This window comes from Lactuca virosa, chromosome 2 (genome assembly GCF_052849685.1).
Source record: "Lactuca virosa cultivar CGN04683 chromosome 2, Lactuca_virosa_CGN04683_v6, whole genome shotgun sequence".
Taxonomy (NCBI): domain Eukaryota; kingdom Viridiplantae; phylum Streptophyta; class Magnoliopsida; order Asterales; family Asteraceae; genus Lactuca; species Lactuca virosa.
This window is the reverse complement of record NC_136427.1, coordinates 152,792,712-152,864,800: the sequence shown is the minus strand read 5'-3', so window position 1 is coordinate 152,864,800 and position 72,089 is coordinate 152,792,712. Positions and strand designations below refer to the sequence as shown.

The 72,089-nt window shown below is 37.8% G+C and overlaps 6 non-coding genes across 6 annotated transcripts; all 6 read right to left on the bottom strand.

Annotated features, from left to right (window-relative positions):
* Nucleotides 1-48,409: 48,409 nt before the first annotated feature.
* LOC145161818 (small nucleolar RNA Z221/R21b) lies at nt 48,410-48,501 on the bottom strand. The gene has a single exon (XR_013738692.1). It is a non-coding gene; the product is annotated as a small nucleolar RNA Z221/R21b (small nucleolar RNA).
* A 43-nt stretch (nt 48,502-48,544) lies between these two features.
* Nucleotides 48,545-48,646, bottom strand: LOC145161815 (small nucleolar RNA R64/Z200 family). The gene has a single exon (XR_013738688.1). It is a non-coding gene; the product is annotated as a small nucleolar RNA R64/Z200 family (small nucleolar RNA).
* An 80-nt stretch (nt 48,647-48,726) lies between these two features.
* Nucleotides 48,727-48,804, bottom strand: LOC145161897 (small nucleolar RNA SNORD18). Its single transcript, XR_013738755.1, has one exon. It is a non-coding gene; the product is annotated as a small nucleolar RNA SNORD18 (small nucleolar RNA).
* A 43-nt stretch (nt 48,805-48,847) lies between these two features.
* On the bottom strand, nt 48,848-48,927 carry LOC145161809 (small nucleolar RNA Z199). The gene has a single exon (XR_013738683.1). It is a non-coding gene; the product is annotated as a small nucleolar RNA Z199 (small nucleolar RNA).
* A 75-nt stretch (nt 48,928-49,002) lies between these two features.
* Nucleotides 49,003-49,087, bottom strand: LOC145161896 (small nucleolar RNA SNORD24). Its single transcript, XR_013738754.1, has one exon. It is a non-coding gene; the product is annotated as a small nucleolar RNA SNORD24 (small nucleolar RNA).
* Nucleotides 49,088-49,136: 49 nt separating this feature from the next.
* LOC145161812 (small nucleolar RNA R12) lies at nt 49,137-49,238 on the bottom strand. The gene has a single exon (XR_013738685.1). It is a non-coding gene; the product is annotated as a small nucleolar RNA R12 (small nucleolar RNA).
* Between the last annotated feature and the right edge of the window lie 22,851 nt (nt 49,239-72,089).

The window sequence follows — 72,089 nt, the reverse complement described above, 5'->3', positions numbered from 1 at the left end:
TCCCTCTCCGGCACCTGAACTGCCGAGTGCTGGTCTAGAGCGTAAAGCCACCATTCTGAAACATATAATAACAATCATCATAAATACTGACATAACTAAAGGGATCACTTCTACCACAAGTTTCCTGGTCTTGTCTCAGCCTTCCTTGATTCGAGTACGGATCCTCTGCTTTCAGTAGTACGGGCCCATACTACCTTCCACATCTATCCGTACTTTCCTCAAGAACTGCCTTGACTCCACCAAGTCCCTTCTACCGCTACTGATCTCTGCTACTCTCATCCTAGGCTTGCCCTAGGGTAATCACCGACCCACTCTCCGCCATCAGCTACGCAAGAAGTCCCTGCTTTCTTCCCCTAACTAGCTCGCAAATACTATTACATATCACTCAGACTAGATAATTCTTCGAATGAGAGATCCTACCCTACAACGGTTGGACTCAGACAAGAGTTGCGAAATAGGGTTAGACCTAACCTTCTGGAGTTATTTAGTCCTTGCAATATGTATCTTAACACATTTGTTTACTAGTTATTGAAAGACAGCTAGAACTCCTAAAAGCACAAAGCAAGCAGCATTCGGACATCGAGTGCATATAATCGGACATATACTAATCAGGCTATCATACTGACTAATCTGTACTAGCATGCAGTTCTCATAAAGTTGAACACATATAACAGGCACATAAGGCATCCTTCCTAGATCCTTAGTCCTAATCTAGCATGTTGTTCTAATAAAGCTGATAATCATAACATAACATAATCTTATATGGGTAATTTGGGAGTACTTACTTGAGCTCGACTGATTGCATGCACCACACCCTTTTCTCTTTTCAAAGTTCTTTTCTATTTTCAAAATCCTTTTTGTAAAAATGATATTCTTTTTGAAAATTTTCTATACCATCTCCTGAGTTTGAGTTCAGACACACTCGAAAGTGTGCCCGAATCCCTCAAACCAAGGCTCTGATACCAACTTGAAACATCCCGAAAATACAAGCCAAAAATTTCATTTTGAAAACATTACTAACACCATAAGATTCAAATATCATATAAGAAAACCATAAGTCGTGTGTCTCAAAATGACATAAAATATGTCTCATAACAAAACCAATGTCAAGATCATATCAAAATATCAGAGTCAATCTTCATCCGACTCGCCGAGTTGTATGAACAACTCGCCGAGTCCACCTCCATCATATGAACATGTCCAGTCTACGACTCGCCGAGTTGTATGAACAACTCGTTGAGTCTGTTCTTGCGGGTAAGGAGATTGCCTTGGACTCGTCGAGTGTGTTCTTGCACTCGTCGATTCCCATGATTCCTAGATTATGGCTATATCTTAATACATCGAAGCATTCCTCGAGACTTGTCCGACCTTGTTAACATTCGACTGGGGTTCCTTTGAACCACAACAGAAAAGGGCTCAATACCCTGGACTCGCCGAGTGCCAAGAACGACTCGCCGATTCGATAATGTCCATGCCTTATATTTCGATTTCTGACGTACAACACTTATCCAAAAGGTAGATCTGGGCTTCTAAGATCGATCTAGCACGTAAAGTTACGAACTTTACGTGCATGCATGGGAGTATATGCTTAAAGGACCCAAAAAATGAGGTCTAAAGGGGTGCATGGGCTATCGTGGCCATAAAGCTTGCATTCTCATGCCATGTTCTCGACTCCAGAACCTGGATCTGAAGGTGATTCGACTTGGGACGACCAGGTCTTAAGGATTAAGCTTGTTGGACCCAAAACTCCATAAAAGTGACAAAAAGGAGATCTTATAGAACAATAAGTCAAGTGTTAAGCTTGATTACCGGAAAGTGTAGCAAAAGAGGGCTAGCTTCTGGATCTACTTCTTCTCCCTTGAACCTTGTCTCCTTCCTTCTTCTCTACCACTTCAATAAAGCACAAAAATCACTCAAATAGGATGGAATCACTCAAAATCACCAATGGAGGGTTAGGGTTTCGAGGGGGAACGTTCTAGAGGTGCTGGGGGCTGGGATGGGGGCTATAAGGACGTTTAAATAGGGTACAAACCCTTAGAATTAGGGTTTCATCCAGACTGGCAGACTCGCCGAGTCGGGAATAACAGACTCGTCGAGTCGCCACGCTCAATCCACGTGCAGACCCACTGCTACTCGACGAGTTAAGGCTACTGACTCGTCGAGTAGCTTCTAAAACAAGAAGAATAATAATTAAAAAATGCGTACCAGGAACGGGGCGTTACAAATTGATTATTAGGTTTTAAATGAATTGAAATTCCTAGATCTTTGAGATTCATTGAACTTTTCAATGGCATGTTTAATCTCGATTATGCCCTTCAAGTTTGTGACTGGGATACCGAGGATCACAAACAAGGTGTGAATAACCATGCAAATTAGCTTGGTACTCTCGATGTCATTTATCACCTAATCAATGTGCCGGTTAACCACACACGCACCATTGATCTATGACAAACATCGAACTACCCTTTGCCACCCTTGTTAGTCCAAGTTAGTGTGTCGGTTAACCACACACGCTCCACTAACGACTTGGCAAGGTGCAAAGTGCAATTTCATGGATTAGCATCAAATTCACATTTTCCTAAAGTAACTAAGATTGGGAATTTTATAAGTGGACACCTATTAAACCACCATTTTATAGGCAGTAACGTTATACCCCCCTTATAGACCGGCTTCGTGAATGGGCCTACTAACGGTAAGACTGACTTTTAACTTATACATATAGAATATATTAAACTTTTAATTTTATATAGTATAAGGGTGTATTTTAAACTTTTAAAATACTTGATGGTTTATTTAATAAATTATACTCTTAATTTAATTAAACTTAAACCATGTTATTATTATGGATTTATTAATCTTCTCTTTTAATTAAACACTTTAATTAATTTAATACAATCCATAAGAGTTAACTTGAACTATTCAAAAGACATTAAGGTTCTAAACATAAAATACAAAAATTAAAACTATTTAATTAATTTTAAGTGATGAACCCAAGAGTTGCACCTTTTAATTACAAGAGTTTTAGAAATCAATGTTTCATAATTTGAGACTTTTTCAAATACCAAAACTTGAGGGCAATTTTGTAACTCTTGAAAACCTTTTGAGTTCCAAACTTGATGACAAAATTTGTAACTCCATAAAAAAAAACTTTTGAGTTTCAAAACTTGATGGAAACTTTTGTAACTCCTAAAGACATTTAGATCAAATTTTAAAACCAATAAAATAATCATAATTTTATCTTTTACAAATTTGACTTAATGCGACTCTTATAGTAAGATAACTTCAAATCAAATTTTACAAACAATTAGCTTATCATATAAACTAGTAAAAAAATTTCAAGATTTGACAATTTATCTTTTAATTGGATGGAATAATCATTACCATATCAGAAAAAACATATTTTATGATACAAAACAGTTTAAGGTAATAATCCAAATCCAATTCTGGCCAAAAACCCCAAAAAACTGCAATCAGGCTATCCGACTCGTCGAGCAGATTATGGACTCATCGAGTTCTCTATGAACTCGCCGAGTTCATGAGTGGACTCGTCGAGTCCCCCTTGCAGAGTGCAGTTTTTCGACTTTTCCAGCTTTGAACAATTAAGCATGCATCAAATATAACAGAAAACAACCCATGACTCTGATACCACTGTTGGGTTTTATGTACTACAACTCTCTTATGGTGCACATACAACCCTAAATGCTTTGGATCTAAGTTTTCTATAATTATACATGCAATAAAATATCCAAAGCATGAAGCCTACGACTAGCATACAATTTGATATTTGAATCATAAAATAGATTAGATGATTACCTATTTGTTGTAGCTTGATGTATTTGGCCTTTAAGAACTTAACACCCCAAGTGTGATGCCTCAAACGATTCACAACACACCATGAACAAACGAGAACTTGAAAGAGAGGTTACTAGGCACAAAATCGGCTATCTGAACTCCAAGAACACTAGTGTCCGATTTTAGGCTATGGGATAACATATATATAGTGTAGGATTCCAAGGGTTATGGGTAAACCCTAATCCATACACATAGGCTTATGATCCATATCTCATGTGGGCTAACTCTTCATGGATACTTACATAAACTTAACCCATCATGGATCAATAGCCCAAACAATATATATATATATATATATATATATCACTGATTTACATAATCAGTCCCCGTTAATTTAATTAGTCTCAAATATCCATCCTATCAAATTGTCCTGGTGATATGCAACCCGAAATGGACCATGCTACTCTTGGGTCAAGTACATACCAATTATAGTTATAGGCTTAGACACCTAATCCAACAAATATCCCAGAAATCCACCATATCAACCTCAGTCTCAAAACACACCATTATTCCTCACAAACTCCACTGAAGCATCAAGAGAAGAAAAATCTTCAGATACCGCAGCCGGTACCATAGAGAAGAAAGAAGGAGTGGCTCAAGAAGCTGCAGACAAAGCATTCTATCTTAGAGTGGCTCAAGAAGTGGCTCAAGAATTCTATCTTAGAGTGGCTCAAGAAGGAGTGGCTCAAGAAGCTACAGACAAAGAAAAGACAAAGCATTCTATATATAAGTGTCACAAAGAAAACCATTTCGTGAGAGACTGCAAAGACAACATCGTGAAAGACAAAGCATTCTATCTTAGAGTGGCTCAAGAAGCTGCAGACAAAGAAAAGGTTGAGAAAGCTTTTGTAGCACAAGTAAGTAGAGACCATCAAGTATGGTCTTGGGGAGATGAAAATGAAGACAATTATAATAAAAGGAAATAAGGCAAGCTATGTCTGGTTGCAAAGAAGAAGGAGAACACCGAAGAACTAAAAAAACTAATGCTTCATGGCAAAGAAAGGGAGCATCAACATCGTTGAACAGGTAAAATTTATGATTTAGTCAAACAATTACAACATGCATGACTGTGAACCACATCTAGAACAACTTACTCAAACGTGTGATGACGTCCTTTCGGATTATAACAAAGCCTTAGATGAAAAGAACATAGCGACACATAAGTTGTATCACTTAAGAGGAAGATTAGAAGACAAGAAGTGTAAGGTCACTATGTTAGAACCAAACTTAAAACTAGGAAAAGATGCTAGGTTGCTTAGTGAAACTCAATTAGATGTTTCTTTCAATCAACGGGATTTAGCCCGAGCTGAAATTGTACGTTTAAAAAAATTAATAGAAAAGCTCTTTAATGAAAGTGAAGCAATTGAAAACTTGGTCAATAATGGGTCTGTAGACAGCACCTATAATTAGGGTTGGTCAAATGGTTACAATACCGGAGAGAAATATCCACCTCGGTTTGATGCTGAACACCCCTACGTCCCACCTGACAGGACTTTTCACTTCCCAATCAATGACATGACCTATCCCGAAGACATTCAATGTCAATTTGGAAAACTTCGTGTCCTAAGCGAAAAAATGTGTCATTGAAGAGATTATCCCTAAAACATCTAGACTCTCTGATAATATTCATTCCATACCAGTAATTGGATTGATATATCCTGGATCAGGGTCTGACGTGGACGAAGAAATCATTTTGGAAGGACGAAGCATCTCCCCAAAGTCCTATCTTGACACAGAGATAATTTTGGAAGGTCCAGAATTACCTCTCAAATCAAATTTCCCGGAAAAGGTGAGTATCGCACCCTCTACAGTATCCCACCCAACAAAAGTCTCACTGCAGTTGTCACTCCTCTGAACAAAAACATGAGTTAAATTAGGAATGACAAATCAAAAGTTTCAAAAGGACTCTAAGTCACAAACCTGTCCAAATAAACAACACTACAGTTGTCACTCCTCTGAACAAAAACATGACCAAAAACTCAAGTCAGTCCTAATTGATGAAACTGCAATTGTCAATCAAAAAATTAAAGAAATCTCTGAAATGAAATTGAATCTAACTAAATACATTAATCATGTTCCTAAGTCCAAACCTAGGAAAACCATATAGATAAATGAAAAGAAATTAACTTTTAGTTCTTATCCACCTGTTAAGAAGAATGCCTCCAGACCCAAAAATAAATATTTTATCTTAAAAAGGATTTGGAAGAAAAAGGAGAGAAAGAACAACACATCGTCAAAACTCACAACAAAACCACACACTGCATACTTTAAAACATATTATGTTGTTGAAGGGTTTTGAGCATTCTAACACTCCTAAGGTGTACATGCAACCCTAGAAACCTTGGATCTATGTTTTACTAAGATACATGCAAATTTGTTTTTCCAAGGTTCTTAACCTAACTAGCATGGCATGGGGAACTTTGAAACATAAAAGATAGTAGAAGAACATACCTTTTTGTTGCTTGGATTCCTTGAGAACTTTGTGAGCCTAACACCTCAAATGTGATGCCTCAAATGTTTCACACAACACCACAACTCTTGGAATAACTTTGAGAGAAGTACACTATCACTCAAAATCGGCTAGCCCTCTTGTTCTACACATAGTGCCGATTTTGGTAGCCCATGGGGTCCTTTTATAGTTGTGTTACAAGTAGGGTTACAACATGTAAACCCTAATTGACATGGCTTTTCATATTCCATGATCCATGGGTTTATAACCTCCATGGACTATCCATGGAGCACCTTATGGGTTTTAGCCCAATTTAATAAACCATGGATCATTAGCCCACTATAAAAGAATGGATGATTTACACAATCAACCCCATATATTTAATTAGTCTCCTTTTGATCACCAAATTAATTTTAAATTAATTCTTGATCAAAACTAATTAAATAATATTACTAATATATTAGAATTTATAATATATTAATAAACCATAAATGTCCTTTCTCTCATTTAGTCTATCCAAGTGTTGCAATGCCATGCAACCCTAATGGACCATGCCAACCTGGTCAAGTACATTCCAGAAATAGTTATGAACTTAGATACCTAATCCAACAGTTGTTGCGGGCCCCAAACAAGCTTGGGTGCCCAAATTAACTAACTAATATTGCAGGCAATGTGGGAGGAGGATCACGAAATGGAATTGTTAATCGATAGATCCTACTCCTTGCACATGACAGGAATGTTGGAATACCTTCATGACTTTAAGGCAGTCACACATGGTGGTCATGTAACTTTTGGAAACAAAGAAAATGGAACCATTCAAGGATATGGTGTCCTAACAAATGGAAACTTTTCAATTCAAATAGTTGCCTATGTTGAAGGGTTAAAACACAACGTAATTAGTGTTGGACAACTTTGCAAAGCTGGTCATCATGTTGAATTTGATGATGAATACAGCTACATCATCACTAATGATAGATCAAGTTGTCTAATCAAATCAAAGGATGCTGGAACAATATTCCTATTAGACATATCTTTAGTCATCAGTAAACCATAATTATGTTTTCTATCAAAGCTATCTTTGAGGTAAGATGGCTCTGTCTCAGAAAGCTTGCTCACCTCATGTAGCACCCGAGTCGCCAGGTATGAAGTTAATGATTCATTCTATTTTAATTCAAGTAAAAAGGTGGCGGGGAAATTATGAGTACGTTGGGCGGACATTTGGTACACACGACGTACTCCTTGCATGTGCATCATCGGGTGATCCCAGGTGTACGCTGGGCGTACCCATGCGTACGTTGTGCGTACTCAAGTCAGGGGCAAACCTTAATTTTTAGGGTTTTGCACCCTATTTAAATACCTTAAGTCCCTCAAGTCCGTTACCCTCTCAGCCTCCACCGCCCTTTTAGTGTTAAACTCGAACCTTAGCCTTCTTAAGTGCATTTTGAGCTTACCTTGAGGGTTTTGGTGTTCTTTGGTGGTTTTGAAGAAGAAGGAGGTTTGGGAAGAAGCAAAGGAGAAGAATGAGCTTGTAGATCCAGAGTTTGTGCACCATTTCTAGCCTATTGAAGGTATAAAGTTTGAACGTTGATCATTACAAGCTTCGATCTAAGTTTAGGGTAGATTATGGCATCTTTTGGTCCCATAACTTGGTTTCTTGCAGTATGAGCAACTCCAGGCCATTTGAGTTGTCCTTTTGGACTCTTGGAAGTGTGTGGAGTCATAAAAATCATATCTTGGAAGTTAAGACTCAACCATGCATGTGTTAGTGACCAACTAAGTGATTTTATGGGCTTAACTCATAGTTTGAGCCCCAACAAGTCATGCAAAAGCATAAAGTTTGCAGTTTTATGGCTTAAGACATTACTTTGAGCTTGGATCTAAGTTTTGGACGTTCGGGTTTAAGGGATTAAGTCATGGGAGCATTTTTGGCTGATTGACCAGTACGTTGGGCGTACTCTAGAGTAAACTGCGCGTACACGGTTAGTGTCCCGATTCCGGATGGTCATCAGCGTACGTTGGGCGTACAAGCCATGTACGTCGCGCGTACGTAGTCTGTGGACTTAGATGTATTTTGGGATCAATTAGTGTTGGGCTTTTAGACTTGTTTAGGTTGGGGCTAAGGCCCACCTGTTGTAGCAGGACAATTTGGGCCTAAAGCCATGTGATGTGTTCTTGGGCTATATTGGGCCTTAAAGGACTTATAGTTGGGCTTGGATGCCTTTTTTGAATTTGTATGGATTTGGGCCTTAGAGGGAAGGAGGCCCAATGGGGAAAGGGTAAAGAAGCCCTTTTTGCCTTAAGTAAAGAATTAGGGTTTGGACTTTCAAGTTAGAATATGGCCAAATTTCTAATTAGGATTTTATGTTTGTGCGTTAGGAATAGGATTTCGTGAGTCATCCGCCGAGTGCGATTTGATATCTTCAATTTGAGGTGAGTCTTCCTTTGCAGTATTCGTGGATCGAAGGCATCAATGTCGGCCCACTAGTTTATGATGTAGAGTGATGATTGTCTTTGTGACAATTGTCAGTTATGCCAGTATTTGCTTGATGTCTCTGTGATTCCTGTTATGATATTATATGGTAGTAGTAGGGGTGAAATAGACCCAGTATCCGGTTGAAATAGACGAAAGGGGATTGCAAGCACCCAGATATGTTTGATAGTATTTTATTGAAATAGACCAAAGGGGTAGGCAAGTACCCAAATATGCTTGATAGTATCCGGTTGAAATAGACTGAAGGGGTAGGAAAGCACCCAGATATGTTTGGCAGTATGTTTGTTTAGTATGTGGTATTTTAGGGGAAATCACTAAGCTTTGTGCTTATAGTTTTCATTTTCTCTTTCAGGTACTTTTAGTTCGAAGTGGAAGGGTTCGGCCTGATCGCACCGCATCACCCTATGGTTTCCGTATTTAGAGATTTTGGGAAATTGTACACTGATAACATGTTACTATAATACTCTTTTGACTATTTTGATACTAGTGTTTTATAATTGAATGAAATTAAAAACAAAAATTTTATCCGTATTTCTGGGATGTTACACCTTAGCTTTTTGTACATCAACAACCTGGTTAGCGGAGAGATGGTGAAAGGATTACCTCTCCTCATATTTGACAATGACACTTTATCCCCTACTTGTGAGTGTGGAAAGCAAACAAAACAAAGTCATCCATTGATACTTGACTCATCCATCATTGAACCTTTGGAGTTACTTCATATCGATCTTTGTGGTCCATCAACTGTGGCGAGTCTACATCACAAGAAATACATCATGGTCATAGTCGATGATTACACTCGTTTCATGTGGGTGTTCTTCGTACGACTTAAATTAGAGACATCGCGGACCCTGATCAACTTCATCAAGGAAATTGAGTTACAGATCAAGCTTCCTATTAGAAATATTCAAAGTGAAAATGGAACATAATTAACAAATCGATTGCTAAACGACTTCCTGGTGTCAAAAGGAGTGAATCACAACTTTTCGGTACCCTATACACCACAACAGAATGGAGTGGTAGAAAGAAGAAACATAACTCTTGTAGAAGCAGCCAGATCAATGCTCAACTTTGCAAATCTACCTCCTTACTTTTGGGCAGAAGCAGTTTCAACAGCATGCTTTGTACAAAACCGCAGCATCATCTCCAAACGCCTCAAAAAGACTCCATATGAAGGGTTGAACAATCATAAACTGAATGTTCTTTTCTTTCATATTTTTGGTTCCAGGTGTTTCGTGGTCAACAACAAGGAGCATTTGAGAAAATTTGCACCCAAATCAGATGAAGGAATATTTTTGGGATATTCTACAAACAAGGTAGCATACTGAGTTCTAATCCGACGAACAAGAATTATAGAAGAAAGCTTTGATGTGAAATTTGATGATTTCTATTTCCGGAAGACTACTCCTCTTAATGAAAAAAAAATTATCATGGAGAATGACATTCCAATCTAGTATGGACCCCTCAACATCATAGAAGTTAACTATAATACATTCTTTGATCCTCCATAGACTATAAGATTATCTAAAGTCTTATTCTCCACTTCTACACAGTTTTAACATATCGAAGACTCTGGACCTTCAGTATCCGAAGTCTCTTCCCATATGAATCTCATCTCTCTAGTTGAGGGGGAAAACAATCCCTTCCATCTAGAATAAATCACAACCTTCGAGGTTCCACTCATAGATGACGAAGCAATTCCAGTTGTCAACAACAATCGATCAAGAAACTTTGCAGAATCTAAAGAAGATGTTGAAGATATAGAAACCAGTGAAGCTCCCGAAATTCCCATAATTACCAATGCTTCAGTCTCGGGGGAACCTTCACCTTCAGCAGAGCAACCCAATCAAGATTTATCTACAGTATGTTCTTAGACCGAGGGGGAACAAATTCAAGATATTCTGAGAGAAACGCCTCCCGAAGTTGAAAATATTCCATCCAATGCAGCTATTGAACATCATCAATCACGTCTACAAATCTGGACAAAAGATCATCCACCCGGCTAAATAATAGGAAGTCCTTCTGCAGGTATACATACTCGCTCCTTTGATGTTTATCTAAAAATTGTCATTATGCAGCTTTCATGTCATCTATTGAACCCATAACCATCAAAGACACACTTTTGGATCATGACTGGATCGCTACAATGCAAGAAGAGCTTGCTAAATTTGAAAGAAACAAGGTGTGGAAATTGGTTCCAAACTAAGGCTAGAGGCCATACGCATCTTCCTGGCGTATGCGGCGCATAAGAATGTAAAAGTACATCAAATGTATGAAAAAAGCACTTTCCTCAATGGAAAACTGAAAGAAGAGGTATACTTACAACAACCTCTAGGTTTTGAGAATCTTGATCTTACTCATTACTGTTACAAACTGGAGAAAGCGGTGTATAGCTTGAAACAACACCAAGAGCTTGGTATGAAACTCTCTCTTTGTTTCTTATCGATTCTGGATACAAGCGTTAGGTCATTTATCCTACCCTCTTTCGACATTCAAATGAAAAACATCTAATTCTTGTACAAATCTACGTGGAAGACATCATTTTCGGTTCAACTGATCAAGTTATGGTAGATAAATTTGCCAAGATCATGACAAGTAAGTTTCAAATGCGCATGAACAGAGAGATCAATTTCTTTCTTGGTCTTCAAATAAAATAAGTTCCATAAGGAATATTCATTCATCAAGAATAGTATACCACAGAATTATTAAAGAAATACTCTATGGATAAAAGCTCCTCGGCAAAGGTTCCTATGGCCTTTGGATATAAGATCACCGAGAACTCACCGGAGAGTCAGTTGATCAAAAGGTATACCTAGGAGTGATTGGTTCTCTACTGTACCTGGCCACAAGTAGATCGGATATTGTCATTGCAACAGGTTTGTGTGCCAGATATCAACTTGATCCCAAGTTTTTTCATCTGAATGCAGTCAAACAGATTTTCAGATACCTCAAAGGGACTAAAGTTTTTGGTCTTTGGTACTCAGCAGGAAACGACTTTAGTCTGCAAGCTTTTACAAAATCAGACCATGCAGGTTGTCGATTATACCACAAGAGCACTTCATGAGGATGTCAATTCCTCGGTGGAAAACAGGTGAGTTGGTCTTCAAGAAAACAAAATTGTGTCTAACTTTCAACCGCAGAAGTAGAATACGTTGCCGCAGCCAGCTGCTGCTCTCAAGTCCTCTGGATGAAAACACAACTCTTAGATTATGGTTATAGAATGTTTCAAACACCTATTTATTGTGACTCATAGATTGCAGTTTCTATTTTTCATAATCCAATTCAGCACTCAAAGACGAAGCACATTGAACTAGGTATCACTTTCTCAAGAATCATATCCTGAAAGGTAACATTGAACTCATTTTTGTTCCATCTCATGAAGAAATCGCAGATGTTTTCAAAAAAAGCACTTGATCCCACCAAACTTAATGGATTTTTAGAAATGTTAGGAATGATGAATCCCGATCCTCAGTTTCTCATGAAAGGATAAATGGTGAAGATCTCAAGTCTTCACATCTAACAAATAGATATGCTTCATTCATATTGTCGTTTGATCTTTGAAGCACATATATTTGTCTATGGTGTATAATTTATTTCTTTCAAGAATAACTATCGAGCACAAACTTCATAAATGCCTCTTCGGTATCCTATGGCTACCGAACACTATTTATGATGTATGTACTCTCCGGGTCAAATTATTGTTTTATATCTAAACGTGTGATTAAGTTGCTCTACAGTGATCATGATACGGCAGTCTCTATCATCTGCATACCACAGTTCTTCCTTCAAGAACATGAATTCTTGTTTTCCTGTTTGGCAATAAATAAAGTTTTTTAAGGTGTGCTATTTAATGAATCGGAAAACCTTTCGAATGTTTTTTTATTCATTTTCATTAAATTTGTCTCAACCTTAAACGATATCTTTTCAAAAACCGTACCAATTTTTCTTTTTTAAATAAAATGAAAATTTGTATTTTCAATAGAAATTTTTTTTTAACAAACACTTTGTGAAATGACTGATTTAAACTCAATCGTTAAAAGAAAACCCATGATTTCTGACAGTTATTTTAAGGAAAATTGTTAGAAAAGTCCCAATATTTTCGGAAAAGTTACACTTTAGTCCCAATTTTTTTTTAACATAAAACTCCCGATTATTTGTAAAAACACGATAATATGTCATTTCCTGTTAAAAGAAAAAAAAGGATTTTTTTGTTAATTTGTACCAAATGAAATAATCGGGACTTTTATGTTTAAAAAAAACTTGGGACTAAAGTGTAATTTTTCCGAAAATATTGGAACTTTTTTGATAATTTCCCTTATTTTAACCATCACCCCACGTGTACCCACCTAATCATCATTTTCATTAATGGCGCCCCTTAACTACATTTAATGGGAGCTTTTTCCTGATAATAAATTTTCCTTTAAAACAAATTCAAACGGTAAAAACCCTTGGATTTTTACAACTGTTAAAAATTTTCTCGTTTGAATTTCTTTTTCAAATTAGGAGGTATAATAACCTCAATTTCTTCCCAAGAAAGTTTTGCGCTTTCTAAACCCTAAATCGACGATCTTCTTCTTCCTCATCTTGCTAAAACAATTTTCTGCAAGTTCTTCAAATTCTCTTGGAAATCAAACATGGTGAAATCCGGAGTTTCTAAGAAACAACCCAAACCAACTGGTTCAACCTCAACCACTAAGGATACAAGCTCCACGATTTCAACAGGCAACTATCAAGCAATCTTCAACGACCATGAAGTTTATGACGCTGCAATCAAACTGATGATTCGATTCATGCCCAACCACCCATTGTTTGGACCATTTGATGCATTCACTGAAGTTCTTCCCCAATCTGTTCTCTTTAACTGTGCTTTTTCAGCATTTAGAACTATGGATAAACTCGATGAAGTTCATCTCAAGCTTGCAGATGAATCAATGGTGGTCCTCACAAAACCAAAATTTCTTGAAGCTATCAATCTCAGAATCTCGTCTTCAACCAATTTCAAAAACCCTAGCAACTCTAACATCTTCAAAGCTCTCTACAAGATGGGTTATCAAGCAAAGCTTAAGGGCATTGCTGAATTCAAGAAGGGGAAACTCCCAGTTGTGTGGTAGTATGTCTGTCACTATGTGATTCGATGCCTATCAGGAAGAACTGATGGAATAGACAATATGGGGAAACCACTGTTGGATATCGTGTGGAGCATCTTCAACGGAGAGCTTGTCGATTATGGAACTATCCTTTGGGATGATTTCCTTCAATACATCGGTAAGAAATAGCCTAGAGAAGGAATCACTAAACTCAAGTCTGCAAGGTTTTGGTCACTCTGCCTAGTTAATCTTCACAAAGACGTTGGAATCGGTCTTGGAGATGAACTTAACTGCTTCTCGTGCGGAGATCTCAAAAGGTATTCTTTTCCCAAAGACCAATTATTTTCAGTCCCATTAGACAATTACCTTTGCACATCTTGAATACCATTGGACAATTTGACTATGCAGTCACTAATCATATAGAGGCTACGAGTGGTACAACATTGTATCGCTCTACCCTACCTAGCCCCATACCGCAGACCACTGGTCCAGTCTCGGAGCCCAAGTCAAAGAGAGTAAAGACCACTTCCAAAAGAAACACTACCTCGAAGACTTCTACCAAAGTATTCGGAGTCTCCGAGAAAAGGAAATTTGTCACTGAAGACCCTAAAGTGACTGAAGACCCCATAGTCATTGAAGACGCTATAGTAGTTGAAGAGCCAATACAAACCGGAGAACCCGTGAACGTAATTAAAGAAGAAACTGAAGCAACATATGGATCTGAGGACTTGTTCAGAAGAAAGAAACTTAAACTCCTTAACCCACCAAGCCAAAAGTTTCCCACATTAGATACCGGAGTCTCTCAAAAGTATCTGGTAGAAATTCGATTCAACGTTAAGTTACCCGATAGAGCCTCATCTGTCCATTCCGCTACATAAAGTGTAACGGTTTCAAAATCATGATCATGGAGACAATACCCAATCAGGATTCCAAGTGGATCCTGGTGTCGAAAAAACTCCTAAGGTCTCCAGAAGAACTTACTTGCATGTTTTTACTCCCGATGAGCTGCACTCCATCTTCTTTCTGTTACACAAACACTACAAACACATGATGCACTGCAGGGTCCTTTTTCAGTAACTCTAGCCAAAACAGGGATGAGGCCAGACTTGTTTATAGACCAAGGAGACTGAGGAAGCCCTAGAAATCTTTCTTCGTCGATATTAAGACCAAACAGCATAAGCATTGTGAGCACAAATGGGCAAGGATCCATGAACCCGGGGGACACCCAGGTGGTCAGTGAAACTAACCTCTTTGTAGATGATAGTTGGACCATCTACCAACCATCCACGGAATCCAAAAAGAAGCAATATAAATCCCTCAAAAACGCATTCTAGGCAAGAAAGGAAAGGCAAACAATGCAACAACAAAAGAAGGAAGAAGAGATCAGACACATGGCAGCATAATGGGTTGATTGGATCATCAACCTGAAGACCATCTATGATCTTTAGACAGCACAAAGATGGATTGAAGATATGGAGCAGACAATGCAAAAATCCCAGCAAGACAAAGGGAATGTAGTCGTAGGATCAAATCTTGTTCCTTCTCTAGTCGAGATTTGTGACTCCAATAATGGTGGTACAAAAGTCCAAATCAGCCAAGAACCTATATTCGATTTTGTGTTTAATGAAGAGGAGGAAGTTCAGAAACAAGGACAGCTTGCAGACTTTGAAATGTTTTTTTGAAGATGTAGAGTCTAGTGGATCTAAGCACTCTATTTCCAAATCGAAAAAAAAAAGAAAAAGAAGGTTGCAGTCTCAAGGAAAGAATTTATCGATCTCAAAAATAAGATTGATCAAATTCTTTATACATTATATACAAAACAGACACCGCAAACTCCTTCCACACAGACTCTTCAGTCTTTCGATGAAAGGATCAAGGCAATTGAAGAAAGATAGAAGATCACCTCTAACAGGATCCTATTACGAATTGAAATGGGGATCTGACAAGTTGATCAACAAAGGCAAACATATCACAAAACTTTCATCAAGAAGGCCGAAGATCTTCTTTCTGATGTCAAGGAATTGAAGGATCATCCGGTTAAAATGACCAATAAACGGTAGAGGAAAACAAAATTCTTGATCGATGAGACTCACCAGGCAAACAAAGTTGGTTACTCTGAACTTCAAGAAACAATCCGCAGTCTCCGACGATCAGCCTCTGCCAACAAAAGCGTCGATGAAATCCTCACAATCTCAAAGGATATCTATCATCATCTCATCCATCCTCAAATGTCGATCAACATTGACCTCAGTGGCCAGATGTTGATTCAATTTGGAAAACCCTTCGAGAAGCTAAATGAGTTGAAGGCTTTGTTTGAGTGTTAAGACTTTATTTATTGTGTCATTTGGTTGATTCCGATTATGAAATGGGCTTGTCCATCTTCGGAATCTTAGCACAGTAGGTTTATAAATAGCGCTTTGTTCCCTTTGTATGGTGTCGTTATTTCTATAATCGTTTTGCACTCATAGAATAGTTTCGTGTTGTGAACTGTTATTTGTGCTTATTAATACAGATTGAGCTTGTTTCATTTGATATCATTCTCCTTATCTGAATCGTTTTAGCTTTTCATATTGAATATAGAATCTTTCGGTCTTATCAATTGGTATCAAAGCGGGAGATAGTGTAATCAATCACTATTCTTCTGTCGAGCGAAAGAGGGTTTTCATTTAGGGTTTTTCAAAGTTTTCTCGGATTTGTTTTTGGGTTATCTCAATTACATATGCAATTTGCATTCATATCTTTGCAAATCGATTGTAGATCACAGATCTGATTTCCCTATCTTTCCTTGAACTCGATTTTTGGTTACATATTTGGTTCTATATTCAACTTTTGGTTGAAATCTCTCAAAAATGTCGAAGGACGACCTTCATTCATTCTCATTCAATCTTCCCAGTAGCATTGGATCTACAACTAGGATTCCAATCCTTTTCCCAGAAGATTATGAAGTCTGGGTTCTTCATTTTGAGGATTACGTGCTTGGGATTGAAACTCGTGGATCTAGCATCTAGCATGCTATGACTGTGGAGACTTACACGTATTCGGGAAATAGAGAAGTTAAAACTCAAGCTCAGTATGATGCTATTGTTGTTGATGACACAGAAATCACAAATGATGAGAAGGATAGGTTAATGTGCAATTTGAAGGCTATGCGAATCATCCGATTTGCTCTTCCCCCCAAATACTTTTCGCCTGATGAATTTGTACGATACAACTAAGGGGATTTGGAACATACTGAAGGAGATATACTCTGGTGATGACGATTTAGAACATTCCATTCAGACTACCCTCCTGTTAGAATTTGGTTCATTCGTACAAAAGCCAGAAGAAACAGTCAACCATTTTAATCATCTGTTAAGCGGGATGTTGAAGTACAACCTTCAGCGAAAATTCATTGAAGAGAAGGTTACTTTCATGAATGGTCCCAGATCTGAGTGGAAGTCAATTGTCTGAACTGTGAAAGCTCACGAACAATTCAAAAATTACTCCCTAGCGAAACTGGTTGGGATTCTGAAATCCCATGAAGAAGAAGTTACGACGGAAGCAAAGCTGGTTTCAAGTGTTGGATCATTGGCATTAGTTACAAACGGAGATAAACAGATGAAGTCGATTGTTGAGGATTCTGAGTCTGATATCTCGGATGATGAACTCACTAAAGAAGATAAGGCATTAATGGTGTCCAATGCGAAGAAGTTCTACAAAAAGAATTTATCTCGATTCAGAAACAAATACAAGCAGGGAAACTCTAGCTATGAGAAGCCGAGAGAATGAAATTACAAGAGCTTTCAGAACAAGGAAGAGAAGAAGGAGAATAAATTGTTGGGTGACTCTCGATATGATTGCAATGTAAGAATCACTTTGCGAAGGAGCGCATGTTGAGGAAGCAAAACGAGAAGAAGTAGAAGGTGAAGGATGAGGCATACTATGTTCAGAAGATTGACGAACTCAGAAAGCAGGCAACAACGAACGCAAAACCGGTGTTGATAGTTCAGGAAGACAGCGATGATGGCAAGGTAGAGGTGTGGTCTACGGATTCTGAAGATGATGAAGTGAGAAGGCCAATTCATGGAGATTATTTGGTACTGAAATCAGAAGAGAGTGGATTTGCTGGAAGGTGTCTGATGGTGAAGGGTGGGAATTCTGAAACGAAGGGTTAGGCAACAGATGGAGGAAAAGCTACTGCCAGCTGCCTTACCACGAAGTCAATCAAGGAGCATGTCAGTGAGTGCGAACGTGTTGTGGATAAGGTACATTCCATTCTTCAATCTCTTAATATTCCTGCATCTCGTTATGATACTGAACTGAACGATTTACGCTATACGATTTCTGACTTTAGCGACAACTTAAAAAGAACTCGTATAAATAATTCTAATCGGAATGATAATCTCAGCAGGGTAACTTTTAGAAATGAGGAGATGAGAATAAAAATAGTGGCGTTGGAAGTAGAGTTGAATAGAGCTAGAGACGATGTAATTTTACTTAAGAGAGATAGTCAAGTGATTTTGAAACAAAGAAACATATTTTGTTTAATTGCTAAACGTCTGTACTTTAACATTTCTCAGTTGCATTTGAATTGTGAAGTTGGTAACAGCTTGCATAAAATGATTTTACCTTTCCTTGAGCTAAAAGAAGATGAAATTGACGCAGAATGTTATAAGTGTGAATCTATTGTTTCTTCAGGAGAAGATGTTTCTGATTCATATAAAGTTGGACTTGAGAAAATTGAAAAAAATCACTAAGTCTAAAAAAACAAAAACATGTTGAAAAATGTTTTAACTGAAGAAGATAAAAATGAAATCTCAATGAACACTTCACAAAAGTATAACTCATTGTGCAAGAAATTAAGTTCGGATAATAATCTCATTTCTAAGACTGTTTTCAAATTTGATGAAAGTGAAATGAGTGAAATTTCTGTTGAAGATGAAATTGACTGTTCTGCTTTTGTGAAAGAAATCGATGAACCAGAGAAAATTTTGATTTTTCACGATTCAATTGAATTTTTTAAAATTGATGAAAATCCAGGTTCAAAAGTTTTGAAACCGAAAGCAACTGTTTTCCCGAGGATTCAGAAAACCCCTAATTAAGTTTTTGTAAAATCAGGACTGGACAAAAATGATACTTCTGAATTAATGTCCATTGTTACTTCTGATAATGCAAAAGGTTGTGAAGAACGCTTTTGGTCAAAGCTAATTGACAACGTAGATGAAGCGAAAGGTCTTTCGGAAATGACCTCATGGAAATCTAAAGGAAAATACGTTTCAGAACCTCCGAATCGTATAAGCAATGGTTATGATATGGCAGGACCAAGTGGTACAAAAGATGTATCCAATGATTCTTCGTGTGAAAAGCATGATTTGCCTCAAAGAAAAGCAAAACCGAAAGCACCTATTCGGAAATCTATTGAGGAATCATTGAAAGAAAAAGGCAAATGAATGCTCGATATAAAAAGAACTTAGCCAAAAGAAAACAATTTTGGAAGAAAAGAATGAATTCTAACCAAAGTTCTGTTTGTTCACCAAAATCTCCAAATCAGAATAATAATTTGTCTCAAGATGAGAAACCAAAATCATGTGGTTCTTCAAAAACTCAATTTTCAAAACAAGGTGTTAAGACAAAAGATGTTTATGTCAAAAAGAAAGTTGTTTCCACACCGGAAGTTACTCTTGAAGAGTATGAATCAAATATGAGAAAGGAAGAAATAGATTTTAAGAAAAATATGTCTTCACATTACAAAAGGTTTATTAATAACAAATCAAACGTTGTTGAAATAAATCTTTGTGATAACAAAATGGAGGTTTATAAAATGGAAAAGGGAGCATACAAGACTTTGATCAGAAAATCCTTTTGGATAGATAAAACAAATGTTTATCCAATCAAAACAAAATTCTCACAAGGACCCAAATCGGTTTGGGTTCCTAAATCTCATTAATTTTGCAGGTGATGTGTTACGAACAGTACGATTAGGAATGGTACATAGACAGCGGTTGTTTGCATCACATGACTGGAAGGAAATCAGAACTAAGAGAATTTCGGACATTAAAAGATGGTGGAAAAGTGAAGTACGAAAATAACGCAACTGGTGAAATAAAGGGTTACGGAATAATAACCAACGGCGAATTAACAATCCGAAAGGTAGCATATGTTGAGGGTTTACAACATAATCGGATCAATGTTTCACAACTGGTTGTATGTACAAGGCTTAAGGTTTTCTTTGACGATGAAGGTTCAGAAATCATCGAGAAGAAAACAAGAGTTGTTCTTCTAAAGTCGAAGCGGAAAGGAGAAATGTACCCTCTTAACCTCATTCTGATTCAAGGCAAACCTTCTATTTGTCTACTCATGAAAGCATCTTAAGACAATAGTTGGTTATGGCATCGAATGCTTTCTCACCTGAACTTCAAGGATATCAACAAGCTTGACCTTGTTTGTGGACTTCCACTCTTGAAATTCGAGCAAGATCATCTATGTGATGCCTGCGAACTGGGAAAGCAAACCCGAAAAATTCATTCATCTATCATGAATACCAAGATCATCGAACCACTCGAGTTAATACACATTGATCTTTGTGGTCCATCGACAATTGAAAGCATTAGTGGTAACAAATATATTTTAGTTATTGTTGATGATTTTTCACGATTTTATTGGGTATTTTTCCTTAAACAGAAATCAGAAGCCACTCAAAAGCTAATCGATTTTATCAAGTAAGTGGAGTTGCTGTTACGAAAGCCTGTTCAGAATATACGAAGCGATAATGGTTCGGAATTCAAAAATCATGCATTGGAAGAGTTTTTGACAAACAAAGTAATTTCCCACAACTTCTCTTCACATTACACTCCTCAGCAGAATGTTGTTATTGAAAGACGAAACCGTTCTCTTTGTGAAGCTGCAAGGACAATGCTATCTTTTGCGAATCTACCTTGGTATTTTTGGGCAGATGAAATAGCTTCAACATGACTCACTTAGAATCGCTCTTACATAAATAAACATTTTCTAATTACTCCATATGAGATCCTGAACGATCGAAAACCTAATGTGAAATTTTTTCATGTGTTCAGATCTAGGTACTTTATCTTCAACTCCAAGGAACATCGAAACAATTGATGAAAAAGCAGATGAAGGTATCTTTCTGGGATATTCTTTGACATCAAAGGCGTACCGTGTTCTGAACAAAATATCCAAGAAAATTGAAGAAAGCTACTATGTTACTTTCGATGCCAACTACATAAAGAAATATCAGAAGAGCGATTATCAATCGAAAGAGATCTTTCCATCAACAAAGACAGAACTAGTTCCACTCATGAATCTATATGAAGATTTTCTTAATTTATTTGATGAACTTGTAAAGGAAATCTCTTCGGAATCCAAAGCCAAAGACAATCAGGAAGATGAATTGCTGAAAATAATTGTTGATGCTGCTGAAGACATTGAAATTCAGACCGACCAACCAATTCCAGATTCAACTGATCCTCCATCTCCTTCCGAACCTAATAATGATGCTACATTCGAGAGGGAGAGTTCTACTCTGACTGCTGAACCAAGTGCAAGTGTCCACGGGGAGGATCATACTCCAACTGCTGAACCAAGTGCAAGTGTTCAGGGGGAGGATTAAGAGCCTAATGATTCTGACGCTCAATCAGAATTTGAGGAAGTTGTTGCCGAAATTGATCCCATTTACGATCAAAACTTCCATCCTTTAAATAAATGGACCAAGGATCATCCGAAATCCCAAGTGATTGGAGACACTTTCTCAGAAGTTCTGACACGTGCATAGCAAAAAGAGAAACAAAAGGCTTTATTTTCCAAATTAGACTTTTGCATGTTTAATTCTTTTTTTCTAAGATTCAACCTAAAACCATTAATGTTTCACTTGATCATGCAGACTGGGTACAGGCGATGCAAGAGGAGCTAAATGATTTTGAAAGGAATAAAGTATGGAGATTGGTTCCCACTCCAAAAAATGCTTCAGTTGCTGGTATGAAGTGGGTGTTCAGAAATAAAATCGATAAAGAAGTCAACGTCATTCGAAACAAATCATGTCTGGTAGTTAAAGGCTATTGTCAAGAGGAAGTCATTGACTACAAAGAGACGTTCGCTCCGGTGGCAAGACTTGAATATGTTCGGATCTTTCTAGCTTATGCCGCTCACAAAAATTTTGAAGTTTATCAAATGGATGTGAAGTGCGCATTTCTGAATGGCGAACTCGAGGAAACAGTATATGTGGAACAACCACCAGGTTTCGTTAATACGAAATATCCCAATCATTATTACATACTAGACAAGGCAGTGTATGGTCTGAAACAAGCACCTCGTGCATGCTATGAAACCCTGACTCGTTTTCTTAAACAATCAAAATTTAAACAAGGTTGGGTTGACCCAGCCTTCTTTCGCAAGAAAGATGGTGACCATTTAATGATCATTCAGATTTATGTTGATGACATTATTTTCGGATCCACTAATCCTAGATTAACAGCTGAATTCTGAAAACAAATGGAAACTAAATTTGAAAGGAGTTCAATGGGTCCAATTAACTTTTTCCTTGGTTTAAACATTATATAGAGTTCAAAATGTATTTTTATCAACCAAGAAGCATACACGAAGACCTTGCTTGCAAAATTTGGAATGGTCGGTGATTCAAAGGTTAAGGTTCCAATGGCATTTGGAACGAAACTTACTCCATCCTTGGACAAGCCAGTAGCAAATATCACATTATTTCGTCAAATGATTGGATCTTTAATGTATATAACATCGAGTCGTCCTGATATAATGTTTGTTGTCTGTTATTGTGCCAAGTTTCAGGTGAATCCCCGTGAACCTCATATGGTAGTCGTGAAGAACATATTCTGATACCTCAAACGAACAACATCTCTCAGAATATGGTATCCTTCAAATTCGGGATTCTTCGTGCAAGAATATTCAGACGCTGACCTTGGTGGATGTCGCCTTGATCGGAAGAGCACATCAGGTGGATGTCAGTTTCTGGATGGCAAGCTTGTCAGTTGGCAATCCAAGAAACAAACATGTGTGTCTTTATCCATAGCAGAAGCTGAGTATATTACTGCAACCTCATGTACATCCCAAGTGGTGTGGATTCAGAATCAATTGAGGGACTACGGAATCAACATGAAGCGAATTCCCTTATATTGTGATTCTAAAAGTGCCATCAAAATATGCCACAATCCAGTGCAACACTCAAAAAGAAAGCATATAGTGTTGCGATACTACTTCATAAAGGATCATGTCGAAGATGGTAATGTTGAAGTTCACTTCGTCCGTTCCTCTGACCAGTTAGCTGACATCTTCACCAAAGCATTACCTGAAGCATCTTTCAATCAGATCTTGCAAGGATTGGGGATGATTGAAGCTGACTCAGTTCCGAAATCGTCTTTGGAATAAAGCAGGTACTGTAGCATTCCGAATGGTTACGAGCTTCGGAATCAGCCGGAATTCACTGTTCACTTCCAAATGGTTCCGAGCTTCGGAACTGGTCGGAATTAACTGTTCACTTCCGAATTATTCCGAGCTTCGGAGTAGTTCTGAAGTACTGTTCATTCGGACTTCTGAATCATTTATCTTTCAAAAACTCAAAAATATTTTTCTTTACTTTTCTTTTTCAGAAAATCAAAATCTCAAACAAATATTTTCTCCATTTCTGCATTTTCTTTTCAGAAATCCAAAAATCTCAAAAATATTTTCTTAATTTTCTATGCTGAAAAACCAAAAACAAAAAAAAATATTTTACTTTTAAGATTCGCAAGAACATTCATTTCTGAATTTCAACTTGATATAAGGAATTGACGGACGACTTCACTATTTCTTTCTACCATATCTTATCACACACTCCATGTAATCCCCTGATTACTCAAACAAAACCTGTTTCGATATAGGATTACAAAACTCTAGTTCGTGATAGTAAAGTCCTTATCACCATGATTTTCGTGAAACGCTACCATTCTACTCCCAATCTATAATTCTCCATCAATTTCGTGCTCACAATTGTAACCCTTCAGACTCTCAGGTATTACAACTGAGATTTAGGTTACAAAACATCTATGTTTATGATCTTGAAATTGTTATCATCATAATTTTGAGTGAAATCTAACTACCATTTCTGAATTGACGGTGAACAAATTCTTGTTCTAGATCTTAATTTCTGAATTGACGGTGAACAACTTTTTGTTCTAGATTTTTTACTTGATGAATTGACAGTGAATAACTTCATGTTCTAGCTATTTACTTAATGAATTGACGAATACAATCTTTTTTTATTTGTACCTTTAATGTTCAAAATCTCATTTTTTTCCTTTGTGTGATCTTAATGAAATGCTCTAATCCCAAGTCATTTCTTCCCAATAGATCCAGGTTTTTCAAAAAAATATATTAAAAATTGAGATTTCCCGTTGAACATTTTCTGAATTTTCCAGTTACTTCAAACATTTCCAAAGCTCACTTGTTATTATGGCTACACTGGTCAAACAAGTACTTCATTCAGATTTCCGGACTTATGTTAAGTTTCGGAATCTCTTTGAAGCTCTAGCCAACCTTAAAGCCTATTAAAAGAAGTCTTTCACAATTTCTTAATAAACTGGTGATCGTAATTCAACGGGACACCAAACAAGCACTTTGAAGTCTCTCTTGACTCAGAAGGAAGAGATCGTTGTCCAGGATCATACTGCTTTTTCATATCAAACTCGTTTGATATCACTTAGTCCCTCACACTTAAATTTGCTTTATTTCTTTTTCTTTGGCACACTCTCGCGTGCACTAAAAACCTTGTGTTTTTACTATTTCCAGTTACTGTTCCGAAATGCCATGATACCGAAAAGACTTGTCTTTAGAATTGCATATCAATGAAGAGGCTCGACTTTTGAATTTCCTGACACACGCGTGGTTGTTGTAACAGTTTCTGACAGTCATTGATGAGCTGACACGATATTATTGGCTGATTTTTTGGCGTGCAGGAACATGAAACGGCGGTTTCTCTCACCCCTCATCATATGTCGTATAAAAGGGATTTTCAAATGATTCACTTTCTCTCACAGCAAATACAACTCTCAAACTCTCCTCCAAAGGCAAAACCTCTCAAGCTTTCTACTATTCAACCTCCACCACCACAAATTAATCCAACACCTTCCGAAACCACAACCTCACCCCTCACAACAACAATTCTGATCAAAACCATTCCACCCTTACCCACAAATTCCCCAACTACAATCCCTTTTAAAACCTCACTACCCCCAATTCCAGTTCCCATTTCATCAACAATATTTAATATTCAAATCCTCCCACAACCTCATCAGCATCTTCTCCACCGGAAGTCATTGTCTTCAAATCCGTTTCGGAGGAGATACATACTTCAGACATCCCTGTCAACACATCTGATGTGGGGGCAAATGTCAACATCGGTGAAACCTCCGAACAAGGCCCATCAACTACTCCTCCTGTCCATGGATGAAGACATCTTGTTCGGAGACGGTCAAGAAAACTTCACTGATTTCTTCTTCAGTCCTTTCACAGTCAATCTCAGTGACGATGACGATGCTACCATGACGAAGAGGAAATTTAAGAAATTAAATGAGAAGCTTGATTCTATACTAGATCATTCCAATGCATTCTCATCAACAAAATGGGAGAATTTTCTAACAAATCACAGAGCCACTGTTGAGATGCTCACCTCTACGAATGCCAAGGTCCTTGAAGAATCCTCCAAGGCGATCCTTGATTCTGAAAAGATAATTTCTGAGGCGACCGAAAAAGTCGAAAAACTACATCAAAAAGTGCAGTCTTTCATGAATGACTTCCGAACCTCCTCAGACGCCAATACGGCTGACATGAACAAGGTGATTGAAGGGTTTCGTTCATCGTTAAAAGCCGAGAAGGAAGCTCTATTGAAGATATGTGCAGACACCAAGGTAAACAAAGTCAAACTGCATACAACCCTCTCAACCAAGATTGAAAAGCTTCAAGCGGACTTAGCCATTAAAAATAAAATAATCGACGAACTGGCTGAGAAAATGCAGAAAACAAAAATTCTTTCAACGAAGCTAAAGAATGCTACTCACATCATTGCCCAACTTGAAGATGAAAGAGCATTGGTTAAAGGGTGCATTTCTGAAATCAACCAGTATTTGTTGCGAATGGTTGAAACTAGAGATTCCTCATTCACTGTCTCCGTTAGACAGAGTCTCTCCGAAAGCTACAACCTGTTTTTGCCATGCTCAATCGAATACATGGTGTTTCAGGAAGCGGTGCTTCCGCGAAACAAGAGGGAGAAGATGAAGAAAAGAAAATGGATGACACTGATCGGAAGGTTAATGAAGCTTTCGGATCAGAAAATGTCACACCCCCAAACCGGAATGGCGGAAACGTCCGGGGTGGATGACTTCATGTTAAATATGACAACACATGTATCATAGTAATCAAAGTACAACAACCATTGCATTAATAAAGTATAAGTTTTACATAAGTATTCAAATCATTGTATATATTACATCAAAAGTTATATAGCAAAAGCTAGAACACGTGACTCTATACTGCTCCGTCTTCTCAAAATCCTGGGATGTACCTGTCTACTGGTTCCCTGAGAATACAAGTGTTTTGAAAAAGAGAGTATCAACATTTAAGTTGGTGATTTCATAATATTTTGTTTTAGAAAGTAATTCTTTGTTCCTTGAAATATGTTCGTGTATACAAGTTATATATAATTCAGATCGGATGGACAGTTGAATGGGTGGATCTGCCCTAAGTCCACAACCAAACAATGAACAGGAAATGAGGCGGAAGTCACACATTCCACTGTCTATCGGATCTTAATTGTATATAACCCAATGTACTCACTAAGTAATCAGATCGATGTGTAAACAATCGTATTTGCTTCCAGAAAATCCAATATTTTCTAATATAACTGAAAAGTAGTTTTAACACCATAAAACTGTTCTGTGCAAGTGTTATTTACTATAAAAATAGTGTAACATAGTTTTAGTTCATAATAAATATAAAAAGATTGTTTTCAATATTGTTATGTTTTCCTTTATTTTAAACCGGTATGTTGTATTTTTACCCCGTGAGTGCTAACCCTGTACGTTGTATATGTACCACGTTAGTGCAAACCTGGTATGATGTATTATTACCCCGTGAGTGCTAACCCGGTACGTTGTATTTGTACCCCGTTAGTGCAAACCCGGTATGATGTATTATTACCCCGTAAGTGCTAACCCGGTACGTTGTATTTGTACCCCGTTAGTGCAAACCCGGTATGATGTATTATTACCCCGTGAGTGCTAACCCGGTACGTTGTATTTGTACCCTGTTAGTGCAAACCCGGTATGATGTATTATTATTATACTTAAAATGTAAAGTATATGTAAAGAATTTTGTACGAGAGTGTATATATAGTTAAACCCTGTATACTTGACTAGTGAAAATTGTGTGAGAGTTTCATAAATTATACATGTTATAATTTATATTTGTGTTCTGCTTAATATGTAATATTCATGAAAGTATCCCCTTTTGCTCGACATGTTACAAAGGGAATATGAATCTGATTGAAATAACTTTTATATTCATATATATACATATATATATATATATATATATATATATATATATATATAATTAAAATTGAAACGACATTCGGACAAATAATTCTACCCTGAGCCCACATCCAAACAAGAAAAAGGGAAATAAAGCGAATTATTAGTCCTAAGCCCTTTAAATCTTATATATATATATATATATATATATATATATATATATATATATATAATTTTGGCAAAATATAAGTTAAAAAGAGTTTATAAAATATTTAAAGTCATTTTAAAAATATTTAGAAATCATTTATTTGTAAACATAATATTCTTGTGTTAGACTTTTATCCCCCCCCCCTAAAACAGTGAAAAATCGTAAAAATGCAAGGGTATGAACTCAGCTTGTATGTGTGTTCTTGGGTGATAACGAGGTGGTAGTGACGATTCTCGGGTTAGAACACGTGTTAACAAACGAATCCTAATAATATTATACACGTAATATTATGTATGGATTAGTTGTATATATATATATATATATATATATATATATATATATATATATATATGTTAAATATCTTTAAGAGACTAAACTAATTCATGGCAACTTAGTAATTTGTTGGAAGTATTTGGATGCAGATACGAATGTGTTCTTGAAGGTGTGTTGAAGTTTGAAGTTTAACTGGATATATGCTTGATACTTGAGAGCATATGAAAGGAATAAGGTTTGCAATTGAGAGAGAATGATAGAGTTTACGTTTGTAGAATGTGCAAATGAATTCATTTGTACTTTAAATATGGAAGTAAACTCATGAGGTGTGATGTGATATGTTCGTTGGTAACTGTATCTTATCACATTGGGATGTTGAATTAGATAAGATTTGAAGAGAGTTTACGGTTAAACACTTTTAATATGAAGTGTTCATGGTCTAAAAATATCAAATGGTGAAGGGTTTTCGGATCTTAAAGTCAAGGAAGAGGGGTTTACGGTTACTTTTTCAATTCCTAATGTGTTCATGGTCAAGGGAATGGAGGGTTCACGGTCAAGGGATATTCTAGAAGGGGTGTATTTCTACCTAGGTTAATTCATGGAGGGGTTTTTGGTTTTATGCAAACCGTGAACACCCTTTTTGGTGTCATTTACAATCCGTAAACCTCATATTGAATTAATTCCAATTCCGTAACCCCCATATTGAATTGATTACATTGGGTGAAAACTCATTTATGAGAGTTATTTATGTTTTAAACCCTTAATCTTTTAACTTATGTTCATTTATACTACTCTAATTTAGCTTAGGTTTCAATCCATCCTTCTTTGTTAACTCTTTAAACTTATTATATTGACTTGTATATTGAGTTATAAATGTATAGTTTCAATATAAGTGTTCATAACTTGTAAATAAATATGATTTACAAGGTATGTATATAAAATAACTTATATAAACATGTCCTTAAGGTATTCAAGTTCCTATGGTATTAATGCTATGATATGGATTTACTTGCATACGATTGTAGCTTAGGCTTTTATTCGAATAAGTTTCAACTTACATTGATTTGAAATTACGGGTTGTTACAGAAAAAGACAAAGGAAAAGGGATCGTTGAAGAGGACAACGATGATGAAAACCCGAAAATGTCCGAGTCTGAAAGAATCGCAATGGAGAAATAAGACAAAGAGCTTGACGAGCTCAATGCTCTTAAAAAGAAGTTTGAGGCGAAAGAAGCGGAGACCAAGAATGCGAAAATTATTCTTGAAACTCAAAAATCTTTGTTTCCAGCATGGTCTCACGAACACATTCAGAAGGAAGCCATAGAGGAACCGAATCTCTACTGGTTGGAGCCCACAACCTCGTTTGATTTGTCTAATGATGTGGAATGTCAGTTTGATTTTCCCATCACTCCGAGGGCTTTTCTCTTTCGTTGTTTTGAGTCGATTGAGAAATCCATGATCTCCGATACTGCAGTAAATCGAAAACTCTTTTCGTTTTACTTGAAATATGCGAAACCGCAGTATGAGACATGGAACTTAATGAAAATTGTGGCATTGAAGGTTGGACTGCCAATTCAGACTGAAGACTTCCTGAACATCTAGTTTAAAGGATTTCAAGGTGCCAATCGCGAGCCTCATGAGTTCACGTTGGCTAACTTGCCATTTATGAACCCCCACGACTGGTTATCTATGTTCCTCATTGTACCAAAGGATATTCAGAAGTATGAGCCTAACGTTGAACACTTGAAGCGTATGATCAAGTGCTATATTCTTGAATTTGCAAAGATGGATGTTGAGATCGCATCCGTTTTGAAGAAGATGCCGATTGTGAAGCCCGAAGAACAACCTAAAGACATCCAGCACTTGAAGACATGGATAATACGAAAGGAGCATTGGAGTATTGTCTACAAGAGAAAAGAAGGTGAAGTGGTTCAAAACCGCATGTTCTTTTTAAGGGACAAACACTTATGCTCATCTTCAGCTCTCAATACTATCTTAACTTCTGTCGAAGCTCACAAAGCAAAATTTGCTGATGACATCAAGTGTGTTGCGAATATGATACGTTGATATCTGTCAGTTCGAGGCTCACTTTTGAAGATTATGCCGAAGATCTTTATTGCACAATGACTACCATGAAGACCTCCTTCCAATTTGACACAAAGGGTGAGATTGTTAAGACTTTATTTGTTGTGTCAATTGGTTGTATTCGGATTTTAGTGAACATATTCCGATTCCGAAATGGGCATGTCCATCTTCGGAATGTTAGCCCAGTTGGTCTATAAATAGCGATATGTTCCTTTTGTATTGTGTCGTTCTTTCTGTAATTGTTTTTTCACTCATAGAATAGTTCCGTGTTGCGAACTATTCTTTGTGCTTATTAATACAGATTGAGCTTGTTTCATTTCATATCATTCTCATTATTTGAATCGTTTTAGCTTTTCATATATAGAATATATCGGTCTTATCATTGAGGATAAGGGTAAGCCTTCTTCCTCAGAAGGGGGAAAAATATATGGGAATCCAAGTAAGTTCAAACTCCTCTTTGGGATCAGACAAACCTAAGCCTCCCCCTCAAAAGACTCCAACCCCTCCTCACTCTCCTTAGAAAACTCAACCGCAATCCCCTCCAAGATCTCCTCCAAAGAACAAAACTCCAACTCCTCCAAGATCTCCCCTAAAAAAGCCTTCACCCATCCAAGAAAAGCAACCAGACCCTTCCATGTCCGATGACATTTCCTTTGATTCCCCCAAAACAAGGCAGAAGAAATCGGACTGGAGAGCAACCAAGCTAGTTGAGTACATTTGCCAAATTCAAGGTTTTGACATGAGAGTGGATGAATCTCTTATCAATTCTTAGGTCAATCTGATGCGCAGACTCATGGACTCTGATTACATCCTTCATCTCACCCAATCTAAACCATCTAGAGCATATTGAAATATCCCTCTCTCACCCAACGCTAAATAATATCCAATATTTAATCCATTTGATCAGAATATCCCCGACGAGAAGAGATTGCCCATGGAGTTTGAAAGACTAAACTTGTTTCATAACAAGTATGGAAAATCAATTGGGGAAATTTGGTCGTGTGACATACCTGATGATGTGACAACTTACAAACCGAGGTCTTTCAAAGGAGAAACACATTACCAATACACTCTTTCATGCTACGGCAAAGAATATCACAGAACTCAAGCAGACTTTGTCGACATGAATCCTGAAGAACTCTTTCTTATTGCAAGGGTCTTCCAACTCAAATCGCTAAAACACCTGAAGATGGAAGGTGCTTATATTAGGGTTGCTGGTTTTCTCAGAGATTACGTATGTGACTTTGAAAAAATTGATGCTGAAATCCATTCCGCCCTTGCAATAAAAATGAACTTCCTCCACTTGAACAACCCAATTACATTATCGAAGGGATTCAAGACTTGAGCCTCGGAGCTACAACTTTTCCAAAACTTGGCATTGTTTTCAAGCTTTCTAGAGACAGCGAAAAGTTCTTTCTGCTAGCCACTACATTTCATCGATGATCTGCCAAACAACTGGAAGGGACTCTCACCATGGCTCAGAAGACTAAAAACACCACTGAAGAGGTGAAGTATGAAATCGCCCGGAGTATGTAACACCGTAAATTTTCAAATAAATTTTTCATTTTTAAATCACATAAAAACTCAATGTCACATGTTCTCAAAAGCACAATGTATCAAATGTCAAACACAAGTCAACAAAACAACTGATAATCCTAGAACCCACAACATAATCTGCAACAAGTGTGTACAATCAAGCCGACGCCTTCCCGCGATCTTGAGAAGTACCTGAAACACATATCACATAACACTGTAAGCACAAAGCTTAGTGAGTTCCCCAAAATACCACAAACACAAATAATAAGCCTCTCATGGCTATGGCTCGGCATGCACCCTCCGGTCATGCGTCTCGGTGAGGACCCTCCGGTCTCACGGCTCAGTGTGGACCCTCCGGTCATGTGTCTCAGTGAAGACCCTCCGGTCTCACAGCTCGTGTCGGACCCTCCAGTCCTATATCTAAGTGAAGACCCTCCGGTCTCACAACTTGGTTTGGATCCTCCGGTCCTATCTCAGTATTGCACAGAAAATATAGCATATATCACAAAGACAAGATGCATAATCTCACATAACTCAATATAAGCACATAGGACCCTCCGGTCGATAACTCAAATAAGTCCCTCCGGTCACACAGCATTACCACTCAGGTAAGTATAGTGAGAAGACTCACCTCGTAAGTAAGCAAGTAGATCTAGTACCCCGCGAACAGTCTAGACTCCGCCTACACAACATAATTATCTCTAATAAGCAAATTTGTAATAACTACTCGAGATGCTAAGCTAACTACTCTACCAGATCTCAAAAAGGGTGAAAAGACCATTTTACCCATCCATGGTCTCCAAAGTCCACAATTGACCAAACCCTAAAAGTCAACGGAAGTCAACACTTGAGTCAACAGCCCATGTTGACCGAACTCGGCGAGTGCACCTATGTGACTCATCGAGCTCCCTTGTCCTTAGAAAATCGGGAAAACTCCAACTCAACTCGTCGAGTTGTCTCACCAACTCACCGAGTTGTAGCGCGTTCAGACTATCGGGGAAACGCTTGCTGACTCGTCGAGTTGGCTCATGCACTCATCGAGTCCCTCTAGTCAAATTCTCATTTCGACGATTCTAAGCAGAAATAATGTCCCAAACTCTACATCTAGCCTCCCAAGGCTGAAATACCACGTAAAGCTGGAAGCTTTACGTTCATGCATGGCATCGAGGGCTCAAAATGCCATAATAAGCTCTATATGGGGTCTAATGCATAAAAGTTTGTCTTTAGCTGGATAAAGCTTGGATCTTTGGACTCAAGGGACCTCCTTCAGTCCAGATCTGATGTCTCAACTTCATGTCATGCTCAAATGACTCAATACCCAAAAGATGGATGAGAGAAAGCCCTAAAACTCCCTAGAAAGAGATCTATCAAAGAAATGATCAAGGTGGTAGTTTTTTACCTCCAAACTGAAGCTAGCACCAAAAAACTCTTGATCCAAAAGCCTCTTCTCGTTCCAAGCCTTGATGCTCTTCACTCCCCTTCCAAATGTGCACTAGAACACTCAAAGTTAGCTTCTCTTTCTCTCACAAACGAATACACTCGATTAAGGTTTCTCACAGAGTAGAATGGTGATAAGGGAGGCGGAAATGAAGGCTTAAGGTCCTTTAAATAAGACACAAACCCTGAAAATTAGGGTTTTCTCACTCAGCACCTACTCGTCGAGTTGGGGTCCCCCAACTCGTCGAGTAGACTCTAAAAATCACGCGGTCATTTACTCCTTAACTCGGTGAGTTGGGGCATCCAACTCGTCGAGTTGCTCTGAAATACGAATGCAAATTTAATTAATATTATACATGGGATTCGGGATGTTACAGAGTATCAAATGGATTATGGAAGTAAGGAGGTTCTAGTGGATCATTATCAAGTTTCTCAAACTTGATATGTGAAAGAGATAGATGCGAGGTCACTTAGGGGGAAATTGTTGAAACATGAAGTGACCCTCGGTATCTAAGAAATGTATCGATGAACCGAAGACCTGTCTTGCCTGTTGCGGTATGGTTTTAACTGAAGATCAGACACGAAGACTTGAAGATCAGACCCGAAGACTTGAAGAGTAATACTAAAGACTTGTGAAACAGGAATGAAGAATGTTAACCCCAGGAGAAGAGAGTACTCTGACTTTGGAATATTTAATTGTTTATCACATGCTAAGTTTTACTTTAAATATATGACCATGTTGATCGATCTAAAAAAAGACTTCCAAACTTACATTGTATTTTACTCTTTATTCGAATACAAGTATTCATTATCTTTATCTTCTACTTACGTTGTTCATCATTTACTAACAAGGTTTGAATGCAAACCGTGTTACGATTCAACTAAGTATTATTACTTGCTTATATTTATTAATTAAACTTGTGGCTATATATATATATATATATATATATATATATATCTTATTATCATTCTGTATATTTCATTGTTGAGCTTACTGAAAGATCCATTGAGATTAACTTATATTCCGCAAATCAATCTAAAGTTCTTCTCTCAACAGTTTTCATGAACCTTTAGAAGATAAACAACTAATCTTCACTTGAAGCGGCATCACCTCTAAATCATATAGGAAAAGTTTTATAACATCTTTGTTGCTTAGATGTCTCTAAAACTTTGTTAAGAGCCTTAACTCAACCTCATTCTCGGCAAGGGCGTAATATCCTACCTCACATGGATCTATCGTTAATGATAGTACAATCTATCATTAGTGAGTTCGTTGTTACTCTTTAAAATTGAGTATTATGAGCACTAATATCATGTTTGGTTTCCATTACTAACGATTATGTTTAGTTTCACACTTGAATCAAAAGGAGTGTTGAATTCCTTAATATTCAAATGTTGAAACTTGGTCATAATTTTCTCTATGTAATGAGATTGACTTAGAGAAATTTGACTACCTGTTCTTTTCACCTTTATACCAAGAATAGTATTTACTTCTCCTAGATCTTTCATCTTAAAGTTCGAGGACAGGTATTTCTTCGTCTCAAGAATACCTTCTAGGTGAATACCAATGACCAACATGTCATCGACATAAAGACAGATTATGAATGTGTATTCAGAAGTGCATTTTGAAAAAATACATATGTCAGCACTATTATGTTTGAATCCAAAAATAATCACAGTGGTGACAAATCTCTCATGCCACTATTTGGGAGCTTGCTTCAAACCATATAATGATTTAATAAGTCTACACACTTTGTTTTCTTGTCCATGTATCACGAAACCTTCATGTTGCTCCAAGTAAATCTGCTCTTTGAGATAACCATTTAGATAGGTTGTCTTTACATCCATTTGATGAATGTACAGTCCTTTCAAAGCTAATATTGCTATGAGAGTTCTTATCGAACTATTTCTAGCAATTGGGACATAAGTATCGAAATAACTGATTCTTTCTCGTTGTCTGTAGCCTTTAGCAACTAATCTTGCTTTATAGGCAGATATTTATCCATCTGGATGATATTTTCTCTTGAATATCCATTTGGATCCAATGGGTCTTCTCCCCTTGGGTAGATCAGCTAACTCCCAAGTTCCGCTTCACATAATTGAATACATTTCGACATTGATGGCTTCCTTCCACATAGGAGCATCTCTAGACGATATGGCTTCAGTGAAGGTCTTAGGTTCATCATCTAAATTTATGGTAAAAATGACCTCTCTCGTCACTTTCGTTTGAGTACCTTTAACCAAGTAAGAGTAAAACTTATCTCCTAGATTTTTCTCTTTTCTTTCCCTTGTACTTCTCCTTGGTTCCTTTATAACCTGAGAAGGTCGAACTTTTCCGCGATAAGTACTTAGGGTTATCGTTAAGTTTGAGTTTTCAACATCTCTTGAATACCTGTCTTGGAAGAATTCTACATCTCTGGATTCTACGGCAATATCCATACTATCACTATCACTCTCAGTGACAATAACACCATCACTAAAATCAACATCTATAACAGAAATACGAAGCCCAGATCCATCATGATCATCAACATCTTCATTCAGGTCCATTCTCTATTACCTACTTGTAACCATTCTACGGCAATAGCCTTTAGCAACTAATCTTGCTTTATGGTAAACTACACACGACCATTCTCTATTACCTACTTGTAACCATTCTTGTCAAACTTAGCGGCAGATAAGAGTCCCTTCGAGATACCAGGAACATGTAACACATCTCGAAGAGTGAATCTACAATCATTGCGGAAATTCAAGACCACTGTGCCAATTCTACGAACACTCACTCTATGACCATCAGCACAACCCACCACAGTTCCTTCAGGTACAGGACCATATTTATGGAAGTCTGACTCGCTTCCGCAAACATGAACTGTAGCTCCAGAATCCATAAACTAACCTCATGTCGTCACTGCTCGAGTAAGGGAAGAGATCAAGTTGACACCTTCAAGACCCACGTTTGCTACCAGGTGGGTGAGATCCTCAATAGCATTTGCGAATCCTTTTGAAGGTCCAGATTTTCAAAAGGGTATTCCCTTGCATAGTGACATGTCTCTCTGTAGACAAGACAATTTCCTGATTTCTTCTGTTGGTTATTATTTTGCTAATAGTTTAAATTCTTGATCTCCTTAGGACCATCAGCACAAACAACCACAGTTCCTTCAGGTACAGGACCGTAATTATGGAAGTCTGTCTCGCTTCTATAAACATGAACTGCAACTCTAGAATCCATCAACCAACCTCGAGTCACCACTGCTCGAGTAAGGAAAGAGATAATGTTGACTTCTTGGAGACTCATATTTGCTACCAAGTGGGTGAGATCCTCAATAGCATTTACGGAACCGTTTGAAGGTCCAGATTTTCGCGAGGGCATTCCCTTGCATAGTGACCTGTCTCTCCGCAGACATGACACTTTCCGGATCTCTTCTGTTGGATATTATTTTGCTGATAATTTGACTTCTTGAACTCCTTCTTAGGAGCCAAACCTTTGTTGTTCTTGAACCCATTGCGCGTTTGAAGGTCCAGATTTTCGTGAGATCATGATGCACATTTGATCCAACTTTACTTTTCTCGTCTCTATTGTGCGTTTCTTCCTCAATGCGGAGGTGCTTCAACAAATCATCCCAGTAGTAGTCCTCGGATTTGTACATCGTCCTTTTGGAGAAGACTTTCCAAAAAGGTGGCAACTTTGCGATGATTGCACCGCCTTAAAAGAGTTCAGGAGCAATGGAAAACAAAGTCAATTTGTTGACTAGCACTTAGAACTCATGCAGTTGCTCCAAGATTGGTCTCTCGTCGACCATATGAAACTCTATGTGTTTAGACACAAGATAGTTGTTGGTACCTTCTTCATTGTCTTGTACTTGAGTTCCAAGGTTTTCCAAAGCTTTGAAATTTGTGATCGACGCATAAATGTTCAGACAGGCACATAAAGAAAGTTTTCATAGTTCTGCTTAAACTCTTTCAAGTCGGTGCAATCATCGGAAAATTATCATCTTCTTGGAAAAACTTCTCAAAAAGGATGATGTACAAATCCGAGAACTACTCCTTGGATGATCTATTAAAACAAATCCGTACTGAGAAGAAAACGCACAATATGGACAAGAAAAGTAAAGTTGGATCAAATATGCATCTTATGTTTGGTGGATTTTCTAGACATAAGGGTAAAAATGGATTCAAGACCAAGAAATATTTTGCTCCTAAAAAAGAGTTTAAAAAGTCAAATTATTAGCAAAATAATAATCAGAATAGATCCAAAAAGTGTCATGTCTATGGAGAGATAACTAGAAAAAGGAAAACCTCTCGCAAAAATCTGGACCTTCAAATAGATCCGCAAATGCTATTAAGGATCTCACCCACCTGGTAACAAACATGGGTCTTGAAGAAATCAACATGATCTCCTCCTTTACTTAGTGCAGCTCAGGTTTATGGATTCTGACTCAAAGGTAGTTTATGGATTCTGGTGCTACAATTCATGTTTATGAAAGGAATAAGGTTTGCAATTGAGAGAGAATGATAGAGTTTACGTTTGTAGAATGTGCAAATGAATTCATTTGTACTTTAAATATGGAAGTAAACTCATGAGGTGTGATGTGATATGTTCGTTGGTAACTGTATCTTATCACATTGGGATGTTGAATTAGATAAGATTTGAAGAGAGTTTACGGTTAAACACTTTTAATATGAAGTGTTCATGGTCTAAAAATATCAAATGGTGAAGGGTTTTCGGATCTTAAAGTCAAGGAAGAGGGGTTTACGGTTACTTTTTCAATTCCTAATGTGTTCATGGTCAAGGGAATGGAGGGTTCACGGTCAAGGGATATTCTAGAAGGGGTGTATTTCTACCTAGGTTAATTCATGGAGGGGTTTTTGGTTTTATGCAAACCGTGAACACCCTTTTTGGTGTCATTTACAATCCGTAAACCTCATATTGAATTAATTCCAATTCCGTAACCCCCATATTGAATTGATTACATTGGGTGAAAACTCATTTATGAGAGTTATTTATGTTTTAAACCCTTAATCTTTTAACTTATGTTCATTTATACTACTCTAATTTAGCTTAGGTTTCAATCCATCCTTCTTTGTTAACTCTTTAAACTTATTATATTGACTTGTATATTGAGTTATAAATGTATAGTTTCAATATAAGTGTTCATAACTTGTAAATAAATATGATTTACAAGGTATGTATATAAAATAACTTATATAAACATGTCCTTAAGGTATTCAAGTTCCTATGGTATTAATGCTATGATATGGATTTACTTGCATACGATTGTAGCTTAGGCTTTTATTCGAATAAGTTTCAACTTACATTGATTTGAAATTACGGGTTGTTACAGAAAAAGACAAAGGAAAAGGGATCGTTGAAGAGGACAACGATGATGAAAACCCGAAAATGTCCGAGTCTGAAAGAATCGCAATGGAGAAATAAGACAAAGAGCTTGACGAGCTCAATGCTCTTAAAAAGAAGTTTGAGGCGAAAGAAGCGGAGACCAAGAATGCGAAAATTATTCTTGAAACTCAAAAATCTTTGTTTCCAGCATGGTCTCACGAACACATTCAGAAGGAAGCCATAGAGGAACCGAATCTCTACTGGTTGGAGCCCACAACCTCGTTTGATTTGTCTAATGATGTGGAATGTCAGTTTGATTTTCCCATCACTCCGAGGGCTTTTCTCTTTCGTTGTTTTGAGTCGATTGAGAAATCCATGATCTCCGATACTGCAGTAAATCGAAAACTCTTTTCGTTTTACTTGAAATATGCGAAACCGCAGTATGAGACATGGAACTTAATGAAAATTGTGGCATTGAAGGTTGGACTGCCAATTCAGACTGAAGACTTCCTGAACATCTAGTTTAAAGGATTTCAAGGTGCCAATCGCGAGCCTCATGAGTTCACGTTGGCTAACTTGCCATTTATGAACCCCCACGACTGGTTATCTATGTTCCTCATTGTACCAAAGGATATTCAGAAGTATGAGCCTAACGTTGAACACTTGAAGCGTATGATCAAGTGCTATATTCTTGAATTTGCAAAGATGGATGTTGAGATCGCATCCGTTTTGAAGAAGATGCCGATTGTGAAGCCCGAAGAACAACCTAAAGACATCCAGCACTTGAAGACATGGATAATACGAAAGGAGCATTGGAGTATTGTCTACAAGAGAAAAGAAGGTGAAGTGGTTCAAAACCGCATGTTCTTTTTAAGGGACAAACACTTATGCTCATCTTCAGCTCTCAATACTATCTTAACTTCTGTCGAAGCTCACAAAGCAAAATTTGCTGATGACATCAAGTGTGTTGCGAATATGATACGTTGATATCTGTCAGTTCGAGGCTCACTTTTGAAGATTATGCCGAAGATCTTTATTGCACAATGACTACCATGAAGACCTCCTTCCAATTTGACACAAAGGGTGAGATTGTTAAGACTTTATTTGTTGTGTCAATTGGTTGTATTCGGATTTTAGTGAACATATTCCGATTCCGAAATGGGCATGTCCATCTTCGGAATGTTAGCCCAGTTGGTCTATAAATAGCGATATGTTCCTTTTGTATTGTGTCGTTCTTTCTGTAATTGTTTTTTCACTCATAGAATAGTTCCGTGTTGCGAACTATTCTTTGTGCTTATTAATACAGATTGAGCTTGTTTCATTTCATATCATTCTCATTATTTGAATCGTTTTAGCTTTTCATATATAGAATATATCGGTCTTATCATTGAGGATAAGGGTAAGCCTTCTTCCTCAGAAGGGGGAAAAATATATGGGAATCCAAGTAAGTTCAAACTCCTCTTTGGGATCAGACAAACCTAAGCCTCCCCCTCAAAAGACTCCAACCCCTCCTCACTCTCCTTAGAAAACTCAACCGCAATCCCCTCCAAGATCTCCTCCAAAGAACAAAACTCCAACTCCTCCAAGATCTCCCCTAAAAAAGCCTTCACCCATCCAAGAAAAGCAACCAGACCCTTCCATGTCCGATGACATTTCCTTTGATTCCCCCAAAACAAGGCAGAAGAAATCGGACTGGAGAGCAACCAAGCTAGTTGAGTACATTTGCCAAATTCAAGGTTTTGACATGAGAGTGGATGAATCTCTTATCAATTCTTAGGTCAATCTGATGCGCAGACTCATGGACTCTGATTACATCCTTCATCTCACCCAATCTAAACCATCTAGAGCATATTGAAATATCCCTCTCTCACCCAACGCTAAATAATATCCAATATTTAATCCATTTGATCAGAATATCCCCGACGAGAAGAGATTGCCCATGGAGTTTGAAAGACTAAACTTGTTTCATAACAAGTATGGAAAATCAATTGGGGAAATTTGGTCGTGTGACATACCTGATGATGTGACAACTTACAAACCGAGGTCTTTCAAAGGAGAAACACATTACCAATACACTCTTTCATGCTACGGCAAAGAATATCACAGAACTCAAGCAGACTTTGTCGACATGAATCCTGAAGAACTCTTTCTTATTGCAAGGGTCTTCCAACTCAAATCGCTAAAACACCTGAAGATGGAAGGTGCTTATATTAGGGTTGCTGGTTTTCTCAGAGATTACGTATGTGACTTTGAAAAAATTGATGCTGAAATCCATTCCGCCCTTGCAATAAAAATGAACTTCCTCCACTTGAACAACCCAATTACATTATCGAAGGGATTCAAGACTTGAGCCTCGGAGCTACAACTTTTCCAAAACTTGGCATTGTTTTCAAGCTTTCTAGAGACAGCGAAAAGTTCTTTCTGCTAGCCACTACATTTCATCGATGATCTGCCAAACAACTGGAAGGGACTCTCACCATGGCTCAGAAGACTAAAAACACCACTGAAGAGGTGAAGTATGAAATCGCCCGGAGTATGTAACACCGTAAATTTTCAAATAAATTTTTCATTTTTAAATCACATAAAAACTCAATGTCACATGTTCTCAAAAGCACAATGTATCAAATGTCAAACACAAGTCAACAAAACAACTGATAATCCTAGAACCCACAACATAATCTGCAACAAGTGTGTACAATCAAGCCGACGCCTTCCCGCGATCCTGAGAAGTACCTGAAACACATATCACATAACACTGTAAGCACAAAGCTTAGTGAGTTCCCCAAAATACCACAAACACAAATAATAAGCCTCTCATGGCTATGGCTCGGCATGCACCCTCCGGTCATGCGTCTCGGTGAGGACCCTCCGGTCTCACGGCTCAGTGTGGACCCTCTGGTCATGTGTCTCAGTGAAGACCCTCCGGTCTCACAGCTCGTGTCGGACCCTCCAGTCCTATATCTAAGTGAAGACCCTCCGGTCTCACAACTTGGTTTGGATCCTCCGGTCCTATCTCAGTATTGCACAGAAAATATAGCATATATCACAAAGACAAGATGCATAATCTCACATAACTCAATATAAGCACATAGGACCCTCCGGTCGATAACTCAAATAAGTCCCTCCGGTCACACAGCATTACCACTCAGGTAAGTATAGTGAGAAGACTCACCTCGTAAGTAAGCAAGTAGATCTAGTACCCCGCGAACAGTCTAGACTCCGCCTACACAACATAATTATCTCTAATAAGCAAATTTGTAATAACTACTCGAGATGCTAAGCTAACTACTCTACCAGATCTCAAAAAGGGTGAAAAGACCATTTTACCCATCCATGGTCTCCAAAGTCCACAATTGACCAAACCCTAAAAGTCAACGGAAGTCAACACTTGAGTCAACAGCCCATGTTGACCGAACTCGGCGAGTGCACCTATGTGACTCATCGAGCTCCCTTGTCCTTAGAAAATCGGGAAAACTCCAACTCAACTCGTCGAGTTGTCTCACCAACTCACCGAGTTGTAGCGCGTTCAGACTATCGGGGAAACGCTTGCTGACTCGTCGAGTTGGCTCATGCACTCATCGAGTCCCTCTAGTCAAATTCTCATTTCGACGATTCTAAGCAGAAATAATGTCCCAAACTCTACATCTAGCCTCCCAAGGCTGAAATACCACGTAAAGCTGGAAGCTTTACGTTCATGCATGGCATCGAGGGCTCAAAATGCCATAATAAGCTCTATATGGGGTCTAATGCATAAAAGTTTGTCTTTAGCTGGATAAAGCTTGGATCTTTGGACTCAAGGGACCTCCTTCAGTCCAGATCTGATGTCTCAACTTCATGTCATGCTCAAATGACTCAATACCCAAAAGATGGATGAGAGAAAGCCCTAAAACTCCCTAGAAAGAGATCTATCAAAGAAATGATCAAGGTGGTAGTTTTTTACCTCCAAACTGAAGCTAGCACCAAAAAACTCTTGATCCAAAAGCCTCTTCTCGTTCCAAGCCTTGATGCTCTTCACTCCCCTTCCAAATGTGCACTAGAACACTCAAAGTTAGCTTCTCTTTCTCTCACAAACGAATACACTCGATTAAGGTTTCTCACAGAGTAGAATGGTGATAAGGGAGGCGGAAATGAAGGCTTAAGGTCCTTTAAATAAGACACAAACCCTGAAAATTAGGGTTTTCTCACTCAGCACCTACTCGTCGAGTTGGGGTCCCCCAACTCGTCGAGTAGACTCTAAAAATCACGCGGTCATTTACTCCTTAACTCGGTGAGTTGGGGCATCCAACTCGTCGAGTTGCTCTGAAATACGAATGCAAATTTAATTAATATTATACATGGGATTCGGGATGTTACAGAGTATCAAATGGATTATGGAAGTAAGGAGGTTCTAGTGGATCATTATCAAGTTTCTCAAACTTGATATGTGAAAGAGATAGATGCGAGGTCACTTAGGGGGAAATTGTTGAAACATGAAGTGACCCTCGGTATCTAAGAAATGTATCGATGAACCGAAGACCTGTCTTGCCTGTTGCGGTATGGTTTTAACTGAAGATCAGACACGAAGACTTGAAGATCAGACCCGAAGACTTGAAGAGTAATACTAAAGACTTGTGAAACAGGAATGAAGAATGTTAACCCCAGGAGAAGAGAGTACTCTGACTTTGGAATATTTAATTGTTTATCACATGCTAAGTTTTACTTTAAATATATGACCATGTTGATCGATCTAAAAAAAGACTTCCAAACTTACATTGTATTTTACTCTTTATTCGAATACAAGTATTCATTATCTTTATCTTCTACTTACGTTGTTCATCATTTACTAACAAGGTTTGAATGCAAACCGTGTTACGATTCAACTAAGTATTATTACTTGCTTATATTTATTAATTAAACTTGTGGCTATATATATATATATATATATATATATATATATATATATATATATATATATATATATATATATCTTATTATCATTCTGTATATTTCATTGTTGAGCTTACTGAAAGATCCATTGAGATTAACTTATATTCCGCAAATCAATCTAAAGTTCTTCTCTCAACAGTTTTCATGAACCTTTAGAAGATAAACAACTAATCTTCACTTGAAGCGGCATCACCTCTAAATCATATAGGAAAAGTTTTATAACATCTTTGTTGCTTAGATGTCTCTAAAACTTTGTTAAGAGCCTTAACTCAACCTCATTCTCGGCAAGGGCGTAATATCCTACCTCACATGGATCTATCGTTAATGATAGTACAATCTATCATTAGTGAGTTCGTTGTTACTCTTTAAAATTGAGTATTATGAGCACTAATATCATGTTTGGTTTCCATTACTAACGATTATGTTTAGTTTCACACTTGAATCAAAAGGAGTGTTGAATTCCTTAATATTCAAATGTTGAAACTTGGTCATAATTTTCTCTATGTAATGAGATTGACTTAGAGAAATTTGACTACCTGTTCTTTTCACCTTTATACCAAGAATAGTATTTACTTCTCCTAGATCTTTCATCTTAAAGTTCGAGGACAGGTATTTCTTCGTCTCAAGAATACCTTCTAGGTGAATACCAATGACCAACATGTCATCGACATAAAGACAGATTATGAATGTGTATTCAGAAGTGCATTTTGAAAAAATACATATGTCAGCACTATTATGTTTGAATCCAAAAATAATCACAGTGGTGACAAATCTCTCATGCCACTATTTGGGAGCTTGCTTCAAACCATATAATGATTTAATAAGTCTACACACTTTGTTTTCTTGTCCATGTATCACGAAACCTTCATGTTGCTCCAAGTAAATCTGCTCTTTGAGATAACCATTTAGATAGGTTGTCTTTACATCCATTTGATGAATGTACAGTCCTTTCAAAGCTAATATTGCTATGAGAGTTCTTATCGAACTATTTCTAGCAATTGGGACATAAGTATCGAAATAACTGATTCTTTCTCGTTGTCTGTAGCCTTTAGCAACTAATCTTGCTTTATAGGCAGATATTTATCCATCTGGATGATATTTTCTCTTGAATATCCATTTGGATCCAATGGGTCTTCTCCCCTTGGGTAGATCAGCTAACTCCCAAGTTCCGTTTCACATAATTGAATACATTTCGACATTGATGGCTTCCTTCCACATAGGAGCATCTCTAGACGATATGGCTTCAGTGAAGGTCTTAGGTTCATCATCTAAATTTATGGTAAAAATGACCTCTCTCGTCACTTTCGTTTGAGTACCTTTAACCAAGTAAGAGTAAAACTTATCTCCTAGATTTTTCTCTTTTCTTTCCCTTGTACTTCTCCTTGGTTCCTTTATAACCTGAGAAGGTCGAACTTTTCCGCGATAAGTACTTAGGGTTATCGTTAAGTTTGAGTTTTCAACATCTCTTGAATACCTGTCTTGGAAGAATTCTACATCTCTGGATTCTACGGCAATATCCATACTATCACTATCACTCTCAGTGACAATAACACCATCACTAAAATCAACATCTATAACAGAAATACGAAGCCCAGATCCATTATGATCATCAACATCTTCATTCAGGTCCATTCTCTATTACCTACTTGTAACCATTCTACGGCAATAGCCTTTAGCAACTAATCTTGCTTTATGGTAAACTACACACGACCATTCTCTATTACCTACTTGTAACCATTCTTGTCAAACTTAGCGGCAGATAAGAGTCCCTTCGAGATACCAGGAACATGTAACACATCTCGAAGAGTGAATCTACAATCATTGCGGAAATTCAAGACCACTGTGCCAATTCTACGAACACTCACTCTATGACCATCAGCACAACCCACCACAGTTCCTTCAGGTACAGGACCATATTTATGGAAGTCTGACTCGCTTCCGCAAACATGAACTGTAGCTCCAGAATCCATAAACTAACCTCATGTCGTCACTGCTCGAGTAAGGGAAGAGATCAAGTTGACACCTTCAAGACCCACGTTTGCTACCAGGTGGGTGAGATCCTCAATAGCATTTGCGAATCCTTTTGAAGGTCCAGATTTTCAAAAGGGTATTCCCTTGCATAGTGACATGTCTCTCTGTAGACAAGACAATTTCCTGATTTCTTTTGTTGGTTATTATTTTGCTAATAGTTTAAATTCTTGATCTCCTTAGGACCATCAGCACAAACAACCACAGTTCCTTCAGGTACAGGACCGTAATTATGGAAGTCTGTCTCGCTTCTATAAACATGAACTGCAACTCTAGAATCCATCAACCAACCTCGAGTCACCACTGCTCGAGTAAGGAAAGAGATAATGTTGACTTCTTGGAGACTCATATTTGCTACCAAGTGGGTGAGATCCTCAATAGCATTTACGGAACCGTTTGAAAGTCCAGATTTTCGCGAGGGCATTCCCTTGCATAGTGACCTGTCTCTCCGCAGACATGACACTTTCCGGATCTCTTCTGTTGGATATTATTTTGCTGATAATTTGACTTCTTGAACTCCTTCTTAGGAGCCAAACCTTTGTTGTTCTTGAACCCATTGCGCGTTTGAAGGTCCAGATTTTCGTGAGATCATGATGCACATTTGATCCAACTTTACTTTTCTCGTCTCTATTGTGCGTTTCTTCCTCAATGCGGAGGTGCTTCAACAAATCATCCCAGTAGTAGTCCTCGGATTTGTACATCGTCCTTTTGGAGAAGACTTTCCAAAAAGGTGGCAACTTTGCGATGATTGCACCGCCTTAAAAGAGTTCAGGAGCAATGGAAAACAAAGTCAATTTGTTGACTAGCACTTAGAGCTCATGCAGTTGCTCCAAGATTGGTCTCTCGTCGACCATATGAAACTCTATGTGTTTAGACACAAGATAGTTGTTGGTACCTTCTTCATTGTCTTGTACTTGAGTTCCAAGGTTTTCCAAAGCTTTGAAATTTGTGATCGACGCATAAATGTTCAGACAGGCACATAAAGAAAGTTTTCATAGTTCTGCTTAAACTCTTTCAAGTCGGTGCAATCATCGGAAAATTATCATCTTCTTGGAAAAACTTCTCAAAAAGGATGATGTACAAATCCGAGAACTACTCCTTGGATGATCTATTAAAACAAATCCGTACTGAGAAGAAAACGCACAATATGGACAAGAAAAGTAAAGTTGGATCAAATATGCATCTTATGTTTGGTGGATTTTCTAGACATAAGGGTAAAAATGGATTCAAGACCAAGAAATATTTTGCTCCTAAAAAAGAGTTTAAAAAGTCAAATTATTAGCAAAATAATAATCAGAATAGATCCAAAAAGTGTCATGTCTATGGAGAGATAACTAGAAAAAGGAAAACCTCTCGCAAAAATCTGGACCTTCAAATAGATCCGCAAATGCTATTAAGGATCTCACCCACCTGGTAACAAACATGGGTCTTGAAGAAATCAACATGATCTCCTCCTTTACTTAGTGCAGCTCAGGTTTATGGATTCTGACTCAAAGGTAGTTTATGGATTCTGGTGCTACAATTCATGTTTATGAAAGCCAATGAGACTTCCATAATTATTATCTTATACCTCAAGGAACTAGGGTGGTTTGAGGAAACTATAGTTGTTTGTTCTAAGGACTAATTATAGTCAACCACAAAACTTGGTGGTTTGTGCTAAGAAACTGATTATAGGTGGTTTGTGCTAAGGAACTAAGTATAATCAACCACAAAACTCGGTGTTTGTGCTAAGAAACTAATTATGGGTACCTAAAGGACCTGTGGAGGCTTGTGCTAAGGAACAAATTATAGTCCACTCTCATGGTTTGTGATAAGAAACTACGGAGGTTTATGTTGATGGTCATAAAGTGATCGGTCGTTGTCTTAATTTAATTTCCACAATGACTTTAATTTTCACAATGACTGTAGAGTCACACTATGAGATGTGTTACAATAAAAATATGGGCTAATTACTAATCTAGCCAAATTAAGAAAGTAATTAATCATTTTTAGCTAAAAATTAGGAATTGCCACAAAATAGCCCACGAAACCGTAGGTTTTTTTAGAATCGTCTACTGTTTCGCTAACTCGTACTGTCTTGTGTTTAGTATTAAAAAAATCATTTTGAAGATATAAAATTATAGGTTTTTTTAAAACCTACAGTTTTCTCTAAAAAACATGGTTTCCATAACCATAGCTTACCGTTTTGGGTTAAATCTATAGTTTTCTTTTTTTTTAATGAAAACTACGGTTTTGGGTTGAAGTCTACTGTTTTGGGTTAAAAAGCTACGGTTTTTTTTTATTTTTTTTGTTTTTTTCAAAAAAAAAAATTATCCCCATATATAATAATTACTCTTAATCAACAATACGGTAAAATTTTGATTAAAAATAGACTCTTGTTTTTCGAATGCTCTATTGAGAGAAAATAATAGATAATGAAAAAAAATAAAAAAAAAATAACATGAAAAATAAGACATTATATTCTATGGGTTAATGGGCCAAAAAAAAAAAACAGACCACAAAAGAATAATCATTTGCAACGAAAGAGTAACTTTCAAAGATTGACCGTAGTCAACATTCTTTAACCTATCTACTAGATTAGTATTTTCCCTAAAAACATTAATTTTCTACAATGCATCTAGAGTTGCACTTCGAGATGTATTACATTCAAAGTATCAATTTTCCACCATGATTCTAGAGTTACACTTGGAGAAATGATTAGAACACTGGCTTCTAGTAATCTTACTTTTCATTATTATTTTGTTTTTTCTTTTGATTTCGTTTAATCAAACATTTTAAACTGTATGCTTGATGTGTTACTTTTTGATTCCATTTTCCGTCACAATTTTTCCCTTTATAAGGTTTGCTAACAAAGTAACAATACTGTAAAAATTTGTTTGGATGTGAATACCTGATACGTCATGAAAATACTAATATTTAAAGACACATTATAAATTATTTTAAACCAGAAAACAAGATAATGATTTATGATTACATAAATAAAAGAGGAACCATCAGAAACCAAAATTTTATCCACAAATGCTAATAAAAGCTATACGGTCCGCATCATGGTTTAATCTCCCAAATAGGGAAATTCCATCACCTGGGTCCTCTTTTAAACGATCACAAAAAATATATAAAATAATAAAAAATAAATAAAAGATGTTTAATCATATTAAACATCCAGACAATAAAATTGGGCTCAGAAACAAAATATGGGTTATGAGAAAGTTTATCGATCACAATGAATCAGAGTGGTGCATGACTTTCCTGTTTTATCATCATTGCCCTTCGTAAATCAATTCATAAAAATCACAAAGTGATGTATTTTCAAATCTGTTCAGATTTATGAACTTGTAATCTCATTGTCTCCTTGTTTAAAAGAAACTCTGAAGTCTGACATGTGATAAGTTTCATAATTCATCAAAACAGATACGAATATTCAACAAATACAAAAAAAAAACAAAAATAAGATAGAAGATTGAAAAAACGAATAAGGTCGATAATTGAGTATGGAGATCAGAGTTTGGTTACAAATCTGTCGTCACAGTAAATTCAGAAACACGGACCAATAAATTTGCTCATCATATCTCAAAAAAACTAACATAACAAGAGGTAAAAATCAGATTAATTGTTGAGCATCAGAGACTTAAATACTAATAATCACGAACACTTAGTTCGATCATCTTGTTGCAGTTATTTTCTCATCACTTGGCAAACGAAACAGATATAAAATGGTTTTACAAGAAGTGAAAATTTTGAAAACGAAATACCAAATCCAAAATAGAAGAGGCCTCAGAGATCTTGGTGGATAATGAATCATCAAATGGGATAATCCCATCAAGAGTAGCAAATATCTTTCTTACATCAATGGCCACAACAGTAGACAAAAAACTCGATTAAAGTGAATTTGATAAATCGTAGTATGAGTCAGAAATGGAGTGTAAGATCACCTTCCTCTTCAAATAAAAACTATTATAAAGAGAAAATCATTGGGAATCCGAATGATTTTTTTCATCATGCTCATAATTATAAGAACAAAACGATTTTTTCTTATAGAAGAGATTAGAGAGTATGAATGTATCTACCTTGTCACCGAAAAGCCCTAGCTAAAGAGGAAGATCCGGAGCTAAAGGTAGCCACATATAGAATTCAAATATATGTGATCGAAATAGTTCATTTAGCCTAATGATAGATCCCTTAATCCACCGTTGAAATTGGACTCCGATCAAGGAATTGCAATATCAGGCTTAATGATAACACCATTCAACAGACTAATAACGATGAAGTACAAGTAAATCGAGTATTACTGAAACCAACAACACGTAGAAAGCTAGATGAGATAATGGATTCTAAGCTACTCAAACATAAGATTTACAAAGAGATGAAGTAGCTAGCTAGCTGCGATTGAGTTGTTTGGTTGCATTGACGAGGATGTATTTTATATACAGATGTAAATTAGGGATACTGTGTTTAAACCCTAGGTTGCTGCGGCTTCGTTATGTTCTTTTACGGGCTTTTTTTAGAAAGAGCTAGCCCGTCAAGTTTCAGACTATGGGCAACAAACATAGACAATCGTTTAGTCCTTTAAGGGCTTGGGCTCATCTTTTCGAAAAAAAATTAGTTGTTTCTTATTTTCAAACCCAAAATTAATAAATTGAAAATTTAAGAGACCTCTTAATTTTTATACATGGTTGCATATGAATTTATGTCTCTTGATTTAGAAGATGTCTCGTAAACATTTAGGTGTTGTTTGTTTTTTTATAAAAAAAAACGTCTTCAGACCTCTTATTGTTGCGTGGCGCAACACACACACAACACTTTTCATTTCGCAGATGTTTGTTTTTTAGAAGTTTTCGGAGTAAAAAACATATACGTGTGTTCTGTTTGGGGCAGCATTTGTATTGCATCTTCCAACCTCTTCTTTTTTTCTTGTTGAAATCTTGATAAATTTTGATTATATTTTGTTGAATTCTTGTTTCACCTACTTTTTTTCGTTTTTTTTTTTATTCTTGCTAAATTATTTTTTTCTTTTCGTTTTTTATATTGAATAATAATAATTTCTTGTTGAAATATCATTATTTTTTGCTGAAATATTTTGGTATTAAAAAACTATTTTCGTTATATAAAATCAGTTTATTTTATTTTTTTAATATTTGCAGCAGCATGCAGATGTTAAACAACAAACACGTTTCTTATTACAGTCTGCAGTCATTTGGTCCACATCTTCTGTTGTAGAGGGTTGCAGAGGTATGTCACACCCCCGAACCAGAAACAACGAAAACGTTCGGGGGTTAGGTGACTTCATCTTCTAATATCATCACAGTGTATATAATTGAAATAAAACATCATCATCATCACAGATACAATATAACAACCATCATAGTTTACATAAGTGTGTTGGGTTACAAATTACATTCCAAATGTTTAATGTATGATGATAACAAAATACAACAAAATCCGCGTGTTCTTGATGACCACCCTGCTTAACGATTTCATGAGGATACAAGTTATTTTGAAAACATCAACATATATAATGTTGGTGAGTTCATAAGCATGTTTGTATGAAAAATTTTGTATCACTTTGTAAACACCAGAAAATCCGATATTTTCTGTAAAAATGGTTTGAAAGTTTTGTATCAAATCTTGTATTAAAGCATGTGTGTTTCTGTTTTGAAAATGTATAAAGAGAGTATTCCAGAAAATCCTATATTTTCTGTTTGTAATAGTGTTGTGGTCTTAAAACCCCAAGACCGAAAAATGGTGTTTATACGGTTTTGTAATAGCATTAATATATATGTAATTTCGTAAGTTTACAATGGAGTTAATCTCTATGTGAGTCGTTATAATCATACTTGATATGACTGATCTGCCTGTCATGACGTTTTTCAGGCATCGACTTGTTTAAGGTAAGACATTTGTCACCCTAGACTGGTCTAGTCTAGCTGTAGCGAACAGCTCAAGTGCGGGGCTGTCAACCGTGTATAGATCTATACACAAACTCTCGCTCTCCCTCCAGGAGACTCTAGTTATAACTACAGGACTGAAGGTTGTACACTAGGTAGGTACGAATGAAGGAACGTCTCACAAGAACCTTAACTAAATTTACGCGAACAGTGTGACACGCTATTTAATGTTTTGAATAATGTTTTCTTGTATGTATTTAGGTTACAAGGCCTAATGTGTATGTACATGAATGAATGAGGCCCAATAAGCATGAAATGTGTATACAAGGTTCGTCTAGCATGTAAATGGGTTAACAATGCCCAATAAACATGTAAGGAGTATACAGGACCTATGAAGCATGTAAATGGGTCACTAAGGCCCAATAAACATGTAATGAATGTATCAGACCCAATAAGCATGTAAATGGACCACGAAGGCCCAATAACATGAAAATGGGTAAACAAGGCCCAATAAAAGTGAGAATGACGTAATTAGCCCGTTTGTTATTATATTCCTTGTTTTAGCTCAATTATTTACCAAAATGACATAAAAGACCCACTTTTTGTAAAAATGACATTTTTGGCCCATTAAGCCGAAAATTTACAATTAAGGCACAAATTTTTGTAAAAATGACACTTTAGGCCCATTAAGACTGAAAATTTACATTTAAGGGCTCATTTTGAATAAAATGACATTTTCAGCCCACCTTTGATAGAAATAACATTTTCGGCCCAAATTTAATAGAAATGACATTTTCAGCCTATATAACCGAAAATTTACATTTTTGGCCCATGTTTGTTTAAAATGACATTTTAATCCATGAAAAGTCAATAATTACCTTTTTAGGCCCATGAAACAGTGAATTTCTAAATAAGATCCATTTTTGTGAAAATTGACAAATTTATCCCATTAAAACCGTGAAGGCCCAAATAGAAGCCCGTTTTGTGAAAATTAACACTTTTGGCCCATTTGAAACCGTGAATATCATAAAGATCCATTTTTATTTAAAAATGACTATTTTGGTCCTCTCAAAACTGTGAGTTAACATAAGGAGCTCACTTTTTGTTTATTTGTCAAAAATGTTCCCTTATACGGTTTTATTTAATTTTCAAACATCCTTAGCATGTTTAATCTTTTCAACTTCATAATAAGTCGCATAAGGTGGTTTAGTTTACAAACATCACCAAGTTTAGTAGATATTTCGAGTTTGGTGAAGGTTTAACATGTTTTCATAACAAAATCACAACGTATAATATGAAAACACACATATGCATGCATAAATACATAGATCTAACACAAAAAGCAACTTGTATCCTCCCCCAAAACATAGTAAAAATCGAAAACAAGAGGGGTATGAACTCACTTTGGGTAATGGATCGGTTTTGGTGAGAAGTTTGAAGGAGTTTTCGGCCAAGCAAGCTCCTTTGATGAGATTTTTTCGGTTCCTAAAGAGTTCTAGGAGTATGATCACAAAACAAATGTGTTAGGAGGAGTGATCTAGCATAAGAACGAAGTTACACATCTTGGGTATGTAGTGACTTACCAAGTTTGCAAGCTTGAAGGCCTTTTTGAGTTAACCACACACCCACAGTTTTAGAAGAGGAAAAGAAAGAGAGTTTTTCCTTTAAGGGTGATCAAGAAAATGAAGGTGGTGATGATGTTCTTTTGGCCGAGATTTTAAGAAGGAAGAGAGAAAAAGATTAGCTTGGTTAATACATGAAGGATTTGGTCTTAGAAATATGGGAGGTATTAGCTTGGATTACCTCAATATAAACATGAGTTGTCATCAATTTAATCAATTCAATTCTTTTTTTTATATAAACCGAGAATTAGGGAGAAAGGAAAAGGAATTTAGATGTTGGGCTTAAATTGCATGAGCCCATTAGGGATTTTCGATTTATGTGGGCCCACATGAGAGTTTACGGCCCAAAAAGGTTCAAGAAAATGTTTACAGCCCAATAAGGCTCATGAAGAGTTTTGTGGCCCAAAATCAATTACTTTGTGAATGTGGATCCAATTAGGGCCCAAATGAGGTATCTTAACCCAAAATAATCAAGTTGAGGGTTTATTGGCCCATTAGGCCCAATAAATGATTCCTGACCCAATAAGGGTTTGAACCGGGAAATTAGGGTTACAACCCAAAGTTGAGTGAATATAGCGTATTGAATTAGGTTTAGGGCTTCACAAGTGAGTTTTGATTCGAATATTTGTTTTTGAATGAGTAATATGTATAACATCAAATTTGGAGTTACAAGATACATCAAAAGTTGATTACACATAAACAGAATTTCCTAGCCCACAAATGCTAGTTGTGACAGGTGGTTCGCAAACTTCATAAATTTTTGCTTCAAGAAAACTAACAACACCATAGATGTAAAGGCATATCTGAAAAAAATTAAAAGAACGTGACTTTTCTTTCTCCCTCCCATTGAAACTTCAATTGCAACCCATACACATCCGAACGCACCATTTGAAAAAAGTTAGCAAAGCGAACTATATAGTACCAATATAGAATATTTTTATACAACTCGGTCAACACAATAAAATATTTGTTATATGCAACTAATGATGTCATGTTATTTTTGGTTCCAATAACAAATGTTAAACGACACTATTAAACAATTGCATATAATATATGATAAATAAATAATTGAGTGGAGATGCAAGTTGTGGATCATAAAATTATGTCCGAGGACACCTACTCATCAAACTAGTTCTTTTTCGATGTCACCCAAGTTAATGAATATCAACACCTCATGGTTTAATGGTTATTCTCAATCAAAATGATCAAGAATCCACACTTATTTAGACCAACTTTCATTTTATAAAGGAACCAAATACATTTGTAATGTAAGTGCTTAACAATTATATATTTTAAAATTGTGACAAGAAAGTGAACATCATGTCATATAAGTTCCTAGCCATAATGGCTTGGATGTAGTAGTTTCTAAATGTTGTTTTTCTATTAATTGTTGGGTATTAAATGCTTGAAGGTCTACTATGTTGACTCATGAATATGTGCAACCGCTAAAGGACTACTATGATCTGATGAAGAGAAAACAAAACTGATGAACCTTGAAAAAGGCTTAACCCATATATATATATATATATATATATATATATATATATATATATATATATATATATATATATATATATATATATATATATATATATATATATATATATATATATATATATATATATATATATATATGGAGAGTAATTGATGCTGTGAAAATCTTAAATATATTCATTAATACGATTGCCTTATATAGGCTGAATACAGAGGTTTGAGTGTTCCATATTTACAGGAGAATAAGTAGTAGCTAGACTAGGTAATTTGACTATACAATTACACGTGATAATATCTAATTATACATAAGATAAATCTATTTGTGAATACCCTTAATACGCCCCCGCAAAATGGAGGATCCATCGGAGACTCCAATCTTGGTACGATTGCAAAGAAATGGAGCTCAGGATAGAGGTTTGGTGAGCATATTTGCAAGCTGGTCGTGGGAGTGAACATGATGAACTTTGAGAAGACCCGTGGAGACTTGTTCACGAACAAAATGGTAGTCTAGAGCTACATGCTTCATACGCGAGTGATAGACAGGATTCACACAGACATAAGTGGCACCTGTATTGTCACAAAAGAGAGTAGGAGGGTGTGTGATAGATATGCCGAGTTCTAGGAGCAAGTTCTTTAGCCATGCTAATTCAGCCGAAGCATTTGCCAATGCCTTATATTCTGCTTCAGTGGAGGATCTGGAGACTGACTTTTGCCTTGTAGACTTCCAAGAAACAATGTTAGAACCAAAATAAAGTAAATAAGCTGTTGTGGATCTACCTGCATCATTAACACCCCCCCCCCCAATCGGAATCTGAAAAAGTCGTGAGTGTGAGAGGAGAGGTACGATTGAGAAACAAACCATAGTGAATGGTACCCTTAAGATAACGAAGAAGACGTTTTAGAGCTTGCCAATGAGACTGGCGAGGAGCATGCATGAATTGAGAAAGTTTATTGATGGCATAGGAGATATCCGGACGAGTGAAAGCTAGGTATTGAAGTGAGCCTACAAGTTTGCGATAGGGTGTGGCATCTATAGTATGAGTAGAGTCAATAGCTGATAGGGGTTCAGAGGTGCTTAGAGGGGTGGAGACTTCCTTTGCACCGTCCATATGAAAGTGAGTGAGAACATCTTGAATGTGACGATGTTGAGACAGAAACAGACCAGATGGCGTGGGAATGACTTCAACACCGAGAAAGTGATGAAGCATTCCAAGATCTTTCAAGGAAAATTTGTTGCTAAGAGCGGAAATGAATTGAGAGAGAAATGAAGAATTGTTTCCTGTGAGTACTATATCATCTACATAGACTAGAAAATAGCTAATAATGTTATTGGTATTATAGATGAATAGAGAAGGGTCTGCCAGAGATTTCTTGAAGCCACAGTGAGTGAGGAAATTGGTGAGTTCAGTGTACCATGCCCGAGGAGCCTGTTTGAGGCCGTAAATGGATTTCTTGAGTTTACAAAGGTGATTGGGGAATTGGGGGTGAGTATAGCCCGGAGGTTGTACCATGTAAACTTCTTCATGAAGGGTACCTTGGAGAAAGGCATTATTGACATCCAGTTGTCTAAGAGACCAATCGTTGGAAAGAGCAATAGAGAGAACAGTTCGAATAGTAACCGGTTTTGTGACTGGGCTGAAAGTATCAAAGTAATCTTTCCCATACTGTTGATGAAAGCCTTTGGCAACTAAGCGAGCTTTGTATTTATCAATTGTGCCATCGGGTTTACGTTTGATTCGAAAGACCCATTTGCAGCCAATGGGTTTATGAGATGCTGGAGGTACTAGTTCCCAAGTTTGATTGTGTATGAGTGCATTAAACTCAGCTTCCATGGCATGACGCCATTGGGTGTCCTTGCTGGCTTGAAGGTGGGTGGTGGGTTCAATAGTGGGTGGTATCGGATGAATAGTGGTGGTGTTGACAAGGTTTTCGTTATAATATTTTGGGTTGCGGGTGCGGTTTCTGGGAGGAGGGTATGGGCTGGAACGAGTATTTTCAGTGTAATTTGGGATGATTGAGGGGTTGGGCGGATCAGGTGTGTGTGTGGAGCTGGGCTGAATAAGAGTATTTTGTGAGCTGGACGAAAGAGGATTGTGATGTGGGCTATTGGAGGGAGATGATAGAGGGGCTGTAGTTGAGTGGTTTATTGGTGAAGTGGGAGTAGTGGGTGCTGAAGTTGGATCAGCAACTGGATCAGCTGCTGGAGTGGGCTGCGGAACAGTAGGGATAGTGTTTTGGAGGACTGGTACAGCATAAGGGGATAAGGCAGTAGCAGTGGTAGTTGGCTCGGTTGATAGGAAGTCATTTGTAGTGGGAAGTGGGTTGTCATCATTAGAGATAGAAGCATAGGGAAAGGTGTGTTCAATGAACTGAACATGTCTTGAGTGATAGAGTTTGTGGGATATAGGGTCATAGCATTTGTATGTTGATTTGGATGCTGAATATCCAAGAAAAATGCATTTGGCGGAACGAGGGTGGAGTTTGGTGGCTGCATAGGGCCGAAGCCAAGGGAAACAGAGACAACCAAAGGGTTTAAGATTGTTATATGCGGGTGAGGAGTTGTAAAGTTTTTGGTAGGGAGAGATATTGTCAAGAATGGATGTGGGTAATCGATTAATTAGGTGAACAACCGTTTGAAAGGCATGAGACCAAAAGGTGAGAGGAAGGTGGGTATGGTGGAGGAGAGAGAGACCGGTTTCAACAATGTGTCTATGTCGTCTTTCTACAACTCCGTTTTGCTCAGGTGTGTGTGGGGGTGTTGTGAAGTGGGAGATACCATTTTCTTGTAGGTATCAAGTGAGGGCAATATACTCACCACCATTGTCTGTAAACAGAGAGATAAGAGGGGTTTTATGGTATTTTTCAGCCAGGGTTCTGAATTGAGGAAATAATATTGCGACATCATATTTTTTCTTCATTGGATAAAGCCAGGTATACTTGGAGAAAAAATCAACAAAGATGACATAGTAAAGGAAGCCATCATTAGATTGTTTGACTGGTCCCCAAACATCAGAGTAAACAAGTTCAAGAGGTTTAGAGGCAACAAATGAATTGCTACCAAATGGTAGTTTATGACTTTTATTAATGGAGCATGCATCACAATGAAAGTTATTGAAATACATTGAACTTGACTCTAAATTTAACTTCCTAAAAAGAGACTTGAGAACTTTGATAGACGGGTGACCCAGCTTGTGATGCCATGAATGAAGAGAACTGGTTGAAGTGGTGAGAGTGTTTAGTTGAGTTAGTTGACGAAGAGACTGAATGGTTGCGTAAGAGATGTCATTAATGTTCACCCCCCGCATTAGACACACCCCCGTGCGAAGATCCTTGACAGCAAAATGATGTGGAAAGAATTCAACAGAGACACGGTTAGATTTACACAGTTTGGCAACAGAAACAAGATTATTACGCAATTTTGGAACACAAAAAACATTATGCAGATGTAACGATTTTGAGGAAGTGGGGAGTATAGTATGACCAGTGTGAGAGATTGGAAGACTCATACCATTTCCTAACACAATTTCATCGGGTCCTCCATATTCTGAGAGGGTGTGGAATGAAGCCGGATTAGAAGCCACATGATGAGAAGCTCCTGTGTCAAACATCCATGGTGGGTTGGACGATGTAGGTCCTGCTGCAGTGGTATTAACCGAAGGCGATGGTGCTGTCAATGAGATGGAGATGTTGTTGTCTTTCAAGAATCGGGTAAGTTTCCTGCAGTCTTTAGTGGCGTGACCTGGAATATTACAAAATTGACAAAAAGCAGAGGATCAATTACCACTCTGAGTGAAATTGTTGGCATTTGTTGACCCAGAGAATCGATTTTGGCGAGGACCATAATTACTGAAGCGATTAAAATTGTTGGAGCTTTTGTTGTCTGTCGATTGCCTGGAATTATGACGAGAGACTTGTTTCTGAGTGTTGTTCATAGTAACGATTGTGGGTGTCGATTGATTGTCTTTGAGGGTTCTTTCATGGTCTATGAGCTTGTCAAATAGATCAGGGAAGGTGATAGTTGTGTCTCTGATTTTGAGGGCAGCAGCTATGTGAGTGTAGTCTTCACCTAATTGACTCAGAATGTGCACAATGAGGTCCTCCTCATCGATTGGACTCTGTGCTAGGGCTAATTCGTCGGCAATGCTCTTCATCTCAGTGAGGAAATCAACAATTGGACGAGACCCCTTCGGATTGTTGGCTAACCTGGACTTAAGGGAGATTATTCTTGATCGAGAGACACTTGCATAGCTGTCATTAAGTCGCTTAAAGACTTGTCTTGAAGTGTCGGCAGAGGAAACAATTGGCTGGATAGTTTTAGAACAACTGCCGAGCAGAGCGCCTAACAAGATCTGGTCTTGTCGATACCACGGGCGGTATTCCGGATTAGGCTTAGTAGCGTCAGTAGAAAGAGTCTTGGATGGGGCTTCTTGTGACCCATCAATGAAGTGATCAAGGCCTAAGCCGATTAGGGTAGATATAACCTGCTTTCGCCATATAGGAAAATTAGTGGCCGTTAATTTGATTGGAAAGTGAGATTGAGCTGTGACTTCGATAATAGCCATTAGCGACTGATAAAGGTATTGGGAATTTTTGGATCGAGAATAGCTCAGAGGAGCAAGATTAGCTCTGATACCATATGGAGAGTAATTGATACTGTGAAAATCTTAAATATATTCATTAATACGATTGCCTTATATAGGCTGAATACAGAGGTTTGAGTGTTCCATATTTACAGGAGAATAAGTAGCAGCTAGACTAGGTAATTTGAGTATACAATTGACTATACAATTACACGTGATAATATCTAATTATACATAAGATAAATCTATTTGTGAATACCCTTAATAATATATATATATATATATATATATATATATATATATATATATATATATATATATATATATATATATATATATATATATATATATATATATATATGGAAGATGAAATGAAAAAAAAATCAAACAATTGTGTCATCATACACTAACACTAATGTTGAAGAAACCGACAAATACTTCATTTTCAACACTCAAGCACATAATGCAAATCACACAAGTTACCGTCTAATGTCACCCCTTACCAAGAATACACATATATAGACAATGCCTACAATTTTTAGAATTTCTCACCGGATATGTTGCTCCAGTTATATGTTTATGTTTTTATAAATTATGTAATTTTATGAACCAACTTTTAAGTTTTTTATATTAATGAAATATTGAAGTTTAAGTTCAGTGATAAACATAACTCTTTTCTTTATAAATCCGAATTACGAATCGAAAAAACTAAACTGATGCTATCCCTATACATATTGAAATAATTTGAACTGTTGTTAAAAATGGGAAAGAAAAACATAAATTCAGAAATAATACTATCGTACAAAATCGTTTTAATAAAATATTTTGAGGAAAAGAAGAACAGTACTTTTGTAATATAATTGTTGCCATGTTGCATCTTTTTCTTAAAGATTGTTTCGATACTGATGGTATTGTTTTGACACATGATGCATGGCAAAATGAAAGGAAAAATAATTGAGGACATATTTAGAAAATTTAACTCCTTAACTTTTTATTAAATCTCTCTTTCTGAGATTATGCAAAGAATAACTAGTCATAGATGGGTAAAATGATTATATCTCTATACAATCCATTAAGATAAAAAGAAATAACACGTACTTATAGGTCAAATGCAAGTGAAAATATAAATTATATATGTTAAATACAAGCCAAATGCAAGTCTTTTTAACATCAAAATATCCAATTCCTACCTAAATACATTATATCATACACAAATATGTCATTTTTAAAAAACGGCCTTCTAGATACATGAAGAAAGGTGTTCTGTTTCCACGCACCACTTTGCAAACAAGTGAAGAACAATGATCTGCACTCCCAGAACGGGAGGAGATGAATATATATATATATATATATATATATATATATATATATATATATATATATATATATATAATTAATTTACAATAAACACCCTCACAAATTTTCAATTTACAAGCTAGTAGTTATGACTAACATCCCCCTGCAAGCGAGACGGTGGCGGACCAAGTCGAAGCATACTCCGGAAGAGTTCAAATTGATGTCGAGGAAGACTTTTAGTAAAGATGTCCGCCACTTGAAGCTTGGTTGGAATAAACATTGTATGAAGCTTGCCACTTGCAACTAGTTCCCTGATAAAATGATAGTCGAGCTCAATATGTTTTCCCCTCTTATGTGAGACCGGATTTTGAGAGAGAAAAATAGCACTTTGATTATCACACATGAGTGTCGGCCGACCAGCAGGTAAGACATGGAGCTCACGTAGAAGATGAGTGAGCCACACGATTTCAGCAGCCGTATTTGCCATTGCCCGATATTCAGACTCACAACTTGAGCGAGAAACAGTAGGTTGCTTTTTAGCGCTCCATGATATAAGATTCCCCCCCCCCCCATGATATCGAGTAGCCATAGGTGGAACGACGACTATCAATACATCGAGCCCAATCGGCATCAGAATACCCAACCAAAGAGGTGGAATTAGGTCGAGAAAATGTCAGCCCAAAATGAAGCGTGCCTTTAATATACCGGAGTAAACGTTTGACAACAAGATAATGTGCTTCCGTTGGAGCCTTAAGAAATTGACTGACTTGATTGACCGCATAAGAAATATCAGGGCGTGTGACGGTTAAATATTGAAGTACGCCAACCAACGAGCGATACTTAGTGGGGTCAGAGAAAGGCACCCCATCAACAACCAAAGGAGCAGAGGATGACAGTGGCGTGGCCACCAGTTTATATTCAAGCAAACCTGCCCGAGATAAAATTTCATGCGCATATTTGGATTGACAAGGAAAGAGACTTGAATCGGAGTAAGAAGCCTCAAGACCAAGAAAATAATTTAACCGACCAAGGTCCTTAATCTGGAACTCATTATGCAATTTGCTAATGAAAGACCGAATAAGTGAGGAGTGCGATCTTGTAAGAATTAGATCATCCACATAGACAAGTAAGTATAACAAACATGTCCCACGTTGAAAGACAAAGAGAGATGGATCAGCACGACTACATCGAAAACCATCCGCCACCAAAAAGGAGTGGAGGCGTTGAAACCACGCCCGAGGAGCTTGTTTGAGCCCATAGATTGCTTTATTGAGCTGACAAACATGATTTGGGAAACGAGAATCAACAAATCCCGGAGGTTGCTGCATGAAAACCCTGTCAGATAAGTCACCGTGGAGGAAAGCATTATTTACATCTAATTGATGTAACGACCAATTATTAATAACCGCCAAGGATAAAACAACACGGATGGTAGATGCTTTAACAACCGGGCTAAAGGTATGTGAAAAATCAACACTTGGTACTTGACTGAAACCTTGAGCCACGAGACGAGCCTTGTGACGCTCAATGGAACCATCAGCACGGTATTTCGTGCGAAACAACCACTTGCACCCAACAATATTGTGTGTATCGGGACGTGGAACTAAGGTCCACGTATTATTGCGGTACATAGCATCCATTTCCATACGCATAGCATGAACCCATTTAGTGTCACTCATAGCTTAAGTATGATGGATCGGATCACCTGATGCAAATAACGCATGGGAGAGACCATAACAAAGAGATTCAGAGAGATCGGCTCTATGCTTGGGTTTAAAAATTCTGGCTTTAGCACGAGTAACCATTGGGTGCCCGGTTTGGGAATGAGTGGTGGTGGGAGCCGGTTGAGCAGCGGTAGTGGGAGAGGATGGCGGGTTAGGGGATGAGGGTGAGCTGTGGGTAGGAGTGGGGCATGGGGTGCTAGGTGTCGAGGATGGAGAGTTGGGTGACGATGGGGGAATCTAGTGGAGGTGATTCATTAACGGAGGGAAGTGGTTCATGAAGCAAACCAGCCGGTGGTTGAGGTGGACAGAAGTGACATTGCGTAGATGGTTGAGGAGGGGTGAGTGGTGTAGGAGGAGTAGGTGATGGGGGTATAGCGGGTGGAGGTATATCATTGAGAAATGTGTGAAGGGTGAGGGTGGAGAGAGGTGTGTTGGAAGGTAGGTCTTTATACAAGAAACTCAACTCATCAAAACGTGCATGTCGAGTGATATAAATCCGTGATGTGACCGGATCAAGACATTGATAACCCTTATAATGGGGGTTATAGCCGATAAAAATACATACAATACTCCTTGGAGAAAGCTTGTTGGAGGAATAGTCCCGTAAATACAGATAAACCCGACAACCAAATGGTTTAAAATTGGCATATGAGGGAACACGACCAAACAAAACTTCAAATGGCGACTTCAAAGAGAGAACCTTCGTATGTAATCGATTTATAATGTATATTGCAGATGCAAAAGCATGGACCCAATACGAGGCGGGTATACGAGGATGAAATAGCATGGCAAGCCCGGTCTCCACAATGTGTCGATGTTTCCGTTCGACACTACCATTTTGTTGCGGAGTATAGGGGCACGAAATCTGATGGAACGTGCCATTGTCACTAAGTAATGTTTTTACATTATTGTTCAAAAATTTAGTTCCGCCATCGCTTTGAAAAGTTTTTATTTTAGTGGAAAATTGAGTTTGAACAAACTTCATAAATGTATCAAGTACACCAAAGAACTCAGATTTTGCTTTGAGAGGATAAAACCAGGTGAATCGTGAGTGATCATCAACAAACGACACATAATAGCGATAAGCATTAACCGAAAGAACGGGAGATGGCCCCCATAAATCACAATGGACCACGTCCAATACATGTAAAGCACGTTTCGCGTTAAGCTCAAATGGTAAACGAGAAGATTTAGCTAATTGACAAGGTGCACATATAACTGGTTTTGGTAAAATAGAAGAAACCTCAAAATGTCCCAAATTACGTAATAATGAAATAGTATCAAATGAAGTGTGACCCAATATGGAATGCCAAAATTCATAAGAACCTTTATTTTTGTGTTGAACAAAAAAAGCTTGAACTTGTGGAGCAGCGGATAGCACATATAGCCCCTGATCACACGTTCCTTGAGCTAGCACTTCCTTCGTTGGGCGGTCCTGAATAGTAAACAGATTGCGGGAAAAAACAACATCCACATCATTGTCACGCATTAATTTACTAACAGAAAATAAATTTTTGGTAAGATTGGGAACGACCAAAACATTATTTAAACAAACATTATGATCGATGGAGGAAGTACCAATACGAGAGATAGGGAGAGAAGTGCCAATACCAAAGAGAACTGATGCATCCCCAACAGAAAATGTGGAGTTAGTAACAGATGCAGAAGAAGACACCATATGATCTGAGGCCCCAGAATCCACATACCAATCTGGTGCCGGAGTGTTCACATGACATTGAGCATGAAACGCAGTCACAAGATCAGAATCACGAGAAGGTGATGCATTAGCAAAGGATGCAAGTTGAGGGCAAGTGTTTGCGTAGTGGCCATTGACACGACAAAGTTGACAGTGAGGCGGTCGACGACCACGACCACGGCCACCCCGAGGAGAGCGACCACCTCTTCCACGAAAACCAGGATTAGGAGAAGAGCCCTGTTGGGTGAAGGATAGGGCCTGTAAATGGGGTGGGTGAACATTAGGCTGATGAGACGCCAATAGTGGGTGCTGATGTGACTGTTGAGAAGCAAAGGCAACAGGGAGGAAGATCCATGGATTGATTGGAGGAACATTTCATGTCCCTCAGCCTGGGCCATCAGATCACGAAAAGCAGAAGGTACACGGGAAGCGCGGACAGCTGTAGAGAAAGTCTCAAATGTAGCCCCAAGACCACACAGGAACCAATGGGTCTTGTCAGATTCATCAACAGGTTGACCAATAGCCGAGAGCTAGTCACATATGGTTTTAAATCGTCTACCAAAGTCAGAAACAGTATGATTACCCTTGGTAAGATGGCACAACTGATCACGCAGGGTTTGAATTCTCTCCATGGACGAGTTCCCATAGGCCCGTTCAAGGGCAACCCAGATAGTTCGCGCAGTTGAGAGACCAACGATTTCAGAAAAGGCTTCCTCCGTGAGGGAGGCATGGAGGAGAAGAACGGTGCGTTGATCTGCTGAAATCTACTCATGATAGGCTGGATTGGGAACCGATTTTGCTGCATCAGTGAATTCGGTCGGGAGAGAGGATGAACCATCGATATGCCCTAGCAGCCCCTGATAAGTGAAAAGAGGCGTCATCTGGTTTGACCACAGTAGGTAATTTGTTGATGGTAATTTGATGGTGAGTAAGTGAAGAAGGGTGTTCATGGGGAAATCAGAATCATGGGAAGATGATGAGGAAGAAACCATCGCAGCAGGTAGAGACAAGAGAAAAAAAAACGGAAGTGGGAAAGAAGAAGAGAAAGAACCAGGGGAGAAGAATCGGAAGAGAGGGAGGGAAATCAAGAGGCTCTTGATACCATGATAAAGTAATGATTTGCACTCCCAGAGCGGGAGGAGATGAATATATATATATATATATATATATATATATATATATATATATATATAATGAATTTACAATAAACACCCTCACAAATTTTCAATTCACAAGCTAGTAGTTATGACTAACAATCCTCTTTCTTACACCAACTCCTCTTTCAATGACTTCACTAAAAAATGTATATTTTGGTTGGTATTTGTTGAAAGAGAATGAAAGAGAGAATTTGAAGAACAAAGGATGATTGAAATGATTTTCTTTAATCGTTCATAATGTTACAGACGCAATATATACAACAGAAATCAAAAATATCTTCTAACAAACTAACAGACTATCTGAATAAAATGACAACGTATTACATCTGAAACAGAAAAGGAAAGTCAACATTCTTGTTGAATTTTATACTCTAATACCCCCCCCCCCCTTCAAGTTGGTGGACATGAAAAGAGACCAAACTTGGAGACAGCGTGTAAGTGATCAGATCCGGATAGAGATTTTGTCAAAACATCTGTTGGTTGGTCTTTTGTTGAAATGTGGGACAAAGTAATTAAACCATCTTGAAGCTTTTCCCTTACAAAATGACAATAAAGATCTATATGTTTAGTTCTCTCATGAAAACCCGGATTCTTGGCTATATAGATAGCTGCCATATTGTCGCATTTTAAAAGAATCAGATCAATATTAGGAACTTCAAATTCTTTTAATAATCTGCTAAGCCATGCAAGCTCTGAGCATACTCTTCTCATCGATTTGTATTCTGCTTCTGCAGAAGATAATGAAACGGTGGCTTGTTTGATTTCTATGATATAGGACTCCCACCCATAGTGATAAAGAAGCCACTTACAGATCTTATAGTTGTTGGACAAGCAGCCCAATCTGAATCGCAAAAAGCCTCTACTTTATAGTTTTGTTTATTATTGAGAAATATTCCTTGAAAAATGGTTCCTTTCAAATATTTGAGAACATGAATAGCAGCATCCATGTGACTTTTGCATGGTTTACTATTGAACTGACTTAAGAATTGAGTTGTAAAGGCTATATTTGGACGAGTATGCAATAAAAAATTCAGCTTTCCCACAAGTTGTCTATAGCTTGTTGGATCAGATAATACTTCTGACTTCTCATATAAATCTTTTAATCTGCTTGGCAATGGAGATGAAACAACTTTTGCATCTTGAGTTAAGTAGGACTCCAACAATTCTTTGATGAATTTATGTTGATGAATTGCCATTCCATTTGGGGTAGTGATGAATTCCAAACCCAAAAAGAAATTTATAGTACCAAGGTCTTTGATCTTGAACTGATTGTCGAGAAATTTCTTGAGAACAATCACTTCTTCATCATTGTCCCCAGTGACAAGAACATCATCAACAGACACAACAACTATGGTGATGGATGATTCAACCTTTTTTTATGAACAGTGAATGATCATTTAAAGATCTGTGGTTTCCTTTGGTGAGAAGAGCAGTAGACAATTTTTCATACCATTGTCTTGATGCTTGCTTTAATCCATATAAGGATTTCTTTAATTTGCAAACAATATTGGAAGTTGTATTCTCCAATCCAAGTGGCAATTTCATATACACCTCTTCATGTAATTCTCCATGCAGAAATGCATTATTCACATCAAATTGATGAACTTTCCAATTCTTCTTCACTGCTAAGGCTACTAAACTTCTAACAGTGTTAAATTTTATGACAGGAGAAAATGTCTCGTGATAATCAACTCCCTCTTTTTGAGTAAAGCCCTTGGCCACAAGTCTGGCTTTGTACCTTTCTATTGACCAATCAACTTTATATTTCACCATGTAAACCTATTTGCAAGCAATTTGTAACGACCCAAAAATCAAAGGTAAAAATTTCATTTTTATTATAGTCAAAACATAGATATCATTTAATCCAGACATTCCAAAAACATAGTTAATTAAAACATTTATCAGAGTTAATCCCAAAATCATATATTACGGAAAACATGGGTGTGTGCGCTGCGATCAAAGCGGACCCTTCCTTTCCAAACTGAAGATACCTGAAACCATAAACAAAACTGTAAGCACGAAGCTTAGTGAGTTCCCCATAGCATACCCCACACATTCCACATAACCACATAATATATATTAGCTATATCAGCTACATAAACCATATCAATCACATAAGCCATATAAGCTACATACAAGGATGTCATGGAAACCCTCCAAGGTCTTACACCGGGTGCCATGGGAACCCCCGCATGGTCTTAGCCCACTACCATATAAACCATACGTACAACATATAAGGATGCCCTAGAAACCCTACAGGGTCTTACTCCGGGAGCCTCAGGACCCCCCCCCCCCCCCCCCGAGGTCTTAGCCCAAGGATGCCCTGGAAACCCTCCAAGGTCTTACTCCGGGTGCCTCGGGAACCCCCGAGGTCTTATACCAAGGATGCCTTGGAAATCCTCCAAGGTCTTACACCCAAGTGCCTCAGGAACCCCCCGAGGTCTTTACTAAGGATGCCTTAGAAACCCTCCAAGGTCTTACACCCAAGTGCCTCGGGAATCCCCCGAGGTCTTTCATGTAAGTATCACATGGACAACTAGCATACCACATACCACACAATCAACTAGCATACCACACATAACTAATTGTCATGGGACCCCCCGCATGGTCTTCACATAAATACATAATGTATCAATAGCACATCCGCAATAATCATCACAACTAGATAAATGGGCCGGCATTGGTGCCTTAGACCCATTGGTATGGTAAGGAGACTCACCTCATACTGCCGAAGTCCCGCGGATAAAACTCTAGCTGTTGGTTGACAGATTCCCGAACTGTCAACATCAAAACAACAACCAATTAATAGTTAGGTTCCAATATATAACCATAAGTCCATGCTCGGGGTAAAAGGACCATTTACCCCCCCCCCCCAACCTAGCTTGGTTCAAAATCAAGGCCCAAACTCACACTCTGAAGGCCCAAACTCACACTCTGAAGGCCCAAAAGCCAAATAATCAACCAAGGCCCAACATATGGCCCAATTTTCCAAATTGGACCCAAACCTCTACATGGTCTTATCTTAAGGCCCAATCATTTATTCTGGTCCAAACATTTGGCATTCCGATGGTCCAATATCTCATAATCATCAAGGCCCAATTTTGGCCCACTTATGGCCTAATTTTCCAAATTGGGCCCAAGCCTTTCCAATGGGCCTTATCCTAAAGCCCAATAATTTCCTTAGTCCACAAACTTGTTCCCATTTGGCCCACGAAGGCCCACAGCAACCCAGTCCAAGAAATGGCCCAACAAGAACCCAAAACCAATTAGGGTTTTTCACATAAAATGACCATTAGGGTTAAGTGTTCCTATTTAACCCATTAAGGACTTAATCCATTAAGTTCATCACTCCAATAGACCAAACATATAATGTGGGCGATCATAATTCAAAATTCCAAATCCAATGGTCCAAACGTGGGTCCTAACAACTCCAAAACCAATATATCCAAAATTAGGGTTTTCTAAACCCCAATTAGGGTTTCCAACCCAATCGTGTGGTAATTAGTCCATTAGTTAAGTTTTTAGGTTTCTTAATGTTAATTAAGTCGGGCATCACCCACTACCACCTCGGGTAGTGGTGGTCAACGGCGGCTTACGGCGGCGGCCACCACCTCATGGTGGTGGTTACGGTTTTTGGCTAAAAATGTCCAAGCATCCCAAAATAACAATCACACACAAAAGCACACAGCCACCCAACGTGGCGGCAGAATGGCGGCGTGAGGTGGCAACCACCACCTCAAGGCGGTGACGGGTTGTTTTCCTTGAATAATCCGGCCATACAATGTACATAAAATATTACACCATCAAACACACGCCTAATACACAATGAATCACACACACAACCACATTCAATAATACACATGATACAACCACCCTTGCGGCGGCTGGTGGTGGTGATGGCTCCTCTTGTGGTGTTCAGTCAAACAAAGCACACACACACGATATACCCAACAGTAGGAGAAGCACCCCCCCCCGTCTTTTGCTCGTGAAATGAACCCAATCACATCTGTGACGTACAACGAATCAGCAGCAACGCCTTCTTCTTCAACGGGACGACACATCGGTAGAAGAATGGGGAAGAGAGGGTGGTAACGCCTTCTTCTTCAACGGGACGACACGTCGGTCTTCTGATCTCCACGGCTGTTTCATCGCCGGAAAAACGACTGCTCGTCTTCATCGGCAGCAGGACAACGACAGTGCTGGATGACGACTTCCAACGACGGCATGGACGTCGGCTTAGGATTGGCGGTCGTTCGGAGTTTCGTCTGGTCGGAAAACGAGAGTAAAGGGGGTGGTGGCGGCGGTTGGAGGGATGGAGGCATAAGGTGGTGGCTGAGTGTAGTTTTAGGGTTAGGGTTAGCATGGGCGAGTAATATGACGGGTTTTAACCCGTCTCAATTGAAGTTCTTGTCGTTTTGACACTTCTGGCCGCTCCCCTCTCAATTCTTTTCAATTCAAGTCCATATTTTACTCTTTAGCCCCTGTCTCCAAAAATCCTTTCATAATAAGTCCCGAAATAACCAATCAGCCCCTTGCATTAAAAAATCTATTCAATTTAAGTCCAATATTTTACCAAACACCCCCTGACTTCTGAAAATATTTACAAAATAAATCCCGAAATTACACTTTAACCCCCGAAAGTCCAAATTATATTGTTTGGCTCCCCGAAACCAACACACCGCTAAATATTATGGATTTTAGGGATACTAATAAATAATATAAAATATAAATTTACATCTTGGGATTCCAGGTTTATTATTTAATTACTCTATTTCAAACGGAATGTTACAACTCTCCCCCACTTAAATTAGATTTCGTCCTCGAAATCATTCCTTACCACTCCTGACACGCCAAATAACTTGAGTAGCACGACCACAACCACAAGCATACTCCAGCCTTTCCAAGGCAACCGTAACCAACCCTTGCAGGGTTCTAAAACCCGATGATGAACGAATTCCTTACAACATGATCACATTTACTCAATTCTAAAATCTACAGTCTTGAGATGGTCTGTCTCCCTGACAGATCGCCCACACTGAATCATTGTCGAATTCTTTGCACTTATCTCCCAACTGGCTACTGAACTTATGATAACCTGAGGTTCCTGCTAGAAGACAGAGTTACAAGCCGAATTTCCCTGCAGTATACTTATACTTCGCAGAAAGCTCAGATAATCCTTCGAGTAGGAGACTTATCCCTGCAACGGTTAGACTCGGACGAGAGCTGTGCAACAGGTTCAAATCAACCACTCTGAGATTACTTAATACAATTGCAAACAACTTAGCGTATACTCTGAATACAACAATTCCACACACGAATCCCAAGTCACTGAACCCACTTCGACTCCTCTTGCTACCACTTGCTGCTTTTCAGAAGCAGCCGAGACCTCTCTGATCCCACCTTATCTATCAACTACTCGAAATAACGAACACCTAAACGATTGTTGAGCCGAAAACACACTCGGCAGTCCCACGCGACCTCCGAAGGATACCTCTGTTGGATATTCTACGCATCAAATACACTCTAAAACTAGGTAGCGGAAAAATCGAAACAACGATATACCTAAGTGTACATGCAACCTATGGATCTATGGCTTCATGCTAATTACATCAACCCTAGAAAACTAAAACATAAGTAAGAAAACATACCTCTTATGTAGCCCTTGATCTCCATGCTTGCGATCTTGAACCTCCATGAAGTTGCTTGGATGAAAGGATCCAAACCAGAATCCCTCTAATGGTATCACACCCAATGACACCAAAGAGTGGAATAAAAATAACTAGGAGAAGGGTCAATTTCACAAACCCAAAGGGGTTAGAAATCGTCCCTAAGAGGGGGAGGAAGAAGGGATGGCGAAACTTCAAGCCAAGGTGCAAGGAGGAATGAAATCCCTAAGGCCCTATTTATAGCCTTGGATGCCTCCTTAGGTTTAGTACTCCTTCCCATGTGGGATGGGAGCATAACCACGAAATTTCACTCCTTTCCCATGTGGGATGGAGTGATTTTCATCCAACCCTAATTCCATAAGGTTCTGGAACATTCCTGATTAACCAACTATTGATTAATGAACATTCAACCCTTTAATTAATTAAACTGTTAATTAATTCCCAAAATATATTTCCAAAATATATTTCCAATTAGTTTCTAATTAATTATTAACCATAATAATTAATAAACCAATTTCTCCTTTATTTATTCTACTCAATTTGGGTCTTGAGGGCAACCCAAAAGGACCCTGCTATTATTAGAAATATTAGCAATAGTTAATGACCTTGGACACTATTCCAACAGTCTCCCACTTGGAAAAGTCATCAACTATACGAGGACTAATATTTCTCCAATAATCAACAGAGAGTTAGCCATCCAATGCAACTACCGAACTCTTGATCTAGTCAATATTCAGCCCTTAGATAAGTGATCAACTATCCCTTCGTTCTATGATATCTGTATGAATTCGAGACATGGATAATGGTCAATCTCAAGAATTCAAGATTATGTTTCCCGATATAGATTTGTGACGACTGCATCTGACTACTAAATTGAACACATCAATTCCAGTCAGGGCTTGGCCAAGCACTTTAGATGTCAGCACCAAATCATCGAGGGGCCCAAAGATATCGCTTCTCCTATTAAGGCAGAAGGAACGAATAAACTTTGACTACATAGTTTTTGTCTATTTCATCATGTCACACATGGACATACCCTTTATAACTACCAGTTACGGTTAGCGTTGGAGTAGACCAATGCATAATAGAATCATAGAGCAAAACCCCGCATGCATGTAGGTTTGAAGAATAGAAGATATTATCGTCTTAGAATTACTCGTGACTGAATCCATGAAGTAATCTCTAAGCGTGGGTTGGTCCAATACTTAAATCTCTATTAAGCACTCATGAGTGTTAGCACAATCTCTTTGCTATGTCCAATCAATATGGACAATCCACTAATACTCATGACAGTCTTGAATCACTACTTACTTCCAAGAGTATGACCGACTGTGGACGTTTGAGTAAATTAATACTCGGGAAGTGGGTTCCAAACATGCAAAAGTGAGAACGCAGTGATAAGCTAATTGAAATGACCGAAATCCATCATATATTGAGATCACCACTTAATAATCGCCAAATCAAATTAAAACTTATACCGCTTAAAGTTCTCGGGTTTTAAAACAAACCAAACTAAGAGTGCTTAAGCCAATTCATTTGCAAATCTAATGCCCCTCGACTTTGTCTGACTGTCAGACTTAGTCAATGACATCGGCTTATGGAATGGATCGACAAGATTATCTTTCGATATGACATATTGACTATGATGTCTTTACATTTGACTCGCTATCAAATGTGTTGGTACTTACTGAGTATGTTTCATGTGAGCTTGTGTGACTTGGGATCCATACTCGAGGT